Source organism: Salmo salar, chromosome ssa10, assembly GCF_905237065.1.
Source record: "Salmo salar chromosome ssa10, Ssal_v3.1, whole genome shotgun sequence".
NCBI classification, from domain to species: domain Eukaryota; kingdom Metazoa; phylum Chordata; class Actinopteri; order Salmoniformes; family Salmonidae; genus Salmo; species Salmo salar.
In genome coordinates, this window is record NC_059451.1 from 114,293,497 (window position 1) to 114,365,585 (window position 72,089).

The 72,089-nt window shown below is 44.1% G+C and overlaps 1 protein-coding gene across 2 annotated transcripts; it reads right to left on the reverse strand.

The window, feature by feature from the left end:
- Window positions 1-3,541: 3,541 nt before the first annotated feature.
- On the reverse strand, window positions 3,542-40,792 carry LOC106561609 (cryptochrome-2-like). 2 transcript variants are annotated; one of them, XM_014125727.2, is made up of 12 exons: window positions 40,474-40,791; window positions 33,830-33,938; window positions 22,455-22,597; window positions 20,480-20,527; window positions 20,025-20,209; window positions 15,580-15,809; window positions 15,043-15,354; window positions 13,658-13,809; window positions 9,036-9,238; window positions 7,811-7,894; window positions 7,214-7,503; window positions 3,542-5,667 (listed from the first exon to the last, which is right to left on the reverse strand). In XM_014125727.2, the coding sequence occupies exons 1-11, from the start codon at window positions 40,629-40,631 to the stop codon at window positions 7,220-7,222; spliced, it is 1,908 nt and encodes a 635-aa protein (XP_013981202.2). In that variant the 5' UTR covers window positions 40,632-40,791; the 3' UTR covers window positions 3,542-5,667; window positions 7,214-7,219. The 2 variants fall into 2 exon arrangements, with proteins under 2 accessions (XP_013981202.2, XP_013981203.2); XM_014125728.2 differs by lacking the exon at window positions 20,480-20,527 and having other exon boundaries at window positions 40,474-40,792.
- Window positions 40,793-72,089: the final 31,297 nt, after the last annotated feature.

Consider the following 72,089-nt stretch of genomic DNA (forward strand, 5'->3'; position numbering starts at 1 on the left):
TATTCATATTATGAAAAGTAGACCGCAGCAGTGTCAAGTCAAACAGAGTGCATTGTGGTAGAATGGAGGTCAGGGGGGAGTTAGTTGAGGGAAGCAGGAGCAGAGGAGCTTGAGGCTGCGTGTACCAGAACTGGGTTCAAATATTATTTGAAATAATTGCAAACACTTGATCTGTGTTTGATTGAGCTGGCATAATGGACCAATATAACCCAGCCCAATTGACAACTTGAAATAGTATTTGAACCCAGGTCTGGTGTGTGTACATGTAGTTTATCTTGTGAGTTAAGGTTGTGGTAGTTGAGGCTTGCTCCAGCCTCGTCAGTGATCTCTGTGGCCTGGGAGAGATCCTCGTCTTCTAACTCCTCCAGCCTTGACACACACACACATCGTGTGACACATCAATGAGAGGGGACAACACACAACACGTCACTCACATCAATCAAAGGGTAAACACAGGCGTGTCTGTCTGCAGATTAGTCATACTTTCATTTTAGAATGGCAGTCAGAGTAAGGTACTGCCAGATTATACCTCTACATGCCAGGTGGACTACCAGAACTACCAGCTGGACTACCATCTGTGACAATATCAAAATGCTCTAATAAACCCTAGAACACATTAAAATTGTTGTAAAGAGAGAGAGAGACAGACAGAAAGAGAGAGACAGAAAGAGAGAGAGAGACAGAAAGAGAGAGAGAGAGAGAGGATAGTATGACCTTCATGTATATTAGCATAGTGCATTACTGCCAAGCAGTCTGGACTTATGGCAAAGGTGCTGGTTTGCTAATCCGGTAAACACAAGACAGCTGCATGTCCCGCTTAGGCGGTTCTTCAATTACTACACCAGTCAGAGTTTCACTCCACACCTCTGCTTACCAGGGGTAAATGTTTTATGTTTTTATACTTAACTATGAAAGTCAATGACAACGCTGGGCCAATTGTGCGCCGCCCTATGGACTCCTAATCACATCCAGATGTGATGCAGCTTGGATTATAACCAGGTAATACACTGAGATGCAGTGTCTGAGATGCAGCCCCCAAATAAGGCATCCTGGGTTGTGTTGTTACCCTTTTCGAAAATAACCCTCTGATGATACTATGCACAGTATCTTTACCCCCAGGTAAAGGTCTATAACTGCCTGAGACATTAATTAGGCACCAAACGGAAAACACAGACTGAAACTAGGATGGAACCACATGAAGAAGTCCAAAAATAAAACACTTGTTTTTGTTTTCCCATCGCAAAAATGTTGTTACGTTTTGCCCTAATGAATAGAACCCTGGTTTAACTCTAGAAGTCTAGCCCTACTGTACCATTTCTCCCACTGGTCTTCCATGCACTTCTCTCTATCCTCCTCCTCCTACCACTGTTCTCCATCCTCGTTGTACTCCATGGCCAGACAGGCAGAGTAACATTAGCAGGGCAGGGCAGGGCAGGCAGAGGGACAAGGAAGTGATCGATTAAAACAGGCAATTAAAGCACTTCCTCATTTTTACAGAGCATCATTCACAATCCTCCCACTCTTCACTCGCCATCCACTCTGCCCACAGGTCAGCTACAGCATCAGAACACTGAGAGGACACACATTTTATTAGTTGTATTGTTTGTATCATTTTTGTGGTATTGTTTGCATATCATTGTATTTAAAATGTGTGTGACTTTTCTTGTCTGTCAGTGTATCAGTATTTTGTTAGTTGTCATGTTCTCTATTTTGTGTGGACCCCAGGAAGAACAGGCATCCTAATAAACAAACACTGAGGGATCCAGTCATAAAATAGACCAGATTATTTTCCACACAGCATAGATCTCGTCTTCACCACTGGCTCCACCGAGGCACTTGTCTGGTCTCTGTATTTATGTGTTCCCCCTCTGGTCCAGTATAATGACTGGGGGATGATGGGATGGGAGGATGGGAGAGGTGCAGCCCTGCCTGATGGAGAGTAGAGACTGGCGAGGGGGAAGAGACTCACCCTCTTAGCCCCAGCCCATCAACCCTGGCTGGGTAGGGTCTCCTCCTGTAAGGCGCTGCCTCCTGTATGATGGAGGGCTTGGATCAATGCAGCTCTACTCAGGTTGCCTGCCTCCTCCTCCACAGGACAGCCAGCCATACACAGGCCGGGGCAGGCTAAAGGAAGGGAAGTGGTGGCCGGGGCAGGCTAAAGGAAGGGAAGTGGTGACCGGGGCAGGCTAAAGGAAGGGAAGTGGTGACCGGGGCAGGCTAAAGGAAGGGAAGTGGTGACCGGGGCAGGCTAAAGGAAGGGAAGTGGTGACTGCCAGGATCAATGGAGCTGCTGCTGAAAGAGTCTTCTTCTCATCATCTTGATCTGAAGAGGGAGGACATGGAAGGTCCCTGGCCCTTCTTAGAACATCATGGCTTCCACTGTGTTGTGTAGTATGGTTCATGCCCTGTTCACGCTCTGAACAAACTGTGATGTGTGTAATGGTGCAGCAGAGAGAAGTTTCAGCTTACATACATCTAGTCTATCATGTTTCAAATAATGTGATTTGCTGTCCCTATGGACACGTCATGACATGTACACACACTACAACACTGGCTAGCCACTAACATATGTGGGGCTTGTAAAATACAGCTCCTATAAAGTGAATAGACTTACCCACTAGGAAAGTGGGACATTTACTGTTGGGCTATGTAAATTAAACTGGGCCTGTGTTCATCCATCCTAACAATACCCTCTTTAGTTTATCAAGTTACACATCAGGATAATTATACTGTACATGGAAGCCCAAATTTCTGTTTCACTGGGACAAGTCTTTACCAGATATCAAAATGGTGCTTAAAAGACAGCCTTTAGCTTGATTGTCCCTCATTCATTTCTCCTCTACTGTTCACTGTAAGAGGATGTTACACAACCATTTGTTTCTATCAGAGTGGATATCAGGACACACACACACAGAGAGAGACAGAGAGAGACACACACACAGAGAGCGAGAGAGCGAGAGAGAGAGGACTCTGGCCATTAGTGGTGATCTCTGAGGATATCACATCAGTGTTACTGCTGGTCAACAAAGCACTGTTAAACCTCATCCTCCTCCTAGACTACAACTGGCCTGCACAGTAAGACATAATTAACCTCTATAGCTATAACTGATCGGAGCCTAGCCCTTAAATAAACAAACCTTTGGCCTTAAAAGTGTTCATTGATTGTTGATTAATCAATATGTCATTACAAATCAGTAAGTCAACCCTATTTTCACAAGACAATTAAGGTTGGAGTGAATTTTTATTTGTTGCATCAATTAATAGATATGATCAGCCGACAAAATTGTTCTAGCTCAGTCCTAGACCTTAGATTCAATACGATCAAGTCTACCAAATCCCTAACCTCCAGTATATTCCTGTCAACCTACTGCATGTGGCCCTCCAGTGGCTAAATTACATAACCTCAAGAAAAAGGGTAAATACACAATGCAATGATATTTACTACAAACTACATCTTCTACAGTTATTCTCATCATTACAATAGTGAATTCCAGAATGTGATAGTAAAGTCCATAAAACAATTACAACCAAGAATACTGAATGGGTCACAATTCTATCAGCACTTTAATGAAAATATATTCCTTTGTACAATTCAAAACAAATAAATACAACTATTCAACAAAAGCTCATCATGGCAACTTAAATTATAGCGAATGTACACTTTTGCTTGGGATGTACAATATTTGGTGACTGTTTTAATGGAAAATATAAATGGAGTTTGTCTCAGTATTTCCTACTCAACTCGTTCCCCTTCTGTGTAGTTCCACAACACTGGGGAGAGTTCCCCAAAATGTGTGTAGCACCAAGATCATTGTTCCTCAATTGCCTACCAATGTACTTAAGATGATCTTAATGCTACCAGAGACACACACACACACACACACACACACACACACGGCTGATATACACAGAATATAGCGTGAACTAATAAATCCTTTACACATATGGTATTTAATTGAAACAAGTCATTATTGTATTAGTAGACAGCATTATCATTAACTGTAGTGTTGTAGTGTTGAAGCCTGATAGATTTATCCATCAAAAACATATTGAGCCAAAAGGATTTTCTGTAGGTTGATGTGCTACAGAAAGGAGAAATGCCTATCAGCAGTTTTGTCCATACATTTTTTACATAAGCAACTCATATGTGAGAAGTTTAAATAATCAACTCATAAGTGACAAGTTTAAATGAGGTGAATGGACAGTAACGAATGCATATGCATTTTTCATCCGTTTAATTCATCTGTGTAGAAGCAGCCCCACTCCCCACGGTGGGTAGAAGCAGCCCCACTCCCCACGGTGGGTAGAAGCAGCCCCACTCCCCACGGTGGGTAGAAGCAGCCCCACTCCCCACGGTGGGTAGAAGCAGCCCCACTCCCCACGGTGGGTAGAAGCAGCCCCACTCCCCACGGTGGGTAGAAGCAGCCCCACTCCCCACGGTGGGTAGAAGCAGCCCCACTCCCCACGGTGGGTAGAAGCAGCCCCACTCCCCACGGTGGGTAGAAGCAGCCCCACTCCCCACGGTGGGTAGAAGCAGCCCCACTCCCCACGGTGGGTAGAAGCAGCCCCACTCCCCACGGTGGGTAGAAGCAGCCCCACTCCCCACGGTGGGTAGAAGCAGCCCCACTCCCCACGGTGGGTAGAAGCAGCCCCACTCCCCACGGTGGGTAGAAGCAGCCCCACTCCCCACGGTGGGTAGAAGCAGCCCCACTCCCCACGGTGGGTAGAAGCAGCCCCACTCCCCACGGTGGGTAGAAGCAGCCCCACTCCCCACGGTGGGTAGAAGCAGCCCCACTCCCCACGGTGGGTAGAAGCAGCCCCACTCCCCACGGTGGGTAGAAGCAGCCCCACTCCCCATGGTGGGTAGAAGCAGGTGGGTGTTGTTCTTTTTCCAGTAAGGGTTTGATAGATTATGATTCTCCATAGTTTTAATGAAGGGCACCAACAATTGATGCTTATTTCACTGATTGATAATATATATTCTCTGCCACAGGCAAAATATTAGTTTACAGACCAATCACGTCATTGTGATAGAAGTCAAAATAACATACAGCAAAATAGTGAACAGATATATGGACAGTGGAACCTCAGACACAAATAAGTTGAGAATGGAGGTTGTTCGGAACACTGAAATATCCACATCTTTGAAATGCACATACAAATCGTATCAAATCTTTATAGACCATATGACCTGCGTATTTACATGCATGCGTTTTGTTATTATGCATTCAGTTTTTGGGGATTTAAAACATTTTCCCCAGTTTGAGATTGCCCGGCGAGTTCTTAACTCTAAGGTTAGTATCTTTGAGGGTCTATTGCAGTCTTAAAGAGGTTATTCACACACTAATAAAATGTTGTGGTAAATGATTTGAATTTTTTAAATGCTAGATTAGGAAAGCTGAAAGGTGTAAGCACTAACCTTCTATATAATACACTCATTGTAACCTTGCTGTATACATACACATTATTACCCAGTATGATGCTGTTTTTTTAACACTGATCTGGAGTTGCTGTTATTCTTAGATTTTATAAAGTGGTTATGGTTCGTAAAAAGCTCTGTGTGTGTGTGTAAGTGACCAGTCTTGCCAGAAGGATAGGGGTGAGCGCAGGACATCAGAAGTCTTCTGCCATGTCCTTCTGTCATACACCATCCCACATGGCAAGATCCTAAAGACACAGACAACAAACCAAAGCTTCAGTTAAAGTCACACTTCAGTCTCCTTTCACCTCATTAAATCACCAGTAGACAGGATGCAGCTCGTCTCAATAGGTGGTCGGGGTGTGACGTTTTTTGATATAGATGCAGAAAGTAAACAGCATAACGGGTACATTTCCACAACAACTAAGAGTGTTGAAGCACGAAGCGAACCCATGCACATACTGTGTGTGAGCAAAGTGTTGCGTCTCAATATCCTATTCATTGATGATGTTGCAAGCCAAGAAATTGTGGGATACAGCATTCAATTGCGAGATACAGCTTTTAACTGCCAATAGACATGGTGCATGGTTCTGACTGTTTGCCTGATGGCCGACCTACCTATACCGTGCCCCTCCCCTCTCTGTCCCTCACTAGCACGCTATGAAAGATGCGAATGTTTGTGTTCTCAGAAGGCAAATAATAGTCTCCTCCCTTCCAAAAAATATTATATATATTAGGAGTCGATTGCTTGCGGAATCAAATCTTGACACTCAAAAGGGAGTCAACACTGGGAGACTCCACCACTACGTCATCGTCTTTAACAGTAAAAAAATTAATATTAAAAGGGTCAGTTTAAAACTGATATTTTTTCCATTTGTCACATCCCTAATAAGTGGTCCAGGTATCCTCATGACACGGCACAAGTGAGGGGTGGACCTTTCCTCTTTTGTTCACTATTGCTCCTCTAGTGTTATATCCTGCCTGTTTGGCCCTGTCTGGGGGTATCGTCGGATGGGGCCACAGTGTCTCCCGACCCCTCCTGTCTCAGCCTACATTATTTAATGTGTCGGGGGGCTAGGGTCAGTCTGATCTCTCTCGCTCTCTGAGCCCTAAGACCATGGCTCAGGACTACCTGGCCTGATGACTCCTTGCTGTCCCCAGTGCACCTGGCCGTGCTGCTGCTCCAGTTTCAACTGTTCTGCCTGCGGCTATGGAACCCTGACCTGTTCACCGGACGTGCTACCTGTCCCAGACCTGCTGTTTTCAACTCTCTAGAGACAGCAGGAGCGGTAGAGATACTCTGAATGATCGGTTATGAAAAGCCAACTGACATTTACTCCTGAGGTGCTGACTTGTTGCACCCTCGACAACCACTGTGATTATTATTATTTGACCCTGCTGGTCATTTATGAACATTTGAACATCTTGGCCATGTTCTGTTACAATCTCCACCCGGCACAGCCAGGAGAGGACTGGCCACCCCTCATAGCCTGGTTCCTCTCTAGGTTTCTTCCTAGGTTCTGGCCTTTCTAGGGAGTTTTTCCTAGTCACCGTGCTTCTACACCTGCATTGCTTGCTTACCGTATTTATACATTTTGTTTTCCAAAAGGAAAAGTTCCAAAATAGCTGGAGTGTGTCTAACTTTTTACAAACAGCCCAAAAAAAGAGCATTGAATTATTATTTTACTTTTTTTTGATGACTTCTGAAAAGATTCAAGTAAAAATGAATCTCATAATTAAAAAAATAATAATTAAAAGAACAACCCAGTGTCTTCAGATGGTTTAGCTAATTACCGTGTGTCACTGCAGATCCACTGGCTGATGCTCTGACTGTTCCTCCCATTGCTCCTGTTGCTGCTCCTGTTGCTGCTCCTGGTCCTGTTGCTGCTCCTGGTCCTGTTGCTGCTCCTGGTCCTGTTGCTGCTCCTGGTCCTGTTGCTGCTCCTGGTCCTGTTGCTGGTCTCCTTTGGCAGTGCTGGTGTGCTGGTGTTTTGTGTGGGTGCACGTCTGGGTGTTTTGTGGTTCGGAAGGCCTGCCTCTCTTCAGAGTGTTGGACTGGGCAGACGAAGTGTGTGGGGGTGACTCTGTATTCAGTAGAGTTTAGATTAGTAACGTCTAATCCTGTACATTTAATCATTCACTTTCTGTTATAGATATTTCCTTGTCTAGCTGATGCATTGAAACTTTAAGAAAAGAAAAGCCAATGTCACTGTGTTGGAAGCTTCAAGTGATTCAATTCCAAAATCACTTGCTTGTTTTTTATTGAGCCAAATAAGCAGCAACTAAAATGTGAAAAATGCTGCTTTCTTGACCAGGACTTCCCTGGTTAATTAAAGGATGAATAAACATTTTAAAAAGACTACAAAATAAGAACTACACCTCCAAACATACCACAGGTGCTGCTACTGGCCTGAGAGTCGTCTGTCGGGGGAGGCTCCGCCTCTTCCTGAATGGTGGGCACAGATGCCAGGAGACCTGACAGACAGACACACACACAGACCGATGTTACGTCAATGTTACCATGGCAACACTGACTGGAAATAGCCTACATAACGACTGACGCAACATGAAAACACAAGGGCAAGTCATCCAATGTAAACTGGAAAACAACATTTTGTTTTACCACTAGGAGGCTCTCTAGAGCCATAGAATAAACCAGGAGCTGTGCTGCATGAAACAGGATGCTTTTCGGTGCTGTTAGAACTCAGACAGACCCACTCATAAGACAGCAGTCAACAACATCAGTCATCTACTGCAGTACAATACCTTCATGTGGGGTAGACGACCCTGTTCCTGGAGTGACGCAGGGATTGCAGGATTTTGTCCCAGCAAGACACCACACTGACCTACTAAGCTAATTGATCAGTTCAATGATTGCCTCAATTCAACACACCTTGTCTTCCAGGTCAGTTAAAACATGAAGTACCACATACCTACATACCTACATACAGCTATCCATTCCCTGCCACGGGACAAATGGATGTACGGTACTTCCAATGTAACCATAATGCTTCTATTACATGATCAGTGAGATGACAGAATGACAGAAAACAGCAGCTCATGAAAACAGGTCATCATGACAGACATGCATCTCATGACAGGAGGAGTTTGTTGTTGGCAGTAGGGACCATTCAGACTGTCCATCAGAGCCAAACATAACAGCTCTTAGAGAAATGACACAAGGAGTATGGTGGAGCTGGGGGCATTAAACGACGACCCATAAGAGGCAAATTGCTGCAGTTATCTCAGCAGGAACTGTGAGAGAACCAGGATGTGGTTTCAGACGAGAGAGCCCCTTTCAGACTATATGAAAAGAAACCAAACCATGATCGTTACTCGTGTTCAATAGGGCAAACCACAGCGAAACGGTTCGCAACGGAGAACACAAATCTGTGGCGTTATTGGACAAAATCTCTCCCCACTGAACACGACCACTGTAACCAACCATCAGGTGTCTCAGCCACATGGGGTCTTTAATGAGGACGGGTGAGGTGGACTTTTTCCTATCGCTGCTGTCTTCAGATCTTGATCCGAGGTTTTTATTGTAAATAACTATGTTCTTAACTTGTTCACCTGTATAAATCAAGGTTAAATAATCTAAAAGTTAAAGACTCACTGAGGCCTCTGTAGTGGGAGAGTTGCTGGTAGACCTGCTTCATTCTCTCTATGTTGAGCCTGCTGCCCTCTGCGTGGTTGATCATGGGCTTGGGGTAGTCTACTCCCACGATGCAGTTGGCTGCCTTCTGGACCGACTCTGGGGCTCTCCACGGCTCATAGATGTATCGGTTGGGATAGTCCTTCAACTTAGGAATGTAGCGCCTAGAACATAGACAATCACAGATATGTTAGAGACATTAATTGTTATTATTTATGCCATTGAATTACATATAGAACTGATTCATATGATCTCTATGCAGTTTATTCTATTGTATTCCATTGGTTGTTTATTCTATTGATTTATGTATTTTGTACTTGAAAACGAGCACCACAAACTGGTCTTTTGAGCCAGGTAGGTGCAATTGGCCTGGGACATGAACATTAGAGACAGGATGCAGTTCATGCAGCATGCCATGCCCCAGACGAGGCACACACGCTGGCAAGAAGAGGACTGGGAAGTCCAGCAGACTGGGGCCATGGAGAGGTCTTACCTCAGGTTGCTGTTCCCCAACAGGAAGGAGCGGGTCAGACGACAGTTGGTAGCATACCAGAACTACTTCAGGGAGACAATGGCACTACGCAGGTTCTGAAGACCTGCAGCAACAGTCCTGAGTCCGGTTCCTGCCCAGCAGCTGAAACCAACCCAGCCTCCACGGCTCCGGCAGTCGAGCAGTTGCCAGAGCTGCACCCAGTCTTGCTGTCCAACGCGCTCCAGCCAGCCAACCCGACACTAGTGGTGCAGCCAGACCAGCGACTGCCACAGAGGCTCAAGCCGTTTCAGCATCTGACCAAGCTCCATTCCACACACCACCCGGTGACACCACGAGCAGCACCAGAGCCAGACGAGCCGTTGCCAGTGCTGCAGCCTGATCAGCAGCTGCCAGCGCTCCGACATGCTTCACCTCTGCCTGCAACCGGTGCCCGAGCTGGCACCCCAACAGAAACCCCAGCCAGAGTGTCTCCTGGACCAGCCATCACCAGAACCAACTCCGGTTCAGGTCTCTACTGTTAACACAAAATGACCAGTTTAACAACATTTACTTCACCGTATTTCCACAGTACATAGTTGCCATCACACTCAGGCCAGGTCCATTTCCAGTGAGACTACTGTGCAGGCGTACTAATAACAGAGTGATAGCACCGTAATAACAGAAATGTAAGGATACTTAAAAGATGAACTTAATAATCTCCCACTTTTCTTTAAAGACAAATAAAAGATCAACAAAATAATTAAATGTCCCAATTTATTATGTAAGTTCTCCATTACAAAATGGGTTATGTGACAAAGTCGCGCCTCAGTGGCGTAGCGGTCTAAGGCACTACATCTCAGTGCTAGAGGCGTCACCGCAGACCCTGGTTTGATCCCGGGCTGTATCACAACCGGGCATGATCTGGAGTCCCACAGGGCGACGCACAAGTGGCCCAGTGTCGTCCGGGTTAGGCCGTCATTGTAAATAGAAATTTGTTCTTAACTGATTTGCCTAGTTAAATAAAGGTTAAAAATGTTTTGGTAGGTTTGTGTCTGTTAATGTGTCCTTTGTCATTTTCAGTAGGAGGCCGATTCCCATCTTGTTGATAACTTACTTTCCACCGTCTTGAGTGATGGACCCTGACAATGGTGCCTCACAAATGTCACCACACCATCTTGGCCAATGACTACTCCTGGTCCTTTCCACTGTTGACAGTCAACTCGTTTGTAGTACACTTTGTTTACAGTCTCCTACATCTCATTGGTGGGTTGAAGCCGTTTCCGCAGAGTCCTGCGAATTCTCTCTGAACACTGTGCTTCAGTGAACGCTTTTCTCACTGCATGTCGTGCTGAAAGGTGCTGTCCCACCCCCACGCACTCACACTGGTCCCTTCTAGTGCTGGTGACTTGTCAACCAGTACAGAGGGAAGATTAGGGTTCTGCCCGAACACTAGTTGGTATGGGCTGTAGTCATGAACATTGTGTATTGAGTTTTTTGACATCAAAGCCCAATCTAGGGCTGTTTTCTAGTCACATCCATTGTCTTGCTTCACTTTCAGCATGATCTCTGTGAGTGTTTGATTATGTCTCTCCAGAAGTCCATTGCTCCATGGACTGTATGAAGCAGTTGTCTTTACTTCCATGTCGAAGTTCTCTTATTTCATTATTATTTAATTATTTTCTATCGTCACTGTACAATTTCTGGGACGGGCCATTCATACTTAACCAGGAATGAATGAAGTGCTTGACGATGTCACTGGGTTTCTTTGTATTCACAATGCTTCCAGCGCTGAAGCGTGTGAAGTGGTGGATTATGTGAAGGAACCACACACTTAGTTCTAGCTCATACAGATCTACAGCCACTGTTTCATTGTATTTGGAAGCTAGTGGCAAACCAACAGCTGGTCTGGGCTCAGGTTTACTGTATTTCTGGCATGTCTCACAACTGTTAACCATCTGCTGTAGAATGGAAATACTCATCATCATTATTCCCAGAACTGCTGAGTCATTTCTGAAGTCTGTCAACTGTAGCATGTCCAAACTGTTTGTGAACAATACTTAGAGTTTTTCCTCTTGTGTTCATGTTCGCTGTGTTCAGAATCTCCATGTGCTCTGTGCCAGTCAGAATCACATTTTTACATGGACTGTGTGATGTCTTTGTCTAAAATGTTTACACAATAGTGGCCTGAGGTAGTAAGTTCAAGGGTCACTGGTTGTTTAAACATCACTGCCTTGTCATTTTTTATGTCTAGTACAGCCCCTGCCTTCTTGAAGGAAGCTTTGCTTAATAGTAAGGAGATATCTGTAGGGACCACCTCTGTTTCAATGTGACACTTAGTCTGACCAATGTTTGCTGGTATCTTAACTCTCTTGGTAGAATGGACGGTTCTCCCATCTCCAAATTTGAAATCTATGTTGCTTGGTGTGTCAATCATATTTTGTACTTATTTTATATTTAATTCACTGACATAACTATCAAGACATTTTGGACAACACACTGTGCGTGTACATGCAGTATCAATCACAGCAGATCCTAAGGATTCAACTATAAAGATCTCAGTATCAGAAGCAGATTGACTCTCTCTCTGTGTTTACATGTTCCTCTGTTAGTTTAACTTGTTCATTTTTATGAGGACAGTCTTTAACCCAAAGGTAAGTGCTTTGACAAACACCACATTCTGATCTCCTTCCATGCCTGTCCAGCGGATTTGTGCCGGGCAAATGCTTTGATCAAAGTTCCCATTCCGTTTTCCTTGTTCAAATCCTCCACGTATATTTTCAGTGCTGAATCTCTCGATCTTCCCTCGAGCGATAATACCACCGCTAGTGCTTGCTTTTTCTTATATAATATATACTTAAAACATTAACTTAACACCTACTACATCTGCTGCCCTTGCAGATATGCTTGACCAGGGCCCATTGCCAGACCCAGCCCTGAATCCAATGTCCGGCACTGTCCAGGTCCCACCGGCTGACCAGGTTCCAGTCCTGGGTCCACAGGCAGACCCCAAGCACAGCCAGACCCACAACCAGCACTGTTTCTGATGCTCAATCCTGCCGTCAGCCATAAGTGCTCATATCAATGTGTTCTGATATATGCCTGTGTCTATATTGTGCCTGTATGAGCCTCTATGGATCAATAGAGTTTATTTAATAATTCAGCCAAAGCACAAACAACGTGGTAATCACGGACCAATCACTGTCCTCTGTCCAAAGCCCACAGGTTAGTGTGTGTACCTGATGTAGTGTGTGTGAGACGTAGTGTGTGTGTGTGAGACGTAGTGTGTGTGTGTGTGTGTGTGTGTGTGAGACAGTGTGTGTGTGAGACATAGTGTGTGTGAGACACGTAGTGTGTGTGAGACACGTAGTGTGTGTAGTGTGTGTGTGTGTGTGTGTGTGTGAGACGTAGTGTGTGTGTGTGTGTGAGACATAGTGTGTGTGTGTGTGTGAGAGACGTAGTGTGTGAGACACGTAGTGTGTGTGTGTGAGACACGTAGTGTGTGTACCTGACGTAGTGTGTGTACCTGACGTAGTGTGTGTGTGTGAGACGTAGTGTGTGTGTGTGTGTGTGTGTGTGAGACGTAGTGTGTGTGTGTGAGAGACGTAGTGTGTGTGTGTGTGTGTGAGACGTAGTGTGTGAGACACGTAGTGTGTGTGTGTGACACGTAGTGTGTGTGTGTGAGACGTAGTGTGTGAGACACGTAGTGTGTGTGTGTGTGAGACACGTAGTGTGTGTGTGTGTGTGTGTGAGACACGTAGTGTGTGTGTGTGTGTGTGTGTGAGACACGTAGTGTGTGTGTGTGTGTGTGAGACACGTAGTGTGTGTGTGTGAGACAAGTAGTGTGTGAGACACGTAGTGTGTGTGTGTGTGACACGTAGTGTGTGTGTGTGTGTGTGAGACAAGTAGTGTGTGTGTGTGTGTGTGTGTGTGTGAGACAAGTAGTGTGTGAGACACGTCGTGTGTGTGTGTGTGAGACAAGTAGTGTGTGAGACACGTAGTGTGTGTGTGTGTGTGAGAGACGTAGTGTGTGTACCTGATGTAGTGTGTGTGTCTGACGTAGTGTATGTGTGTGTGTGTGTGTGTGTGTGAGACACGTAATGTATGTGTGTACCTGATGTAGTCTCCGCTGGGGTCTGTCCTCCTGCCGAAGCCCACAGGGCAGTAACAGTGGAAGAACTGCTGGAAGAAGGCACTGCAGGAGAGCCACATCCAGCTGCCTGCATTCACACTCCAGTCTGCATCCAGGAGCAGCTCCTCAAACACCTGACAGGCAGAAACAACCAGCACAGAATACAGTTAGATACCAGTGAAGCGGCACCACTGTCTCACGTACGTCTTGATGCTTTGTATATACGCAGTAAATGCCCACGTTTTCCTTCTCAATGTAAACCCCCAATGCCTTTGTGTGTGTATTTCTGTTATTGGCCTGCTTTATGGAAGTTCTAAGGTAAAGTAAACACTGTGTGTTGACATTCTGTATTCAGTAAAAGCTCTAACACCTGGATAAAGGACTAGAGAAAAGACCCAGCATTACATGATAAGACACTGACAGGCTGTGGCTTATCCACAGCCTGGCAGGTAGCCTAGTGGTTAGAGCGTTGGACTAGTAACCGAAAGGTTGCAAGATCGAATCCCCAAGCTGACAAGGTAAAAAAATCTAGTTCTGCCAATTTTTTTACATTTTAGTCATTTAGCAGACGCTCTTATCCAGAGCGACTTACAGTAGTGAATGCATACATTTCATACATTTTTTTTTCTTTCTGTGCTGGCCCCCCGTGGGAATCGAACCCACAACCCTGGCGTTGCAAACACCATACTCTACCAACTGAGCTACAGGGAAGGCCCCTGAACAAGGCAGTTAACCCACTGTTCCTAGGCCGTCATTGAAAATAAGAATTTGTACTAAACTCACTTTTCTAGTTAAATAAAGGTTAAAAAAAATAAAAAAATAAATGATAATAGATCTAGCGATGCTGACCAGATCTACCTACACCAGGGCTCTCCAACCCTGTTCCTGGAGAGCTACCATCCTGTAGGTTTTCACTCCAATCCTATATCTAGCACACCTGATTCTAATAATTAGATGGTTGATTAGTTACAACTGGGGTTGTAGTGAAAACATACAGGAAAGTAGCTCTCCAGGAACAGGGTTGGACACCCCTGCCCAGAGATCCACCGACGCTGCCCACATCTACCTACGCTGATGACAAGCTCTATAGGTTACTTCTACATGTCCTCCTAATATACTAAAGCTTCTCCACAACCCTTGTTGTGGTATGGTGGTGCACGTTGGGTGACACTGGATCTTTCTCAATTACTTTCTTTGATTCCTTGCATGCCCTCTCAAAGCCCATTGCAGGAGAAGGTCAGAGGGGAGACCTTTGATCTTCTCCTCCAATGCATTTGAGAAGGAGGAAAGGGACTGAGGACATGAAGAAAGATTAATCGAGAAAAAGTTAACGTAAACGACTGGAGAGGGAAGGGAATCTAACCTACCCTCATGCCACTCTCCCAGCTGATCCACAGGTCTCCCCGGGTCAGGAAGCAGGCCACAGCGTGTCTGGCCAGGTGGTGGATCCAGCCCTCCTGCCTCAGCTGGGTCATGATAGCATCTATCCAGGGGAAGCCTGTGCTCCCCTCGGCCCACTTGGCCAGGGCCTCAGGGTTATGGTCCCAGGGGATCTGAACACAGATGGGGTTGCCCTCCATCCGGTCGAAGTTAGGGTTGTTGGTTCCCGCTGCATAGAAGAATTCTCTCCACAGGAGCTGGCCGAATAAAGAGAGCGGGGGACTGCAATGCTTCCGCAACTGAGTGGGGGGATGGATAGAGAAATACCAATCAAAAATCACTTTTTACATCAGCAGTTGTGCTTTACAGTAACCCAGCCTATACCACAGAGAGCATGCAGAAACAAAATGTTCTTTTACATCAATATTACATGATCAAACAGCTTCTTTATCCCATTCCAAACACCAACATGTATTCCTGTAAAATAAAAAAATTAAAAAGATCTCTATTGTGTTGATCAGTACCTTCATGTAGAGTTCCCTCAGGTTGTAGTAGAAGACTCGACATGATAAGCATCCAAAGCGTAGATAGGGGCTGAGGCCCGTGGGACTGGCGATCAGCGAACACATGTTGATCCTGGCTCGCTCAAAGCTAGCTACCCAGGCTTTTCTGTCTAAGTGTTTGTTGAGTCTCTCTAGTGCTTCAGACTCCCCTCCCTTCCACACCGCAGGGTCCAGGCCTTGAGTCTTGAATCCTGGAGAACGGAACAGAGAGCACAGAACAGTCAGATACCATGTGCACTGTGACTACATTTAGCCTCACACACAGTGAAAAAATATATACATACTACCGGTCAAAGGTTTTAGAACACCTACTCATTCAAGGGTTTTCCTTTATTTTGACTATTTTCTACATTGTAGAATAATAGCGAAGACATCAACACTATGAAATAACACATAAGGAATCATGTAGTAATCAGAAAAATGCTTAAACAATTAAAATAGATTTTATATTTGAGATTCTTCAAGGTAGCCACCCTTTGCCTTGATGACAACTTTGCACACTCTTGGCATTCTCTCAACCAGCTTCACCTGGAATGCTTTTCCAACAGTCTTGGAGTTCCCACATATGCTGAGCACTTGTTGGCTGCTTTTCTTTCACTCTGCGATCTGACTCATCCCAAACCATCTCAATTTGGTCGAGGTCAGGGGATTGTGGAGGCCAGGTCATCTGATGCAGCACTCCATCGCTCTCCTTCTTGGTCAAATAGCCCTTAAACAGCCTGAAGGTGTGTTTTTGGTCATTGTCCTCTTGAATGGGATGGAGTATCGCTGCAGAATGCTGTGGTAGCTATGCTGGTTAAGTGTGCCTTGAATTCTAAATAAAAATCACAGATAGTGTCACCAGCAAAGCACCCCCACACCATAACACCACCTCCATGCTTTACGGTGGGAAAATATACATGCAGAGATCATTCGTTCACCCACACTCAGTCTCACAAAGATAAGGCGGTTGGAACCAGAAATCTCACATTTGGTCTCCAGACCAAAAGGACACATTTCCACCGGTCTAATGTCCATTGCTCTTGCTTCTTGGCCTATGCAAGTCTCTTCTTCTTATTGGTGTCCTTTAGTAGTTGCTTCCTTGCAGCAATTCGACCATGAAGGCCTGATTCACGCAATGTACTCTGAACAGTTGATGTTGAGATGTGTCTGTTACTTGAACTCTGAAGCATTTATTTGGGCTGCAATTTCTGAAGCTGGTAACTAATGAACATATGCTCTGCAGCAGAGGTAACTCTGGGTCTTCCATTCCTGTGGCAGTACTCTTCAGAGCCAGTTTCATCATGATGCTTGATGCTTTTTGCGACTGCACTTGAAGAAACTTTCAGAGTTCTTGAAATGTTCCGTATTGACTGACCTTCATGTCTTAAAGTAATGGACTGTCGTTTCTCTTTGCTTATTTGAGCTGTTCTTTCCATAATATGGATGTGGTCTTTTACCAAATAGGGCTATCTTCTGAGAACAGTCTATGATGTGGGTGACTGGAGTCTTTGACAATGTTTTATGCTTTCCTCTGACACCTGCTAGGATATAGATCCTGGATGGCAGGAAGCTTGGCCCTAGTGATGTACTGGGCCGTACGCACTACCCTCTGTTGCGCCTTACGTGTAGATGCCAAGCAGTTACCAGACCAGGCGATGATGCAACCGGTCAGGATGCTCTCGATGGTGCAGCTGTAGAACTTTGAGGATCTGGGGACCCATGCAAAAAAAAAAAAAGTCTCCGGAGGGGGAAAAGGTGTTGTCGTGCCCTCTTCATGACTGTCTTGGTGTGTTTGGACCATGAGTGTTCATTGGTGATGCGGACACCAAGGAACTTGAAACTCTCGACCGGCTCCACTACAGCCCCATTGATGTTAATGGGGGGCTGTTCGGCCTGCCTTTTCCGGTAGTCCACGATCAGCTCCTTTATCTTAATCACATTGAGGGAGAGGTTGTTCTCCTGGTACCACACTGCCAGGTCTCTGACCTCCTCCCTATAGGCTGACTCACCGTTGTCGGTGATCAGGCCTACCACTGTTTTGTTGTCAGCAAACTTAATGATGGTGTTGGAGTCGTGTTTGGCCATGCAGTCGTGAGTGAACAGGGAGTACAGGAGGGGACTAAGCACACACCCCTGAGGGGCCCCAGTGTTGAGGATCAGCATAGCAGATGTGTTGCTGCATACCCTCACCACCTGGTGGCAGCCCGTCAGTAAGTCCAGGATCCAGTTGCAAAGGGAGGTGTTTAGTCCCAGGATCCTTAGCTTAGTGGGCACTATGGTGTTGAATGCTGAGCTGTAGTCAATGAACAGCATTCTCACATAGGTGTTCCTTTTGTCCAGGTGGGAAAGGACAGTGTGGAGTACGATTGAGACATCTGTGGATCTGTTGGGCGGTATGCAAATTGGAGTGGGTCTAGGGTATCTGGGAGGATGCTGTAGATGTGAGCCATGACCAGCCTTTCAAAGCACTTCATGGCTACCGACGTGAACGCTAAGGGGTGGTAATCATTTAGGCAGGTTACCTTCGCTTCCTTTGACACAGGGACTATGGTGGTCTGCTTGAAACATGTAGGTATTACAGACTCGGTCAGGGAGAGGTTGAAAATGTCAGTTTAGACACTTGACAGATGGTCCGCGCATGCTTTGAGTACATGTCCTGGTAATCCGTCCCCGCGGCTTTGTGAATGTTGACCTGTTTAAAAGGCCTTGCTCACATTGGCTACCGAGAACGTAATCACACAGTCATCCAGAACAGCTCGTGCTCTCATGCATGCTTCAATGTTGCTTGCCTTGAAGCGAGCATAAAAAAGGTATTCAGCTCATCTGGTAGGCTCGCGTCACTGGGCAGCTCACTGCAGGGTTTCCCTTTGTAGTCCGTAATAGTTTTCAAGCCCTGCCACATCTGACGAGCGCCAGAGCCGGTGTAGTAGGATTCAATCCTAAATTGACGCTTTGCTTGTTTGATGGTTTGTCCTTGAAAACGGCAGCTCTAGCCTTTAGCTCGATGCGGATTCTGCTTGGGATATGTACGTACGGTCACTGGGAAGTCGTTGTCGATGCACGTATTTATGAAGCCGATGACTGAGGTGGTGTATTCCTCAATTTAAATTGAACTACTCAAGTCAGTTAAGAACAAATTCTTATTTACAATGACGGCCTACCAAAAGGCCTCCTGTGGGGACATATTCCAGTCTTTGCTAGCAAAAAAGTCCTGTAGCGTAGCATTCGAGTCATCTGACCACTTCCGTATTAAGCGAGTCACTGGAACCTCCTGCTTTAGTTTTTGCTTGTAAGCAGGAATCAGGAGGATAGAATTATGGTCAGATTTGCCAAATGGAGGGCGGGGGAGAGCTTTGTGCGCATCTCTGTGTGTGACATTTTGCATGCATCTCATCTCATGTTTGGTAAAATGGATTTAAGTTTGCCTGCATTAAAGTCCCTGGCCACTAGCAGCAACGCTTCTGGATAAGCATTTTCTTGTTTGCTTATGGCCTTATACAGCTGGTTGAGTGCAATTTTAGTGCCAGCATCGGTTAGTGGTGGTAAATAGACGGATACGAATAATATAGATGAGAACTCTCTTGGTAGATAGTGTGGTCTACAGCTTATCATACGGTACTCTACCTCAGACGAGCAATACCCCGAAACTTCTTCAATATTAGACATCACGCACCAGCTGCTATTGACAAATAGACACACACCCCTGCCCCTCGTCTTATCAGACGTAGCTTCTCTGTCCTGCCGGTGCACGGAAAATCCCGCCAGCTCTATATTATCCGTGTTGTCGGTCAACGATGACTCAGTGAAACATAAGATATTTTCCAAGGATGGTACTTTGGCCAATAGAACAGATGGCAGTGGGAGTTTACTCATTTGCCTACGAATTCTCAGAAGGCAGCCCGACCTCTGCCCCATTTTTCTCCATCTTTTCCTAACGCAAATGACGGGGATTTGGGCCCGTTCCCAAGAAAGCACTATATCCTTCGCGCCGGACTCGTTAAAGAAAAATTATTCCAGTTCGAGGTGAGTAATCGCTATTCTGATGTCCAGAAGTTATTTTTGGTCATAAGAGACAGTAGCGTCAACATTATGTACAAAATAAGTTAAACAACGCAAAAAAACTAACGAAATAGCACACATGATTCCATTTGTGTTATTTCATAGTTTTGATGTCTTCACTATTATTCTACAATTTAGAAAATAGTAAAAATAAAGAAAAACCCTTGAATTAGTAGGTGTTCTAAAACTTTTGACCGGTAGTATATATGGTACACCCAAGTCAAAATGACAATCCATAATTGAATGTCATTCTCTTACATGGTCTGGATGGAGTCTATGCTGGGTTACTGTAAATGCAGTGATTGCTGATATCAAAGGAGTATTAAAATACATCTAATTGATTGACTGACTGATTAATTGATTACCGAGCTCTTCCAGAGAGGGGACACTGTAGTGTTCGTCGTGGTTGTCAGCGATCTTCGTCCGACAACTGCTCATCTGTTCTTGTGTGATGGTGGGCAGGGGTTTCATAGGCAGCTCTAGCCTGTTCACTAAGGCCTGGAACCTCTTGAAGGTCAGCGGAGGACTGCCGTTGTTCATCTCAACGATCCTGATAACAGTAGAAACATGAAGGATAGTGAGATTAAAACATATTGAGATACGGGACCGTATTCATAAAGCGTCTCAGAGTAGGAATGCTGATCTAGGATTAGGTCCTCACCCTGCCCGTTATCTTATTTATTACGATGTAAAAGGCAAAACTGACCGTAGATCAGCATTTCTAATCAGACGTTTTGTGAATACCAGGCCCGAGGTAACTTTGTTGAAATGTCCATAATAATACTGTTGTGGTGAAGTGATGCTGTTGAGGAAAACGCACGGGTGATTCTTGACCGCGAGCGGAGGGCAGTTGTTCATCTCAATGATCCTGAAGATGATGGTGTAAATGTAGAGGTAGAAATTATGAAAATGTCATTTCAGGATTAAAACAGAGCATTACTTGTTGAAATGCCAATTGATACTGATGTGGTGATCTTTGCACGTCAGCAAACTGGTTGTGTAAATTAACTGGCTGGTACATCATTTCTCATCACAATTCAAAACAGTTGTACTTTTCAGTACTATCTAAAAACCTACAGTATAAATAATTGATAGTCAACATAATAATGGTACTGGATTGGATCATAGTTATCAAGTTATAAAGTTGTTATTCATCTTTTCCATTACCTCATATACCCCTGATATACATAAAGTACTTAAACATATTTAAAAACAATAATCTGGCAACATATTGACTCATAACAGAGCAAAGCATTGTTGGTGAGATTGGCTCAAACACATTAAGGAAAGAAATTCCACAAATACATATTTAACAAGGCACACCTGTTAATTGAAATGCATTCCAGGTGACTACCTCATGAAGCTGGTTGAGAGAATGCAAAGAGTGTGCAAAGCTGTCATCAAGGCAAAGGGTGGCTACTTTCAAGAATCCCAAATATATTTTGTTTTGTTTTACACTTTTTTGGTTACTACATGATTCTATATGTGTTATTTCATAGTTGAGGTCTTCACTATTATTCTACAATGTAGAAAACAGTAAAAATAAAGAAAAACCCTTGAATGAGTAGGTGTGTCCAAACTTTTGACTGGTACTGTAGTTATCCCCTAACCACTGATTAAGTTACAGCGTGAATCTTATAAAATAGGTCCCATCTTACGCAACGCTCATCTATATTGGCGCCATTTGGGCCCTTTTAGGTATTCCTATTGGATCAACTCATATTGTGGGCAGGGCCGAGCAGGCGTCAGGAGCCCCCATGTGTCTCCAGCAGCAATATGGTTGCAATGGCTTAGCACCGCCACCCCACCTGTCCGCCACGCACATGTCTGCCACAGTGACTGCCTCCCTGCTCAGCCATTTCCTCCTCCCACTGCCTGGAGCCTGCACATGTTGTGTGGTGTGACAGTCAGTTACATTAACCCACCACTAGGAAGCATCACTGAGCTATGGGATTCTATGGGACTGTGTGTTTGTGGGAAGTAGAACATCAAAACTCTTTCAGTTCATTCTACTTCAGTGCTTTTCCCCTTTGAGCTCTGTTTGCAGCATGTGTCTGTATAGCATGAAATCACAATTATGTTACCCACTGCATTGTTCTCTAGTTTGATTTCCGGTGGTATAATGACATCTCTTAGCCTACTGGATAGGCAAAATAGACTGTCAAAATCTTATGGACTTCTCTCTGGTCAAATAATCTGTTAATTCAGCATTTTACAGTATTGCTGGGGTAAGTTTATTTCCCACACTGTTCTGGTTGTGACGACACCAGACTGTCAGCTGGCTGTCCCCATGGCATAACACGTAGCATCATCTCAGATGTGCTACAGCACCACAGTAGTAAGGTTTCCCCTGGGACACCGTTTGCTCTGGTTTATCCAATAAGGTGTTGAAAGGGAAAGGGGGATACCTAGTCAGTTGTACAATTGAATGCCTTCAACTGAAATGTGTCTCCGCATTGAACCCAACCCCTCTGAATCAGAGGTGCGGAGGGCTGCCTTAATCGATGTCCACATCTTCGGTGCCCGGGGAAAAGTAGGTTAACTGCCTTGCTCAGGGACAGAACGACATATTTTTAATAGCACTGGGAACAGAGTGAGCTCAACATTCAAATGACTCAACATTCACTAGTCTGAGCCCAGATCTGTTTGTGACGTCTTGCCAACTCCTATGGTCATTGTCCTGCGGCTATACAGGACAAAACGATTTGGGACTAGGTTAGATAAGCGGTATAATGGGGAAATAAACATTTCACTTATTGGACCCTTCCTACTGAGTGTGACAGTCAGTGACTAACCTGTCCAAGTTGTAGAGTGTGTGAGAATTCCTCACTATGGTCTCCACTCCAAACTCCTGGGCCATTTTAATGATGGCGCCATCTCTCTCCTTCCCATAGGGCTCAGAGTCATACTCAAAGGTCAACCGGGTGACGTTCCACTCCTACAGACAGGAGCAGAGAGAGATGGGGAGAGGGAGGATGAAAGATAATACATGTTATCTTAAGTCACAATGAAAAGCTAACTGGGGTTGAGATCATCGCTGATGTTATTGGGACAACACCTTATCTCCCAGACATGGGCCTAAAGATCAGTGAACAGTACACATTATCATCTAGTCTACATGGCAGGTGGCTAGAGTCTAGGCTACACAAAGGGGAAAGGTAAAAACAACAGGATTCTTCATCAGTGCTTGAAGAAACCAGTGGTCAGCGTAGGTCACAGAACCCTCTAAAACATCCTACTTGTTGAAGCAGCGGCTGAATAAATGCAGCAATGCATGCTGCTTCAGTGCACCGTTCCTATAGTGATCTGCAGAACAATTTGATAACTATAACCACATTCACTAGGCCTACAGACAGCAGAGGGCACTGTATCTGCAATGCAGTTATTGGAGTGTATAGACATCTGACCTCTATAGCGTTTCCTCCATCTACAGTAGGCCTTGCTGCTGAACCCATGATAATGAGAGCTTAGAGTGAAACGTACCCCCTCTCCTCAGACCTGATGGACTCTTACATAAACAGCCCTTTCTCCAACCTGCTGGTCAGTGAGTCACCCACTACACGTACTCTAGCACTGTAAACTGGACATCTGAAAAACTAAAGTGTGGCAAAGTGGTAATTCAGAAGGAAATATCTTCCGAATTACCGTATTATGACAAGCAGCCTTGACGACAGAGGCAATGCGGTGATGTGTATGGCTCTCCTCTTTGTCAACCTTCATAGAGGTGAATTGATACCTGCAAAATAAGTCCAATTTCTCAGAAGTGAGAACAGGTGAGTGGATGTACAGAGTGCTTGGTCCTGGCAGCAGATCATTTGTTCTTTACAGTTTGTTCAGTGTTCCTTGATTTACTTACCAACTGTACCATTGGCTCTATTTCCTAAAACGTTCCCTCAAGACTAAATGGTGATTCATCAGCTTGTCTCATGTATGACCAAACTTCATTGTGTCATGACGTTGGCCTCTTTTGGTACAGGGAGGACAGTTGACCCCTCCCTTTTGCACCCAATCCACCCTGTGTGTAAAGGGTCGTAAAAACTCTAAAATTCCAGGAGAGTCTCTGGCCACATGGCCCATAGAGAGACACAGGAAATTCTTCCAACTCATAGAATTGGAGAGCCAAGCGACATTTTGTGTTCTGGAGAAGGTATGGAAGATTGGTGAAGAATCCAGCTACGAACTGATCCGCTTGGTACAATTTTGTGATACTCAGAAGAGACAATATAGCAATATTACCATAAAACTGTTTATATAATAGACACAGTTTAAGACTTGCATCATATGGGTGTATGGAATGTATTAATAAGGATAAAGCTTTTGTAAGACATTGAGATGCTATGTACTGATGTAATGTGATAGATTTGGTTACAGAAATACAATTCTAACTCAGTCATAGGCACGCCCCCGGGACCCATACAGGACCAGGCGTCATTTGACAAGCTGTTCTATGGGCACTATAAAACACCCCCTGATTTACATTTCTTCAGACCAGGCCTACACTCTATGGCCATAGGTTTGACCATCCAAGTACTCTACTGAAAGTGAACTATACCACGTGGTTAACTTTTAGACTATCGAGACCGACAGAATAAGAACAAGTCTTTGATATTAATTATTAGTCTGCAGCTAAGTAAATTATATCATCGAACGCGAAGACCAACGAAACAACCATTCGATGACGACATTAATGAATGTCGCTCTGAAAGATCCATTCTAACCGAGAGAGAGAGAACGCGGACAAAACTCCCAACAGAACAGAACTTTCGAACAAGGATCACGACGACACGAGCGTAAATATATATTGATTGCAATTGTTCCCGAATGAGTGAGCCTTCAATTGTCAATTGTTAATATTAATGAACTCTGTGTAACTGCCACAGCTGACCTTTTATGATCCATTGTTCAACAGGCCGACCTGCCTGTTTAGCCCACAAGGGCACATTCCTCTACCAATCCTCTGTGACGATAGTTGCTGTTTGTATGTTTTTCTGTTAATTACTTAGTGTAGTAAATAAATGATTTTAAGACAATTGATGTATGGATGATTTTAGTAAAGACTGGGTTCGTGCAGATACAACAATTTACGACGTTTGGAATGAGACTGGACTAGAGGTAAAATACACCATTGAAATTAGAAGATAATCGGCCTATACTATAATAGAATATAATATTATAGTACAGGAAAGTTATATTAGGAAAATTATAGCTTTGTAATCTGAATATTCTCCTTGGTGCCCCGATCTCCTAGTTAATTACAATTAAACGATTAATCAGTTTAATCGCGTGATAATAATTACAGGGAGCTAATTGATAAACATATCTTCCGTTTAATGGTACCCCCAAAGACACGACATTTGGAGCCCCTGTGCGAGGAATCTAAGATAGAATTGGACTTTGCTGTGGAATTCTATATATCAATTGTGCAAACAGAATTGTACAAACAGCTGCTATGTAAACAAAGTGATTGTGCATTTTCCATTGAGAGAAGCTATTTAGAGTAGCTCCGGTCTTGTGTCGATAGCAGTGAGGGATAAATTCCAGATTTAGTCCGTTAGGCCAAACGGTACTATTTCTGTCGGTAAATATTAACTTCTAGAGTAAGGTTAGAAATTAGAAGTTAACTGTCTGGTAACCGAGCCGAATAATTTGCCTACCGCACTAAGACAGTGTGGGCAGACCGTATGCGTATTTGTAGTTAAGTACCGTGTCGCTCCGGTCAACATAAACGCCAGCAGAATATGCTGAATGGGGTTAAGGTGAGACGTCACTAGAAAACCCACCCTTTCCATAAGTGAAAGGATCCTATTTTGGTGCTTGGAAGGATACTCCTGAACCAAGTAGCAATAGCTTAGCATTACGGGTAAGCTAACAGAGAGGGAACATTTTACCCTCCCCCGTAACACGTTTAAAATTCATCCGCTAGCGCGACGGAAGTCCGACCTTTGTACTTCCGTTTAATTTCAGCATTCTGCACCCTGGTGGTGAAGAATTGCCAGTACATCTCTAGGGGAAATTCAAACGTGGAGCACGGTAACATATCCAGACAATCACAATTGACTGGATATGACGTCTCATTCAATTTAACTAACAAGTGAAATTGCCAGATTTACCTTTTCAAGTGGATCTTTCAAATAATATCCAAAATTGATTGGGCGTCTACAATGAGACATGATTAACTTTTTCCAAACTTAACTTAGATGAAGCAATGCTCTCAGGTTAATTGAAAGTTAATTCCCAGATAGCCTATACAGGTTTGATATATCATAAATAGATTAATCAGTAAAATCTGCTTTAGCAAAGCACATTCACTAAACCCATTACTGACGGGAGTGAATCCCATGTGGCTCAGCCCAGGGAGGAGCGTACCCTAGTGGTGAAGGGTCCCAACATTTGACCTACGGTTTACACTTATGATATCCAATCAATGGAGATTGTATGGATTATCGTCTCATTCAATTTAATAAGTTAAATTGTCGAACATACCTTTCTAGGTTCTTCCAATTAAATGAGACAACTTAAACTTTGCATATTAACCGGGATGAAGCAACCTCTCAGGTAATTTAAGTTTAATACCCAGATAGCCTACCCAGGTAGGACTAATCATTGGCATTGATTAATTCAACTTGCTTTTGCAAATTCATTCACGTCCAACTTCCACAGTACTGTACAGTACTGATGGTTCATTAACGTCTATAAATAGATTAAAATCGTCTTTGCAGCTCCCCACATTCCAACATTTTGGAAAATTAGGAAAAACATTTTTTCCTTTCAAATGTTCTAATAATGTGCAGGCTATCAGAAGGGGTGGTCCCCACTCGCCCGCTAATTAGTGAACCTCCACCCGTAAATGGATTGATCTCTGACCTCAGCAGCGATAAACCTAATTATGCCATTAGTGGAAAAGCAGACAAAAATGTTTTCCAAAATCAACCATCGGGCGCAGGCCTCGTAAAGGTTCTCTCCAGTCTAGCTCTGATGTCTTGCCATCCGAGATTGCCATCTGTACAATACTGCAGTGCACAGCGGAAGCACGAGCAGGTAACGGTAGACATAAAAGGGACAGGTGGAGAGAACCGGGAAACCAATGATAAATGCAGAAAAGGGAAAAATTCTGCTAGCTATGGAACTGCGTTCGAAAACTGAACAATTAAATGTAATTGCAAAAACGTATGACGATGAACAAGCACAAGCTCTTCAACAAAATCGTTTTCTACAGGAACAACTCGATTTAGCCAAAACTAAATACGATGATGTCCATGCCAAACTAGATAAATCTGAAGAGTTATCTACAAACAGGAGCGCTCAACTTGACAACATGCATGCTGTTTTGTTGAATGTTACTCAAAATAACACGGTGCTCCTCAAAGCGCTGCAGACCAAAGACAAAGTTGGATGATAAATCAGCAGAACTTATTGAAGTCGCTGACCAAATGAATGATGAGAGAACTCAGGTGATGAGGTTGGAAATATTGATTTCTAAGCAAGCAGAGGAAATCTCATCACTGAATCTCTCGCTCCGTACTCGAGACCACTATCTGCAAACCACGACAGATAAGTTTGAGACCGAATGGAGCAGGTGTGACACTCACGTGTCCAAAATTGGTACTCTAAGCGCTCAAGTGGACTCTGCAATGCAGCAGAATTCCACCCTTAGGTACCATCTGGAGGAAATCCAGAATGGTCACGCTCTACAGCGCGACTTCCCATCCAAGCAACCGGAGCCTTGTACTCACAGGAGTGAAGACAATAGGTTTCAGACCTTGCCTCCCTCATGTGTCCCTCAGTCTTCTCCTCTTGGCCATTCGGCACTGAGTAATATGGCGCCTCTTGGCCAACAACAACAAGGCTTGGCTTCTTCTCTTGGCCTTTCGGCCCCAATCTCTCCACAGGATGAAGCCAACCCTCTCCGCCCGCTTGGCGCGGAATACCTTGACAAACTCGTCAAGAATTTCCCCACCTTTGACCCCGTTCCAGGTCAGCCAAACGATACTGAGACGTTCCTAGCTGACATAGAGGACGCGTTGGGTGGCTACCCGAACGCTACGGGTTCTGACAGGGTTTACCTGTTGAAGCGAACGTCGAATAGACACGTGACGAGGTTCATTCGTCTACAACAGCAACACGTGCTAAATGACTATGCTAAACTTGCCACAGCTTTGAAATTAGAATTCAGTGGTTCTGCGACTCGCAAACACGATAGCTCACTGGCTAACACCGTCAAACAAGCTCGGAACGAACACCCACAAGCTTTCTATCATAGGCTTCGTTCAGCTTACTTTGGCCTACTCACAGAAACAGGAATGGAAGAGCTGTTACCATTCAAACAAATGTTTCTGTCGAACATGTATCCCGCCTTCATTACCTACTTGGGCCCTGCAGCCCACGTTGGCTTGCCTATCTTACAACTCAGAGAGCTTGCAAGCACAGCTTTTGAGGCATCAAAAGTTCACAACGCTAAGAGCCCTGACCACTCAGTTTTGAAGTTTAACCAGGAGCACTCACTCCAGTTAGAGGGTGCATTATCAGGTATTGGAGCGTCGAGAGATGACGCACAACAACAGTTTCTACCACGAAACCATGATTCCAATAACCTCCGCGGTCGAAATAACTGTAAAGTAAGTAGCCATCAACATGACTACCGCTACAATCGACCCGTTCGCTACGTTCCTGCACCCAACCCACAAAAAGTGTCAGAGCACAAGGGTAACAAAGGGTTGAAGGACGATCAAAACGTAGACCAATGTTCTCCAGAAGTCCCACTACGGGAAGAACTTAAGCGAGAACAATTTGAGAAAAGGGTAAAAGATAAGTCACAAGGACTAGACGGGGAATTACCGGACACCAGGTCCGCAGGAATTAACACCCATAGCATGGACGTTAAAGTTCAAATTTCTCCCGCTCTCATTCAAGACCCTATCCAGGGCCCGCTTGATCAAGAAACAAGCCCCCGGGCTCTGTCTATAGACTCTGATACAAAAGTTGCGAAGAAAAAGGTCAAACGTCTCAGTTCGCAGGTAATGAAGAGGTTGCCACACGCGGACGCGGTGGTGACTGACATGCCTCGACAGCCACTGAGCGTTTTGAAGCACAAACACCAGGAGATTTGGTCAAAAGGTTACAGCTACTCTCATAAAAACGCGGCCGCTGACAACTCGTACATAGGGTCCGACCTTTTCATTTGCGCATCGAACACCAACACCACCCGCTGGTGGGGGGGTCCCGAGGCACAAAGGGGGGGAATAGTAGCCCAGACCCATGATGACCCTCATCGAGGCCGGTGGGGGGGTCAAGACTACGGACAACACCGTACGAGGCCGCCAGAGCATAAATCAAATCTAGTTGTAAACTCTCCTATGAGAACAGTGAGGAGCAGACAATCCCCGTCTAGGGGCCTATCTTAGAAGACATCTAAGATAGTACTGAGGTGTACCACACTGGTCGTAAAGGAAGTCCAGTGGACTTGTCCACCTCCAAAACAAATGGCAACAATAATCATTCTTTGCCATGTGTAGGTTCAACTACAATACAACAAGTAAAATGCTCCAATCATGTGTTCCGGTAGATAATATTTCAGAATAAATCGGTAGGATAACTGGTCCCCTTGAGTACCAGTACAAATACTAGCAACAGTCAGACCAGCTACAATCAGTAAGAAGGTTAGAGATTTAACCAATCAAATTACCATTGACAACAGCGACATAGGAGTCACTCAGAGTGCAACACGTGGAGGGGAATCTCCAGTGCACTCTTCCAATGGTTAACACACATGTCACTAATAAATAGGACCCTCCATTCAGGAGTAAAATTATTAGAAGTCATGAACCATGATCACACCACGTATGACTGGTCCAATACTTAAAGAGTACTTCCGTCGTGAGGTTAGCTCCTCCGTGGATAACATAGCTATGAAATAAGACTTCATACCTATCGCCACTACAATAGTGGAAGACAGTGACTTGTAGAAAAACTACTACAGACTCTCTTGACACCAATTCTGACTGACCTCCAGGCATTGACCTGAAAATTACCTGACTACGTCAGACTCATTCTGAACAAGTTGTAATCTGCCCGGATACTTGGTTTTCTTCCCTTGACATGCGCGCTTGTGTAAGCATAAGCGCACATGCACAACGGAACATCCAATTAGGATTTATGCTAGGACCACTTAAGGGCCCAAGCAATATACCAGCCTTAGTAAAGTTGAACATTTACTTCTAGGCCTTTGACTCTACAGCACTCACCAGTTTTCTTCCCAGAAGTCCGTAGGTCATACCTGTAGACTGCCCAAAACTGGTGCATTACAGCTGTAGACTTATCATATAGTTATCAACTTAGGATAGCACCTAAGCAACACACCAAGTAGGAAAACCCTAGATATGGCATTAGAGACAATGCCATGATAATCATTTTGCCAGAACATTGGACGTATATAGAATACAGTCCAATTAGATGATTTTTTTGTGTGAGAACTATATTTTGTATATTTTTGTTTTGTTTATGCTTTCATTCCTTTTGTGTTTCTTCCATTTGCGAATAATCGCACCAACTGTTGTCACCTTCTCACCAAGCTGCTTGGCGATGGTCTTGTAGCCCCTTCCAGCCTTGTGTAGGTCTACAATCTTGTCCCTGACATCCTTGGAGAGCTCTTTGGTCTTGGCCATGGTGGAGAGTTTGGAATCTGATTGATTGATTGCTTCTGTGGACAGGTGTCTTTTATACAGGTAACAAGCTGCGGTTAGGAGCACTCCCTTTAAGAGTGTGCTCCTAATCTCAGCTCGTTACCTGTATAAAAGACACCTGGGAGCCAGAAATCTTTCTGATTGAGAGGGGGTCAAATACTTATTTCCCTCATTAAAATGCTAATCAATTTATAAAATTTTTGACATGTGTTTTTCTGGATTTTTTTAATGTTATTCTGTCTCTCACTGTTCAAATAAACCTACCATTAAAATTATAGACTGATAATTTCTTTGTCAGTGGGCAAACGTACAAAATCAGCAGGGGATGAAATATACTGCTCAAAAAAATAAAGGGAACACTTAAACAACACATCCTAGATCTGTATGAAAGAAATAATCTTACTAAATACTTTTTTCTTTACATAGTTGAATGTGCTGACAACAAAATCACACAAAAATAATCAATGGAAATCCAATTTATCAACCCATGGAGGTCTGGATTTGGAGTCACACTCAAAATTAAAGTGGAAAACCACACTACAGGCTGATCCAACTTTGATGTAATGTCCTTAAAACAAGTCAAAATGAGGCTCAGTAGTGTGTGTGGCCTCCACGTGCCTGTATGACCTCCCTACAACACCCGGGCATGCTCCTGGTGAGGTGGCGGATGGTCGCCTGAGGGATCTCCTCCCAGACCTGGACTAAGGCATCCGCCAAATCCTGGACAGTCTGTGGTGCAACGTGGCGTTGGTTGATGGAGCGAGACAAGATGTCCCAGATGTGCTCAATTGGATTCAGGTCTGGGGAACGGGCGGGCCAGTCCATAGCATCAATGCCTTCCTCTTGCAGGAACTGCTGACACACTCCAGCCACATGAGGTCTAGCATTGTCTTGCATTAGGAGGAACCCAGGGCCAACCGCACCAGCATATGGTCTCACAAGGGGTCTGAGGATCTCATCTCGGTACCTAATGGCAGTCAGGCTACCTCTGGTGAGCACATGGAGGGCTGTGCGGCCCCCCAAAGAAATGCCACCCCACACCATGACTGACCCACCGCCAAACCGGTCATGCTGGAGGATGTTGCAGGCAGCAGAACGTTCTCCACGGCGTCTCCAGACTCTGTCACGTCTGTCACGTGCTCAGTGTGAACCTGCTTTCATCTGTGAAGAGCACAGGGCGCCAGTGGCGAATTTGCCAATCTTGGTGTTCTCTGGCAAATGCCAAACGTCCTGCACGGTGTTTGGCTGTAAGCACAACCCCCACCTGTGGACGTCGGGCCCTCATACCACCCTCATGGAGTCTGTTTCTGACCGCTTGAGCAGACACATGCACATTTGTGGCCTGCTGGAGGTCATTTTGCAGGGCTCTGGCAGTGCTCCTCCTGCTCCTCCTTGCACAAAGGCAGAGGTAGCGGTCCTGCTGCTGGGTTGTTGCCTTCCTACGACCTCCTCCACATCTCCTGATGTACTGGCCTGTCTCCTGGTAGCGCCTCCATGCTCTGGACACTACGCTGATAGACACAGCAAACCTTCTTGCCACAGCTTGCATTGATGTGCCATCCTGGATGAGCTGCACTACCTGAGCCACTTGTGTGGGTTGTAGACTCTGTCTCATGCTACCACTAGAGTGAAAGCACCGCCAGCATTCAAAAGTGACCAAAACATCAGCCAGGAAGCATAGGAACTGAGAAGTGGTCTGTGGTCCCCACCTGCAGAACCACTCCTTTATTGGGGGTGTCTTGCTAATTGCCTATAATTTCCACCTGTTGTCTATTCCATTTGCACAACAGCATGTGAAATTTATTGTCAATCAGTGTTGCTTCCTAAGTGGACAGTTTGATTTCACAGAAGTGTGATTGACTTGGAGTTACATTGTGTTGTTTAAGTGTTGCCTTTATTTTTTTGAGCAGTGTACTTCCCCCTCACTGTAGTATTTTACTGGGTGACTTTCACTGGAGTCATTTTCTATTAAGGTAACTTCCACTGCCTAATCCTTAAGCCTAAAATTGCATTTTAACAAATTCAGGACATAAAAAATGTACTATTGTTTTACTACCTTGTCAGGATAAACACACATGACATAAATCAGCTCAGACAGATCCAGCCCATGAGCTCCATCAGCAGCAGATTTTGAATTTAGAATGGAAAATGTTTAGTGCATCGAATCTAATCAAACCAAATAGTTTCAAACTAAAATGTATCGCTACTGTATCGTACCACAGTATCCCATGTATCTAGATACATATCGAATTGTCTTTTTTTTGTGTACCTTTATTTATTTAACTAGGCAAGTCAGTTAAGAACAAATTCTTATTTTCATTGACGGCCTAGGAACAGTGGGTTAACTGCCTTGTTAAGGGGCAGAACGACAGATTTGTACCTTGTCAGCTCGGGATTTGAACTTGCAACCTTTCGGTTACTCGTCCAACGCTCTAACCACTAGGCTACCTGCCGCCCCTGCTGTCTTGGAAGGGAAAGATGCACATCCATAGTAAGTAAGCAGGTTTATGTTCTCTGTAAGAATGCATATTCTCAGAACCCATTTTTATTTCTTTGGGAAGAAAATTGAGGTGGGTGGGTGGTAGGCTGTGTAGTATTATGGCTATAATAGTCTTCTGAGAAACTAAAGCTATTAATGGACCCAAATAGGCCTATAAATGCCCAAATTCATGCGCCATCACTATTAAAAACAAAACAGGGATTGAGTTTTACAATTTGGGTTATGCAACGTCTAGTAGGGCCAGGACGATACCAAGTATCCTGATACTTGCTAGCATTAAAAAATACATCTGCAGCATAACTATACAATAATGAGGGTAATATTATGTTATTCATGGTCATATCCATTGTGAGTGGAGCTCAAAGTTGACCCTTCCAAAACAACTCAGACCTTTTGTCAGAGAAACATTAGCTCCGGTCGCACTAGTCAGAGACACATTAGCTAGGGTCGCACTAGTCAGAGACACATTAGCTAGGGTCGCACTAGTCAGAGACACATTAGCTAGGGTCGCAGTAGTACAGCTGTCGTCAGAGACACATTAGCTAGGGTCGCATTAGTAAAGGAGACAATTCTCACATTGCAGTATTACTCAAATGCATGGTTCTGTAGAATACTATTATGATAATCCGAATGAAGCCACACCACGGAAGATGTTCACGGTGTTGACCCATGATTCAAGGTGTAGTATACCATCACAATTCAATACACCTACTGATTCCAGTCATTACGGAGTAGTAGCCTACATCACATCCAGGTAGGAAAATACTTGCGTATTGACAAAGCTGGCAATGTGAGAATGAGATAGCTCAATTGTCTTGTGCTAAAGTACAGTAACTGCATACGTTTTGGCCAATATGTTTTTTGATGTAACTGCTCGCAACTGTAGGCTTATGAGCTTTTGCTGTACCCAATTCAATGAAAATGCTCATTACATAAAGTAGTATAACCCAAAATCAAAACTGTAGGGCTAACCGTGACTTGACTACAGTACCTTAAAGAGACTGGGAAACACGTTAGCAGGTTGGCCTCGCACCACAAACAGCCTGGAATCCAGCTTCCTCAAACTGCTGTCCAGGTCCTCCAAAGACTCCAGCAGAAACCTGTGAAAAAAATCTCAATCAATCAACAAATGTGAACATTTATTTAACAAGGAAATTTGTCATTGTCACAGAGCTCTTAAGAAAACCAAAATCGAAACATAGATAGGGCCGGGACTATACCAGTATTGCGATACTCGTTAGTATCGTGGCAAGGAAACAAAACACAAATTGGATTTCACTTCTTAAGGAAAACAACCCTAATGTTGGAAAGAAATATCATTATGTTGTCATCCAGAGTCACATGTATTTATTTCCCACAAACACAATATTTTAAAAGGAACAAGGAGTTGGTTCTGCTTCGTGTTTTCATTTTTTCCATGATTTTTTGTTGTTGTTGCGATACTGGTATCGTCCTGGCCCTAAACTTACACGCTTTTTTAGACTAACACAATATGTGTTGCCAGCACGATCTTTCCTTAACATCAGATTTGACCTTGGATGTGGTGACTTTGTGGACAGCGGTTGACAGCGGCAACCATATAGAAGGAAGAAACCTTACGAGGAACTCGCTGAGCCCATATAGAAGGATCCATCATCATCATCTGGTAGTCAGCCACAGCAGGATACATAGATGGGAGAATAGGAGAGCCAAAACAGCTTGGCCCAACAACATACAGTTCAACTTCAGTGTTTCCGCAGTGCCTTCGGAAAGTATTCAGACCCCTTTACTTATTCCACATTTTGTTACATTATAGCCATATTCTAAATTGATTAAATAAAAACATTTCCTCTGCAATCTACACACAATACTCGATACTGACAAAGCAAAAATAGGATTTTAGAAATTTTAGCAAATGTATTCAAGACAGAAATTCAAGACACCTTATTTAGATAAGTATTCAGACCCTTTGCTATGACACTCGTAATCTAAGCTCTGGTGCATCGTGTTTCCACTGATCATCCTTGAGATGTTTCTACAACTTGATCCCTGGAGTCCACCTGTGGTAAATTCTATTGATTGGACATGATTTGGAAAGGCACACACACCGTTCTATACGAGGTCCCCCATGTCTGAGCAAAAACCAAGCCATAAGGATGCAGGAGTTGTCCGTACAACTCTGAGACAGGATTGTGTCGAGGCACAGATGTGGGGAAGAGTACCAAACAATTTCCCCAAGAACACTGTGGCCTCCATCATTCTTAAATGGAAGAAGTTTGGAACCACGAATACTTTTTCTAGAGCTGGCCGCTCAGCCAAACAAGGGAGAATCTTAGACACCTCCCTTGGTCAGGGAGGTATCCAAGAACCCAAATGGCCATTCTGGAGGAGCTCCAGAGTTCCTCTGTGGAGATGGGAGAACCTTCCAGACGGTCCACCATCTCTGCAGCACTCCACATATCAGGACTTTATGGTAGTGGCCAGACAGAAGCCACTCCTCAGTAAAAAAGGAACATGACAGCCCGCATGGAGTTTGCCTAAAGGCACCTAAAAGACTCCCAGACCATGAGAAACAAGATTCTCTGGTCTGATGAAACCAAGATTGAACTCTTTGACCTGAATGCCAAGCGCCACGTCAGGAGGAAACCTGGCACCATCCCGCTGGTGAAGCAAGTATCATGCTGTGGGGATGTTTTTCAGCGGCAGGGACTGGGAGAATAGTCAGGATCGAGGGAAAGATGAACGGAGCAAAGTAGAAAGATCCTTGATGAAAACCTGCTCCAGAGTGATCAGGACCTCAGACTGGGGTGAAGGTTCACCTTGCAACAGCACAACGACCCTAAGCACACAGCCATGACAACGCATGAGTGGTTTCGGGACAAGTCTCAATGTCCAGCCAGAGCCTGGACTTGAACATGATCGAACATCTCTGGAGAGACCTGAAAATAGCTGTGCAGCAATGCTCCCCATCCAACCTGACAGAGCTTGAGAGGATCTGCAGAGAAGAATGAGAGAAACTACCCAAATACAGGTGTGCCAAGCTTGTAGTGTCATACCCAAGAAGACTCGATGCTGTAATTGTTGCCAAACAAAGTACTGATTAAAAGGGTCTAAATAGTTATGTAAATGTAATATTGAAGTTGTTTATTTTTAAGAAATTAGCAACAATTTCAAATAAACGTTTTTTTTTTGCTTTGTCATTATGGGATATTGTGTGAAGATTGTTTTTATTCCTCATCAATCAGTTCTAGAATAAGGCTGTAACGTAACAAAATGTGGAAAAAGTAAAGGGGTCTGAATACTTTCCAAAGGCACTGTATATACAGTAGGTTGACACACCTACTAATTCCCCCAAAATTTTTTTTACTGTTTTCTACATTGTAGAATAGTGAGGACATCAAAAGTATGAAATAACACATATGGAATCATGTAGTAACCAAAAAAAGTATTTTATATTTGAGATTCTTCAAAAGTAGCCACCCTTTGCCTTGACAGCATTGTACAGTCGTGGCCAAAGGTTTTGAGAATGACACAAATATTAATTTTCACAAAGTTTGCTGCTTCAGTGTCTTTAGATATTTTTGTCAGATGTTACTATGGAACACTGAAGTATAATTACAAGCATTTCATAAGTGTCAAAGGCTTTTATTGACAATTACATGAAGTTGATGCAAAGAGTCAATATTTGCAGTGTTGACCATTCTTTTTCAAGACCTCTGCAATCCACCCTCGCATGCTGTCAATTAACTTCTGGGCCACATCCTGACTGATGGCAGCCCATTCTTGCATAATCAATGCTTGGAGTTTGTCAGAATTTGTGGGGTTTTGTTTGTCCACACGCCTCTTGAGGATTGACCACAAGTTCTCAATGGGATTAAGGTCTGGGGAGTTTCCTGGCCATGGACCCAAAATATCGATGTTTTGTTCTCCGAGCCACTTAGTTATCAATTTTGCCTTATGGCAAGGTGCTCCATCATGCTGGAAAAAGCATTGTTCGTTACCAAACTGTTCCTGGATGGTTGGGAGAAGTTGCTCTCGGAGGATGTGTTGGTACCATTCTTTATTCATGGCTGTGTTCTTAGGCAAAATTGTGAGTGAGCCCACTCCCTTGGCTGAGAAGCAACCCCACACATGAATGGTCTCAGGATGCTTTACTGTTGGCATTACACAGGACTGATGGTAGCGCTCACCTTGTCTTCTCTGGACAAGCTATTTTCCGGATGCCCCAAACAATCGGAAAGGGGATTCATCAGAGAAAATTACTTTACCCCAGTCCTCAGCAGTCCAATCCCTGTACCTTTCACAGAATATCAGTCTGTCCCTGATGTTTTTCCTGGAGAGAAGTGGCTTCTTTGCTGCCCTTCTTGACACCAGGCCATCCTCCAAAAGTCTTCACTTCACTGTGCGTGCAGATGCACTCACGCCTGCCTGCTGCCATTCCTGAGCAAGCTCTGTACTGGTGGTGCCCCGATCCCGCAGCTGAATCACCTTCAGGAGACGGTCCTGGCGCTTGCTGGACTTTCTTGGGCGCACTGAAGCCTTCTTCATAACAATTGAACTGCTCTCCTTGAAGTTCTTGATTATCTGATAAATGGTTGATTTGGTGCAATCTTACTGGCAGCAATATCCTTGCCTGTGAAGCCCTTTTTGTGCAAAGCAATGATGACGGCATGTGTTTCCTTGCAGGTAACCATGGTTGACAGAGGAAGAACAATGAGCACCGAGTAGGCAAAGTGTTACCGTTTTGAACCATGTCTGAAAAGACAAAGTCAGTCTGCCTGGCAGACCGGTTGATCTGTGGCTAAATCGAGTTTTCCTACTGCACTGGCCAATCGGACAGCTCAAATCACGGTTCCTACAGCTTCCACAACCAAGGCCACAGCAAAGTTTGATACTTGCCTTCGTGAGATTTTATAACTTTTAAAACCATGACCAGAGAGACTGACAAAGTAAACAGCAAAGAGCTGCTGTTTTTATGATTGAGTTCTTGTCTACATTTTTATTCAGCAATGTCACTATTATGAAACATAAAATGTGCTTCTTCCTACTTGCGCTGCAGCTGCAAAAAATGAGTAGCCAAGTGTATCAACAGCCTTGCATTTTTATTGTTAATAGCAGCTCGTCACGTCTATTTTAATATTGAGGGACAGTTCTATCTCTGGTCATAGGAGCAACATGAATTTGTGCAGATGTGGTGCGACTCGAATTTCGCCATCAGTTGGAAGACTGTCCCCTCTCTGGTCAGTCTCAACAGAGGAAAGGAAGGAGAGAGCAGGGTCCGTGAGAGGCGGACCCTCTGCTGCTTTCTCCATTCCTCCGCTGAGACGAATGCAGTGATCAAAACAACCGGGAACTCTGAAACCGACTTCAGAGCGTTCAAGAGATCCGACTGGGAATTCCAAGTAAAAAACTCTGGCATCTTTCTAGAGCTCCGAGTTTCCGACCTGAAGTTCACTGATGTCACGATCTGACCTCTTTTTCCCCCTGAGTTCCCAGTTGTCGTGAAAGCACCATGCCCATCAGATGCAGGTACCATCAGTCCAGTAAAATAAAAAAGCTAATTATTTGCAAATTATTTCAATTTATGCTCAGCTGTGCCTCGCAAGTGCTATACCAAATGAGCTATTTTGTTATCAAAGCTCAAGTTTTTAAAATATAATATGGTCTGTGAAGAACAATATTGGCAGGCCAGGCATATAGTCAATATGCTGTGATAATGTAGGCCATAACAGTGTAGATTCCGTCCCTCTCTTCGCCCCAACCTGGGCTCGAACCAGGGACCCTTGCACACATCAACAACAGTCACCCACAAAGCATTGTTACCCATCACGCCACAAAAGCCGCGGCCCTTGCAACACAAGGCGAAACCCTACTTCAAGTCTCAGAGCGAGTGACGTCACTGATTGAAACGCTATTAGCGCGCACCACCGCTAACTAACTAGACATTTCACATCGGTTACACACAAACCTCATTTCTACAGAACTGTTCTTATTACGCTAATGTTACATTTAAGTAAATATATATATATATATATATATATATATATATATATATATATATATATATATATATATATATATTTAATACATCGGAGCGGTAGTTTTACTCAGAAAAGGTTGGTGACCCCTGCTATAGATTATCTGTCCGGCAGAGAGAGCAAACTGTCAAACAGCTGGTTGTTGCTTGAAGCAGAAAGTAGATCAAAGTGTCGGTTAAATATTTGCTACGCGCAATTCATTCATACCTTGAAAATCGGACATTTTCTCTAGGCTATTTTGTCCTTGAAAAGTAATTGAAGTTATTGGAAGCCGATTTATAAGTTCTACTGCTCCAATATAATAATTCTGTAATTTCATTTGTGATCAGTTTTTATGAGAGATGTAGGCTCTTTCGTTTGTTTAACGCCATTGCAACTGAAGGATGTTGCGGTTATCATGAATGTTGTCTTCAACTTGGTTTTCCATACAAAGCTTTCCATTACAATGGGAACCCGGTTAATGGTTGCCTTCTCATTTTAAAAACAGGATACAATAACCCCTCAATAACTCTTCAACGTCTCAAATGGCGAGACTGACTACTAGCTACCACATGGACTTCATGTGTTTGTGTTGGTAGCTGTGTCTTTATCCAAAAGTGCGCAAAGGCTCCCACCAAGTCGTACATATTAATTGTATGATTGTTTTCCCTTTGTTTATCAATGTATTACCAACTGAAATAATGCGTTTCTCCTGTCTTGAATGAAGGTCATATTTTGCCATCTCCCAAAATAAATGCGATTTCTGACTAGAGACTAGGCTCTAAAACTTTCGTGCTGTGAAACCCTCCCTATGTTCTCCATCCAGTCAAAGACAGTACGAAGACAGGCTAAAACCGCTTCTCCAGCAGAAATCCCCGATCACACTTGTAGACGATGTTGGCTAAATAAACTCACGCGTAGGAACACGTCGTCGGGTCTAACGATCATCAAAAGCACAAGCATTTCACAACCATGTGTATGTGACCAATAACATTTGATTTGAAATCAAAAAGGACACCTTCAATATAAAGTTGTTTTTGAAGAAAAAACATGAAAATGTGTCAGTTTGTCACTTCCACGAGGTTGGAGGAATAACATGTTAAACTACTTAAGTCATTGGCTGGACTCTAGTTCGGGCCTTTAGATTGTTCTTATGCGCGCTGCAACTCATCTGCTGGACTAGGTTGCGGTGCGTGGCAGTGTTGGATTTTTTTCTTCTTCAATTTGTGCGTTTTGCAGTACAAGTAGTAAACTACTGAAGAAGTTGCTAATTTGTATCGTGATTATTTTTGTGATGCGGAGCAAGACTATGCCCGATGTCTTGCCAGCATTTTCAGTACTTGATGCAGATGTACTTCGCTTTTCCACTAGCTAAAAACTAGCTAGTTAGAGTCAGTGTGTTTACTTCCACACATTCTTATTTACAATGACCGCCTACCCCGGCTAAATCTGGACAACTGTGCACCGCCCAATGGGACTCCCAATCACGGCCGGATGTGAGACAGTCTGGAATCGAACCAGGGACTGTAGTGACGCCTCTTGCACTGAGATGCAGTGCCTTAGACCGCTGTACTTTATACAGCTATTATTTCATAAAGTTATACTTAGTCGTTTTAGTAATATGTGCATTGACACTAACCTCCATCTGTTGATGCCGACGTTGGCGGAACCAGCAAACCACGGATCCAATATATAAACACATCGCACAGTGTCCGCGCCATTTAGAGCTTCCTGTAAAGCCGGATTATCGTGTAACCGCAATCCCTTACGAAACCAATGCACTGAATTCACAACCATGATTCCAAGCTAGTCCATAATAATACCAAAAATAACAAATTGAATTAAGATAAATCCTAAAATGTCTTCATTTTACGATGTAACAGACACGCATTGAGTCTTCCAAGTTGGAGTCCTGTCAACAACAGGAAGAAATGTGGAGCGGACGGATCCAAAGCACTACTACGTAACCACTTTCGTCTTCTCTCTTCCCCCATTGGTCAGAGAGTGACCGTTTAGCTCAGCGTCAATTGGTTGCTTCGCACGTGTTATATCAGAACGCCACGTTTTCTGAAAGTGGAACCGTTCTTATTAAAGCTCAATGCGCGGAACACAGATAGAAGGATCGTTAGTTAAAAATGTTCAATAATAATTGTTTTTTGTTGATGTTTTTTGTTGTTGTTGGTGTCATTACTTTAGTTTATTTCACTTGCTTTGGCAATGTTAACACATGTTTCCCATGGCAATAAAGCCCATTTGAATTGAATATAAGATAGAGGAAGAGGTGAAGCGACCGAGTATACTGGGCCCAAAATCTGTCTGCTCCAGCAGGTGGCGGTTTTTTTTCCGCTCACAAAGCGATGAGTTTTTGTATAGAGGTCAATGAGCGTGTCGAATTTGGTTAACAAAAACAATGATGGCTTATTAGTTCAATAGAATGCCTTGTTACGTTTGTACTGATATAAGTAGGACACGTGACATCCCGGCAACTTTGAAAAAGCTACTTTATATTGGACTTGTGCCTGTTGTTCACACTCGAAAAGGCCTCTAATTGGCTAGAATGGTCCCACCAGATCTTGCCTCCGACTGCCTTACATTTTTTAAGACATTTATTTCCATCGTTAGAGCGGTCACTTGAGTATCTATCTGATCAATATAATAGATAATCTGTGGTTATAACAAGAAGGGTTAGTTATACAAAATATTTGAGTGGAAGCTATGCTGTAATGTAGTTAGTAGATTGATTGACTGTTTTCCCTAAAACTAATTTAGGATCAACGCCCCCTGTCTCATGTCTCATATGTAAGCCAACATCTAGCTGCTCTTGGACCAGTTATTATGAAAACTATTTACAGTACTCGTATTTCGTCAATTGATCACAATCCTGTGGTAACGTTGCAGATGAACAATAAGCAATGGAAGCAAATGAAGGTATCCACCGATGTACTCTTAAAGGTTACGATTCATGCGTCTGCTTAGTGATCTATGCATAGACCAAAAATGAACTGAACCAGAGAAGGGCGGCCTGAACCTAGTGGATAGTCTGAACCTGTCCTGCATGAACGCAGCACAAAAGTTTTCAATATGAAGTCAATACTACCTTCTAGTGGTGAGTTTTATTAATTACAGAACGTTTCAATACAGTAAGATTTAATCTCCGATATACTAGTGCATTCCTTTCTTATTTTTGACCTCACAAACTAATGGGAGTTTTCTTTTCAGCCTTGGGGAAAATATTATTTTTTCATATCAGTCTGTCCTCTTATATGGCACAAAGTATGCAATCTTGTGGAGAATGGAACCCCACAAAATAACCACCCTCATCTATGACCAAATTGAGAAAATACAATTTTGAGTTATTATTCAGATCACATCAAGAGAGAGTATGATGGAGACATTTACAAATACAGTATTTTGATTTCAGGTGTGAGATGCTTTAACCACCAGGTGGTGTGTGTATCCAAGTTATGGAAGAGAACAGCTTGTTGATATGTTCTCTCAATTCAATTCAAGGGCTTTATTGGCATGGGAAACGTATGTTAACATTGCCAAAGCAAACTAAGTAGATAATAAACAAAAGTGAAATTAACAATACAAATGAACAGTAGACATTACACTGACAGAAGATCCAAAAGAATAAAGACATTTCAAATGTCATATTATGGGAAAATATTCTCTCTCTCTCTCTCTCTCTCTCTCTCTCTCTCTCTCTCTCTCTCTCTCTCTCTCTCTCGCTCTCTCTCTCTTCTCTCGCTCTCTCTCTCTCTCTCTCTCTCTCTGTCTCTCTCTCTCTCTCTCTCTCTCTCTCTCTCTCTCGCTCTCTCTCTCTGCTCTCTTCCTCTCTCTCTCTCTCTCTCTCTCTCTCTCTCTCTCTCTCTCTCTCTCTCTCTCTCTCTCTCTCTCTCCCTCTCCCTCTCTCTCTCTGGCAGAGCTTCACACAGAAAGATCTAACAGATGTAGCAGCATTGAGGTGCTGGTCTAACTTCAAATCCTGTTTCTCTGCAGCATGCCAATGCAAGAGAAAGATATGGATTGAAAAATACTGGCTTATTTTAGCCCCATAAGAAACGTGTGCATTCATGATCTACTAATGTACGAACACACACATCTACCACAAATAGGAATCTGTAGAAAAGTTGTTTTTTACTGGTCTGGAGCTGAAATCGACCATTCATTTTCCCCCACTGTAAATTACATTTATATTCAGTAAAGTACTGTAGTCCTAACACATCCTTTAGGTGGTGCTATAACCATTTATTATGATGGGCCCCATAGGCCCCCTTATCGGTGCCTCTGTTGAGTATAGTCCCTGAGGAATACATTGTATTATGAACAATGAAACCAGAGCATGCTGGTTATCATCACTGTTTAAAAACAGCAGCTTGATGTGAAAAGGATGCCTCAAACTATCAATCAAATGTATTAGGTATTGAGTTGAGTTTAGGTTTGAATTTGAGTTTATCTTTGAAGTACACTGCATTTGTGTGTATTTTTATGAATTGCAGGATGAACTCAGGTCTCTGTGCATGCAAGAAGATTTCAGATGACCTTGTCTTGTATTTTAAACTTTACCAGTTTATTTTTTTCTTCTAACTATTTCAACTCTCTGAGATGATGACATCTCTTCAATAATTGTGTTAATCCTTCAATTTCGGTAATCCTTTTTTAATGCATTGGGGCCATATCAAGAGTGAACAGAAAGTACAGTATCTTTCAATGCATGTTAACACTATTAGTCCTCTAATCTCTCTCAAATTGGCCAAGTGGAGAATGAATTGTATACAGTAACAAACGTCTCTGCTATGTAAATCTCTTTTTAATACCAAAAAATAATTTCTAAAAATCACATCTTGAACCGTAGGATGTTATAGAATTTTGACTGTGCCATTTTTCTACACTTCTAACTGGGAGACATTTAAGGGATATTGATCATAGTTCGTTGTTATATTCCTCCCACCTCTTCCTCCTACTTGAACTAATAATATATTCCACAGTGGAATACGATAAATAGCTTGTCTTATAAAGATAGGAGATCAGGCAGTCTTCTGATTTCTGTAACAGTTATTTTAATCAGAGCAGCTATACCCTCTGTGATTTAAACTTGATTTCACAGAAACTGGGGCTGATGACATTTGGAATTTTATCTGAGATGTGATAACATTATCTAATGGTAAATTTAACACCTCTGAACGACTCAATGAAAGGCACAGTTTATGGTACCCTTGGGGTTACCTTTGGGCTGCCTGGTATGACAAGATAATCATATTTGTTAGATAAAATGTGTCTAAGAATTCAGTAATATTCAGCAAATGGTGCATTTGGGTAGTCTTTTTTTAATGTAGAAAATCTGTATGGGTGGAATATTGCAAGCCAATGCATGCATTAAGCATGTTTTGATTGTTGCTTTTGTGAGACAATCTACTGTAGATTAAAGAGTAGGATCTCTGCAGGAAAATCACTGATGAAAATCACATATTATATATTATAAAGTGGCTGGTTGGAGCCCATAATACTGATTGGCTGTATACCACGGGTATGACAAAATATTTATCTTTACTCTTTTAATTTAGTTGGTAACCAGTTTATAATAGCAATAAGGCACTTCGGGGGTTTGTGGTATATGGCCAATATACCACGGCTAAGGGCTGTATCCAGGCACTCCGCATTGCATCGTGCATAAGAACAGACCTTAGCCGTGGTATATTGGCCATATACCACCCCCCAGTCCTTATTGCTTAATTAAATTATGCATAACATGATTTAATAACAAGATACAGTTTTGTGATTCATTAAAGAACACTATGATAGAAGATTGACCTTGAATTTCACACCTTAAAGAATCCTATGAATACTTCCAGAACTACTTGAAGGACACTTTAAGTTTTCAGAATCTTATGAATACTTCCGGAACTACCTAAAGGTTACTTTAAGTTGCCTCCAATTCACCTCCTCCCAGGACCACCTCCTTGTGGGAGAACAGATGTTAGTGTGTACATTAAGCTAGAATTAGGGTTATGGTTGAGGGTTAGGGTTGAACTGGAATATGGACATGAAGCTAGGGTTAGAGTTGAACTGGGATGTGGATATGAAGCTAGGGTTAGGGTTGTGGTTGAGACTAGGGTTGAACTGGGATATGGATATGAAGCTACGGTTAAGGGTTGTGGTTGAGGCTAAGGTTAGAGTTGAATCGGAATGTGGATATGAAGCTAAGGTTAGGGTTGTGGTTGAGGCTAAGATTAGGGTTGTCGTTGAGAATAAGGGTTAAATTGGGATGTGGATATGAAGCTAGGGTTAAGGGTTGTGGTTGAGACTAGGGTTGAACAGGGATGTGGATATGAAGCTAGGGTTAAGGGTTGTGGTTGAGGCTAGGGTTAGGGTTGAACCAGGATGTGGATATGAAGACTGATAGTAAAGATCAAGTCTTATTACCATGTTTTTTCCCCAGTAGAGTAAAGAGGGACAGTTTAAGGTGATAAGGTCCTCTGTTAGTACCAACCAGTATACTTTTAAGCAGATATTAGTGGGCTAGAGTGAGGTGAGTAACCAAGACAACAGAGAACGTCATTATGTTAGGTGCCTTGGCAATATGATTACTTTTACCTTTCTGGCAGTAACAAATGACGACGTATTGGTCACAGAAAACACTCTACTGCTCCTTTTAACACTGTGGAAAAAGGTCCAAAGTAAACCTTCCAAAGCAAGTCTTTGAATTGGTAACAGAATAGCACATTGAACCAAATCAAATCAAATTTTATTGGTCACATACACATATTTAGCAGATGCTATTGCGGGTGTAGCGAAATGCTTATGTTCCTAGATCCGACAGTGCAGTAATATCTCACAATTCACAACAATAAACACAAATCTAAAAGTCCAAAAATGGAATTAAGAAATATATAAATATTGGGACGAAACATTGCATTGGAAACAGACAAAGGGTTTGATGTAAGAGCATACATAATGTCCTGTTAGAAAAATGCCTGGATAGTCTGCTGTTGTACAAAGACCAGTCAGACCTAACCACTGCCATTTATTGTCTTTTTCTGCCAGTTGTTTCAATGCAGATAACAAAAATGAGTATGGTGATAGCTAGACATAATGTTGATAGTGTTGCCATTCTTCTATGCATCCATTTTTACAGCAGCATGTATTGAACGGAATAATACATGAATTAAACAGAATTATACAAGTAGGAAGATGTGTCAATGTTTACATGTGGGACAATGTGCAACAAACTATTCTAAAGCCTTGTGAGGAGCTGTCACGACTTCCGCCGAAGTCGGTCCCTCTCCTTGTTCGGGCGGCGTTCGGCAGTCGACGTCACCGGCTTTCTAGCCACCACCGATCCACTTTTCATTTTCCATTTGTTCTGTCTTTGTCTTATCACACCTGGCTTCACTCAACCAATTACTTGTTTATTATTTAACCCTCTGTTCCCCATGTTGTATTTGTGAGTGATTGTTTATTGTTACGTGGATATTTGTCAGGCGCTTCACTTTTGTTTTAGACTGTGTTTTTGGCACTAGTATGTGTTAGTTGCTGTCATTTGTTAACCGGTATTAAAGTGCACCTGTTTATTATACTCCGCTGTCCTGCACTTGACTTCGCCTCCCATATACACGCCTTACAGGAGCATTTCATTGACACTGGATAATGGACCATTGCCTTTCAATGATGCTGTTTTTCCTCAATGTGTTAGACTCTTTTGTGTTATGGCTGATATGTAGAGGCAGAAAGATACCGTCTGTGTCCAATCATTCTTCTTGTTCCCAGATCCTCCAGGATGGAGAGAGGGATGGAGGGAGGGAGGGATGGAGAGAGGGCAGAGTGAGAGCAAGGTAGAGGGGGAAAGAGGGAGGGAGGGAGGGAGGGAGGGAGAAAGGTAGAGGGGGAAAGAGGGAGGGAGGAAGAGAGAGAGAGAGAGAGAGAGGGCAGAGTGAGAGCAAGGTAGAGGGGGAAAGAGGGAGGGAGGGAGGGAGAGAGAGAGAGAAAGAGAGAGAGAGAGGGCAGAGAGAGAGCAAGGTAGAGGGGGAAAGAGGGAGAGAGAGAGAGAGAGAGAGAGAAAGAGAGAGGGCAGAGTGAGAGCAAGGTAGATGGGGAAAGAGGGAGGGAGGGAGGGAGCAAGGTAGAGGGGGAAAGAGGGAGGGAGAGAGAGAGAGAGAGAGAGAGAGAGAGAGAGAGGGCAGAGTGAGAGCAAGGTAGAGGGGGAAAGAGGGAGGGAGGGAAGGAGAGAGAGAGAGAGAGAGAGAGAGAGAGAGAGAGAGAGAGCAGGCATCAGGTGTGAATCTGGAGCTCTGGAGCAGATGATACAAAGCCAGACTCTGGAGATTTGTCTGGCTGCTGTCTGTCTGTGTGTGTGTGTGCACATGCATGGGGTTTTGTGTGCTTGTGCATTGGTGTGTGTGTGTATACGCATGTGGACAGGCTATATCTGAATATGACACAGATAATGTTCTAGTGATTAATGTAGTATTACCCTGGTCCGATGGCTGAATGTAATTTTACTCTGGTCCCAGCGCTGAATGTAGTTTTACCCTGGTCCCAGGGCTGAATGTAGTTTTACTCTGGTCCCAGGGCTGAATGTAGTTTTACCCTGGTCCCAGGGCTGAATGTAGTTTTACCCTGGTCCCAGGACTTGCTAAACTACCATCTGGTATTGGTCTCCTTCCTCTGGCTTTCTCTGTACCATCTTTATCTCTGTCGACTTGCTCTAAAAACTCAAGGCCTCTGGGTTTCCCCCTCTTCTCCTTGTTCCCTCACTGGCTGCAGGCTGCTAGCCATCCTTGTAGTCTCTTCCCATAGCTGCCGTGTCTCCATGAGTCTGGCAAGCAAGAGGACCCACCTTGTGAATAGAGGACAAGGATGCTGTGCATAGACATCTCTCACATACAGTTGCTGAGGTTGAGGGTTTGCATTTTGAAGAGGACAATTATTTTATGTCCAGAATAATGAAAACAAAGCTTAACACCCTGAGGCACAGGACAGTCAGATATTCATCCCCAACATCATGCAACCCGCCTCACCCAATGTGGTACGGATCTGCTATTTTTTAGACCTTCTAACTGGAACCTCCATCAGAAGCTAGCAGCTAATTAGCTACTTGCTATTTAGTCATTGTTAGCCACTGCTAGCGGTCTTTACCTTTAGCTCGGACTCCAGCCGCTTTATCCCGGATAGCCCGGATAACACCTGCCAGTCTGCACAGCGTGATATCAGCCCTGAGCATATCAGACTGCTTTTCCCCCACTACATCACCGGATTCCTGCCGCAAGCTCTGGACCATTACACCAGATCTTCGCAGCTAGCTAGTTGCTACCCAGTGGCTATTGTGGCTAACACCCTTGTCCAGAAGCATGCACCAGTTAGCCTCGAGCTAGGCCCATCTCCCGGCTAGCAAACGAAGTACACCAACTACAATACCTCTCTTGCCAATTGGCCTGGACCCTTTGTCGACACGGAGCCCCTCTGATTCATCACGACTGGTCTGCTGGTCTGCTGACGTAATGTGCTCTCAACCAGACTCTGCGTCGTGAATGTTGGTGATGATCCATCTGCTAGCCCCGGCCTGCTAGCATCCTGATCGCCGTGTCTCCCGCTCGCCTAGCGTAATAAACAGTTCTTCATTTTGTTTATCTGTCGGCCCCAGCCTCGAACTCAGGCCCTGTGTGTAGCTAACTGACCCTCTCTGCCCAGTCATCGCCATTTACCCATTGCTGTTGTCCTAGCTGTTTAACTGTTGTTGTCTCACCAGTTGTTGTCTTAGCTCTCCCAATCAACACCTGTGATTGCTTTATGCCTTTCTCTAATGTCAATATGTATTGTATACTGTTGTTTAGGGCAGCTCTCATTGTTTTATTTTACTGCGGAGCCCCTACTCCTACTCAACATGCCTCAGATAGCCCCCTTGTCTCACCCCCCACACATGCAGAGACTGCACATAGCTTAACTGGCGCCTCCAGAGATGCAACCTCTCTCATTGTCACTCAATGCCTAGGTTTACCCCCACTGTACTCACACCCTACCATACCCTACCATACACTATGCCCTGAATCTATCCTACCACGCCCAGAAATCTGCTCCTTTTATTCTCTGTTCCCAACGCACTAGATGACCAGTTCTTATAACCTTTAGCCGTACCCTCATCCTACTCCTCCTCTGTTCCTCTGGTGATGTAAAGGTTAACCCAGGCCATGTGTGTCCCCAGGCGCTCTCATTTGTTGACTTCTGCAACCGTAAAAACCTTGGCTTCATGCATGTTAACATCAGAAGCCTCCTCCCTAAGTTTGATTTATTCACTGCTTTAGCACACTCCGCCAACCCTGATGTCCTAGCCGTATCTGAATCCTGGCTTAGGAACGCCACCAAAAATTCTGAAATGTCCATCCCAATTACAACATTTTCCGTCAAGACAGAACTGCTAAAGGGGGCGGAATTGCAATCTACTGTAGAGATAGCCTGCAGAGTTCTGTCATACTATCCAGGTCTATGCCCAAACAGTCCGAGCTCCTACTTTTAAAGATCCATCTCTCCAGAAATAAGTCCCTCACTGTTGCCGCGTGTTATAGACCCCACTCAGCTCCCAGCTGTGCCCTGAACACCATATGTGAATTGATTGCTGCTAGGTGACCTAAATTGGGATATGCTTAACACCCTACAATCTAAGCTAGATGCCCTAAATCTCACACAAATTATCAAGGAACCTACCAGGTACAACCCCAAATCCGTAAACATGGGCACCCTCATAGATATCATCCTGACCAACTTGCTCTCTAAATCACCTCTGCTGTTTTCAACCAGGATCTCAGCGATCACTGCCTCATTGCCTGCGTCCGTACTGGGTCCGCGGTCAAACGACCACCCCTCATCACTGTCAAACGCTCCCTAAAACACTTCTGCAAGCAGGCCTTTCTAATCGACCTGGCCCGGGTATCCTGGAAGGATATTGACCTCATCCCGTCAGTAGAGGATGCCTGGTTGTTCTTTAAAAGTGCTTTCCTCACCATCTTAAATAAGCATGCCACTTTCAAAAAATGTAGAGCTAAGAGCAGATATAGCCCTTGGTTCACTCCAGACTTTACTGCCCTTGACCAGTACAAAAACACCCTGTGGCGTACTGCACTAGCTTCAAATAGTCCCCGTGATATGCAACTTTTCAGGGAAGTCAGGAACAAATACACACAGTCAGTTAGGAAAGCAAAGGCTAGCTTTTTCAAACAGAAATTTGCACCCTGCAGCACTAATTCCCAAAAAGTTTTGGGACACTGTAAAGTCCATTTTGAATAAGAGTACTTCCTCCCAGCTGCCCACTGCACTGAGACAAGGAAACACTCACTGATAAATCCACGATAGTCATGCGTTCCACCTGGCTACCCCAACCCCAACCCCGGCCAACAGCTCTATACCCCCCGCAGCAACTGGTCCACCCCCCCCCGCTTCTCCTTCCCCCTAATCCAGACAGCTGATGTTCTGAAAGAGCTGCAAAATCTGGATCCCTACAAATCAGCTGGGCTAGACAATCTGGACCCTCTCTTCCTAAAATTATCCGCCGCCATTGTTGCAACCCCTATTACTAGTCTGTTCAACCTCTTTCGTATCGTCTGAGATTCCTAAAGATTTCTAAAGTCTTTGAAAGCCAAGTGAACAAACAGATCACCGACCATTTCGAATCCCACCGTACCTTCTCCGCTATGCAATCTGGTTTCCGTGCTGGTCACGGTTGCACCTCAGCCATGCTTAAGGTCCTAAACGATATTATAACCACCATCGACAAAAGACAATACTGTGCAGCCGTCTTCATTGACCTGTCCAAGGCTTTCAACTCTGTCAATCACCGTATTCTTATTGGCAGACTCAACAGCCTTGGTTTCTCTAATGACTGCCTCTCCACTAACTACTTCTCAGATAGAGTTCAGTGTGTCAAATCGGAGGGCCTGTTGTCCGGACCTCTGGCAGTCTCTATGGGGTGCCACAGGGTTAAATTCTCGGGCCGACTCTTTTCTCTGTATGTATCAATGATGTCGCTCTAGCTGCGGGTGATTCTTTGATCCACCTCTACGCAGACGACACCATTCTGTTTACATCTGACCCTTCTTTGCACACTGTTTTAACAAACATCTAAACGAGCTTCAACGCCATACAACACTCCTTCCGTGGCCTCCAACTGCTCTTAAATGCTAGTCAAACGAAATGCATGCTTTTCAACTGAACGCTGCCCGAACTGACTTTGGTGATGTCATTTATAAAATAGCCTCCAACACTCTACTCAGCAAATTGGATGCAGTCTATCACAGTGCCATCCGTTTTGTCACCAAAGCCCCATACACCACCCACCACTGCGACCTGTATGCTCTCGTTGGCTGGTCCTCGCTACATATTCGTCACCAAACCCACTGGCTCCAGGTCATCTATAAGTCTTTGCTAGGTAAAGCTCCACCTTATCTCAGCTCACTGGTCACCATAGCAACACCAACATGTAGCACGCGCTCCAGCAGGTATATTTCACTGATCATCCCCAAAGCCAACACCTTCTTTGGCTACCTTTCCTTCCAGTTCTCTGCTGTGAATGACTGGAACGAATTGCAAAAATCACTGAAGTTGGAGACTTATGTCTCCCTCACGTCAGCTGTCAGAGCAGCTTACTGATTGCTGCAGCTGTACACAGCCCATCTGTAAATAGCCCATCCAACCAACTACCTACCTCATCCCCATATTTGTTTTTGTTTTTCTGCTCTTTTGCATATCAGTATTTCTACTTGCACATCATCATCTGCACATATAGCACTCCAGTGTAAATTGCTAAATTGTAATTACTTTGCCACTATTGGCCTATTTATTGACTTACCTCCTTACTTCATTTGCACAGACTGTATACAGATTTTCTATTGTGTTATTGACTGTACGTTTGTTTATCCCATGTGTTTCTGTGTTGTTTTTGTCGCAATGGTTTGCTTTATCTTGGCCAGGTCGCAGTTGTAAATGAGAACTTGTTCTCAACTGGCCCACCTGGTTAAATAAAGGTGAAATAAAAAAAATTAAATAAAATACCGTCCGAGGTTTAAAACCAGCCAAATAACAATAGACTTTGAACGTGTTACAATACTTCCCACTTATACTGTATGTTTTAAGGGAAAGTAGCGTTTGGGTAAGCATTATATTATGTGGTCATACTGAGGTATTAAAGCCTCTGCATAGCAGATCAACGATTAAGGCATCAGAACAAAAGACTGGCTGGGATTCTAGAATGCGCTATTGGAATTCACAATTTGCAGAATTAGAATGAGTAAATCTTGCTCGGAGCAGGCAGTGTGCTATGAAGTAGTCAGGGAGTATGCATGTTGAATATGAACTTTGGCTAATATCCAAGCCGTGCAAATCATTCTGCCTTATACTTACACGCTGCTTCTTGTTTTTTTCCCCCCATGTGTAATTTCATTATGCAATATTTTTTATTATGTTCACAACCCTAAGTGGAAGTTGCTTTGCAGCGTGCACAATTCCCATAGTTGCCCATTCAATAGCTAGAGTGTTTGACTTCTTTCCTTTGAAGTTGAACTGTGTGAAGAGGAGGAAACCTTGAATTACAGATGAGTCTGTCCAGACACATGTATATTGTAGAATAAGTCTAATGTCATGGAACTACACAGTTACCACTTATAGGTGATTTGCCAGTCAGCCTACCTGTCTGATTGCCTGGTGGTCTATCGATCTGCCTATACATTACCCACCTGTCTATACAGTCTGCTCAGCTGTCAGTTAGTCCGTCAGCCTGCCTTACATGTTGACCAAACCGGCTCCGTGTGTGTGTCCGCAAGTTGTTGTTGATTTTGTCTAGCCGCAAGAAGGTTAAAATACCAAAACCAACTGTGAACCAACTATATCCTGCCTGTTTGGCCCTGTCCGGGGGTATCATCGGATGGGGCCACAGTGTCTTCTGAGCCCTCCTGTCTCAGCCTCCAGTATTTATGCTGCAGTAGTTTATGTGTCGGGGGGCTAGGGTCAGTCTGTTACATCTGGAGTATTTCTCTTGTCTTATCCGGTGTCCTGTGTGAATTTAAATATGCTCTCTCTAATTCTCTCTTTCTCTCTTTCTCTCTTTCTGTCTTTCTCTCGGAGGACCATGCCTCAGGACTACCTGGTATGATGACTCCTTGCTGTCCCCAGTCCACCTGGCCGTGCTGCTCCAGTTTCAACTGTTCTGCCTGCGGCTATGGAACCCTGACCTGTTCACCGGACGTGCTTGTTGCACCCTCGACAACTACTATGATTATTATTATTTGACCATGCTGGTCATTTATGAACATTTTAACATTTTAACATCTTGACCATGTTCTGTTATAATATCCACCCTGCACAGCCATAAGAGGACTGGCCACCCCTCATAGCCTGGTTCCTCTCTAGGTTTCTTCCTAGGTTTTTGGCCTTTCTAGGGAGTTTTTCCTAGGGAGTTTTTCCTAGCCACCGTGCTTCTTTCACATGCTTTGCTTGCTGTTTGGGGTTTTAGGCTGGGTTTCTGTACAGCACTTTGAGATATAAGCTGATGTACGAAAGGCTATATAAATACATTTGATTTGATTTGATATATTAATTTGGGGACAGGTCGAAACACACATGAAACATATATGGACATTTAGCTAGCTTGCTGTTGCTAGCTAATTTGTCCTGGAAGATAAACATTGGGTTGTTATTTTACCTGAAATGCAAATGGTCCTTTCTTTTGCTGGATCTTTTATGACTTACACAAAAACGTGTGTTCTCTACTACAACAATTAATCCACAGATAAAAGGGGAAACTAGTGATTTTTTATTTAGATTTTAGGCTTCTACTTCCAGCTTATAGATACTACACTGCTCAAAAAAATAAAGGGAACACTAAAATAACACATCCTAGATCTGAATGAATGAAATAATCTTATTAAATACTTTTATCTTTACATAGTTGAATGTGCTGACAACAAAATCACACAAAAATAATCAATGGAAGTCCAATTTATCAACCCATGGAGGTCTGGATTTGGAGTCACAGTCAAAATTAAAGTGGAAAACCACACTACAGGCTGATCCAACTTTGATGTAATGTGCTTAAAACAAGTCAAAATGAGGCTCAGTAGTGTGTGTGGCCTCCACGTGCCTGTATGACCTCCCTACAACGCCTGGGCATGCTCCTGATGAGGTGGCGGATGGTCTCCTGAGGGATCTCCTCCCAGACCTGGACTAAAGCATCCGCCAACTCCTGGACAGTCTGTGGTGCAACGTGGCGTTGGTGGATGGAGCGAGACATGATGTCCCAGATGTGCTCAATTGGATTCAGGTCTGGGGAACGGGCGGGCCAGTCCATAGCATCAATGCCTTCCTCTTGCAGGAACTGCTGACACACTCCAGACACATGAGGTCTAGCAATGTCTTGCATTAGGAGGAACCCAGGGCCATCTGCACCAGCATATGGTCTCACAAGGGGTCTGAGGATCTCATCTCGGTACCTAATGGCAGTCAGGCTACCTCTGGCGAGCACATGGAGGGCTGTGCGGCCCCCCAAAGAAATGCCACCCCACACCATGACTGACCCACCGCCAAACCGGTCATGCTGGAGGATGTTGCAGGCAGCAGAACGTTCTCCACGGCGTCTCCAGACTGTCACGTCTGTCACATGTGCTCAGTGTGAACCTGCTTTCATCTGTGAAGAGCACAGGGCGCCAGTGGCGAATTTGCCAATCTTGGTGTTCTCTGGCAAATGCCAAACGTCCTGCACGGTGTTGGGCTGTAAGCACAACCCCCACCTGTGGACGTCGGGCCCTCATACCACCCTCATGGAGTCTGTTTCTGACCGTTTGAGCAGACACATGCACATTTGTGGCCTGCCGGAGGTCATTTTGCAGGGCTGTGGCAGTGCTCCTCCTTGCACAAAGGCAGAGGTAGCGGTCCTGCTGCTGGGTTGTTGCCCTCCTACGGCCTCCTCCACTTCTCCTGATGTACTGGCCTGTCTCCTGGTAGCGCCTCCATGCTCTGGACACTACGCTGACAGACACAGCAAACCTTCTTGCCACAGCTCGCATTGATGTGCCATCCTGGATGAGCTGCACTACTTGAGCCACTTGTGTGGGTTGTAGACTCCGTCTCATGCTACCACTAGAGTGAAAGCACCGCCAGCATTCAAAAGTGACCAAAACATCAGCCAGGAAGCATAGGAACTGAGAAGTGGTCTGTGGTTACCACCTGCAGAACCACTCCTTTATTGGGGGTGTCTTGCTAATTGCCTATAATTTCCACCTGTTGTCTATTCCATTTGCACAACAGCATGTGAAATTTATTGTCAATCAGTGTCGCTTCCTAAGTGGACAGTTTGATTTCACAGAAGTGTGATTGACTTGGAGTTATATTGTGTTGTTTAAGTGTTCCCTTTATTTTTTTGAGCAGTATATATACATCTTACGGACACAGTGTATTTTACAATAGTTATATTTTGTTTGTTTTTAATCCCATCCTTCAACTACCTTCAACCCCTCCCATCTATCTCTGAAAACCATTCAGTTTTGATTCCTATTTGCCATATATTTTTAATTGTGCTGTTTCACAAAAGTTCTGAACCTATATACATTTTACGGACACAGTATATTTTACATTGGTTAACTTGTTGTTTTTAGTCCCACCCTTCAGCTACCCTCAACCCCTCCCATCTATCTCTGAACACCATCCAGTTTTGATTCCTATTTGCCATATATTTTTAATTGTGCTGTTTCACAAAAGTTCTGAACCTATATACATTTTACGGACAGTGTATACTTTGTTGTTTATCACAATTTTCTTTAACCAATTTTGGTCTTTAATGCAGGGCTGACAGACAAGTTCCTTACTTTTCCCCCTTTCACTTGCCTCTTAGTTGGTTGTAATTTTGGGTAGAGCAGACATTTCCATATATTTTTGTTAGCTGCATGTCTGACATAACTCCACCAGTCCTATTTATGATATAATTTACAAAGATTATACCTTTTAGAAACTTTTTTTTAGAAGCATTTTGGCATAATCGTAATAAAGGGAAAAAGGCCATTCTTGAACATGGGTTGAGACATTTTTACTAATCTGCTAGATCAGTAGTTCCCAAACTTGTTATAGACCCGTACACCTTCAAACATTCAACCTCCAGCTACGTACCCCCTCTAGCACCAGGGTCAGCGCACTCTGAAATGTTGTTTTTTGTCATCGATGTCAGGCTGCCACACACACATTATACGATACATTTATTAAACATACGAATGAGTGTGAGTTTTTGTCACAACCCGGATCGTGGTAAGTGACAAAGAGCTCTTATAGAACCAGGGCACAAATAATAATATAATAATAATCAATAATTTTGCTCTTTATTTAGCCATCTTACATATAAAACCTTAGTTGTTCATAAAACATTGTGAATAATTCACCACAGGTTAATGAGAAGGGTGTGCTTGAAGGGATGCACATAACTCTGCAATGTTGGGTTGTATTGGAGAGAGTCTCAGTCTTTAATCATTTTCCACACACAGTCTGTGCCTGTGTTTAGTTTTCATACTAGTGAAGACCGAGAATCCATTCTCACATAGGTACATGGTTGCAAAGGGCATCAGTGTCTTAACAACGTGATTGCCAAGGCAAGAAACTCTGAGTGCAGCCCTATCTAGAAATCTGGCAGTGGCTTCTGATTAAATACAATTTTCACAGAACCGCTTGTTGCAATTTCAATGAGGCTCTCTTGTTCAGATATCGGTAAGTGGACTGGAGGCAGGGCATGAAAGGGATAACGAATCCAGTTGTTTGTGTCGTCCGTTTCAGGAAAGTACCTGCGTAATTGCGCACCCAGCTCACTCAGGTGCTACGCTATATCACATTTGACATTGTCTGTAAGCTTGAGTTCCTTTGCACACAAAAAAACATACAAAGATGGAAAGACCTGTGTGTTCTTGTTAATGCAGACAGAAAAGAGCTCCAACTTCTTAATCATAGCCTCAATTTTGTCCCGCACATTGAATATAGTTTCAGAGAGTCCCTGTAATCCTAGATTCAGATCATTCAGGCGAGAAAAAACATCACCCAGATTGGCCAGTCGTGTGAGAAACTCGTCATCATGCAAGCGGTCAGACAAGTGAAAATTATGGTAAGTAAAGAAACTTTAAGCTCGTCTCTCAATTAAAAAAATATGTCAATACTTTGCCCCTTGATAACCAGCGTATTTCTGTATGTTGTAAAAGTGTTACATGGTCGCTGCCCATATCATTGCATAATGCAGAAAATACACGAGAGTTCAGGGGCCTTGCTTGAAAAAAGTTAACCATTTTCACTGTAGTGTCCAAAACGTCCTTCAAGGTGTCAGGCATTCCCTTGGCAGCAAGAGCCTCTTGGTGGATGCTGCAGTGTACCCAAATGGCGTCGGGAGCAACTGCTTGCATGCGTGTTACCACTCCACTATGTCTCCCTGTCATGGCTTTTGCGCCATCAGTACAGATACCAACACATCTTGACCACCAAAGTCCATTTGATGTTACAAAGCTGTCCAGTACTTTCAAAATATCCTCTCATGTTGTCCTGGTTTCCATTGGTTTGCAGAAGAGGATGTCTTCCTTAATTGACCCCCCATAAACGTAACGGACATATAGCAGGAGTTGTGCCAGGCCTGCCACGTCTGTTGACTCATCCATGCAACTTTTCAGGGAAGTTAGGAACCAGGCAGTTAGGAAAGCTAAGGCTAGCTTTTTCAAGCAGATATTTTCATCCTGCAGCACAAACTCAAAAAAGTTCTGGGACACTGTAAAGTCCACGGAGAATAAGAGCACCTCCTCCCAGCTGCCCACAGCACTGAGGTTAGGAAACACTGTCACCACCGATAAATCCACTATTATTGAGAATTTCAATAAGCATTTTTCTACGGCTGGCCATGCTTTCCACCTGGCTACCCCTACCCTGGTCAACTGCCCTGCACTCCCCACAGCAACTCGCCCAAGCCTCCCTGATTTCTCCTTCACCCAAATCCAGATAGCTGATGTTCTGAAAGAGCTGCAAAATCTGGACCCCTACAAATCAGCCGGGCTAGACAATCTTGACCCTCTCTTTCTAAAATTATCTGCCGAAATTGTTGCAACCCCTGCAGACTCAACAGCCTTGGTTTCTCAAATGATTGCCTCGCCTGGTTCACCAACAACTTCTCTGATAGAGTTGGCAGGTGCCACAGGGTTCAATTCTCGGGCTGGCTCTCTTCTCTGTATACATCAATGATGTCGCTTTTGCTGCTGGTGATTCTCTGATCCACCTCCACGCAGACAACACCATTCTGTATACTTCTGGCCCTTCATTGAGCACTGTGTTAACTAACCTCCAGACGAGCTTCAATGCCATACAACTCTCCTTCTGTGGCCTCCAACTGCTCTTAAATGCAAGTAAAACTAAATGCATGCTCTTCAACCGATCACTGCCCGCACCTCCCCGCCTGTCCAGCCCCACTACTCAGGACGGCTCTGACTTAGAATATGTGGACAACTACAAATACCTAGGTGTCTGGTTAGACTGTAAACTCTCCTTCCAGACTCACATTAAGCATCTCCAATCCAAAATTAAATCTAGAGTCGGCTTCCTATTTCGCAACAAAGCATCTTTCACTCATGCTGTCAAACATACCCTCGTAAAACTGATCATCCTAACGATCCTCGACTTCGACGATGTCATTTACAAAATAGCCTCCAACACTTTACTCAACAAATTGGATGCAGTCTATCACAGTGCCATCCGTTTTGTCACGAAAGCCCCATATACTACCCACCACTGTGATGTGTTCGCTCTCATTGGCTGGCCCTCGCTTCACTCTCGTCATCAAACCTACTGGCTCCAGGTCATCTACAAGTCTCTGCTAGGTAAAGCCCCACCTTATCTCAGTTCACTGGTCACCATAGCAGCACCCACTCGTAGCACACGCTCCAGCAGGTATATCTCACTGGTCACCCCCAAAGCCAATTCATCCTTTGGCCGCCTTTCCTTCCAGTTCTCTGCTGCCAATGATTGGAACGAACTGCAAAAATCACTGAAGCTGGAGACTCATATCTCCCTCACTAGCTTTAAGCACCAACTGTCAGAGCAGCTCACAGATCACTGCACCTGTACATAGTCAATCTGTAAACAGCCCATCCAACTACCTCATCCCCATACTGTATTTATTTATTTATCTTGCTCCTTTGCACTCCAGTATCTCTACTTGCTGTCACATGTATCTTCGTCTTCTGACGATAATGCGAAATCGTCATCGGAAAAGGTAGACCAATACGCAGCAGGTGTGCAGTTGTTCATTTTGAACATTTAATGAAATCAACACGAATACAAAAACAACAAAACGAACGATAAACTGACAGTCTGCAAAGCATAGGCTCAACACAGAACAATCACCCACAAATCACACACACAAACACACCCTAATATATGGGACTCTCAATCAAAGGCAGATAGACAACACCTGCCTTCAACTGAGAGTCCCAACCCCAATTAACCAAACATAGAAACACACACACCAGACTAACCATAGAAGACAAACACATAGACCATCAACCAAAAACCCGGAAATACTAAATCAAACACCCTTTACACAAACACACCACCCCAAACCACATAAAACAAATATCCTCTGCCACGTCCTGACCAAACTACAAAACAATTAACCTTATACTGGCTAGGACGTGACAGTACCCCCCCCTTAAAGGTGCTACCCCAGAAGCACCTTAACAAAAAATAACCCCAAGCAACACCAAAAAAAAATCCCCTTTTCTAAAGGGAGGGAAGGGAGGGTGGCTGCCGTCAACGACGGCACTGTGCTAAACCCCCCCTCCCCAACCCACCTATTTCTGGATGTGGCTCCGGCTCAGGCCGTTCCAGGCTGTCGGGGCAGTCTGGCAGCTCGGGACAGTCTGGGCAGTCTGGCAGCTCGGGACAGTCTGGCAACTCGGGGCAGTCTGGCAACTCGGGGCAGTCTGGGCAGTCTGGCAACTCGGGACAGTCTGGGCAGTCTGGCAACTCGGGACAGTCTGGCAACTCGGGACAGTCTGGGCAGTCTGGCAACTCGGGACAGTCTGGGCAGTCTGGCCACTCCGGCAGTTCAGGGCAGTCTGGCCACTCCGGCAGTTCAGGGCAGTCTGGCCACTCCGGCAGTTCAGGGCAGTCTGGCCACTCCGGCAGTTCAGGGCAGTCTGGCCACTCCGGCAGTTCAGGGCAGTCTGGCCACTCCGGCAGTTCAGCGCAGTCTGGCCACTCCGGCAGTTCAGCGCAGTCTGGCTACTCCGGCAGTTCAGCGCAGTCTGACCTCTCTGGCGACTGTTGACTGGCGGGCAGCTCTGACGACTGTTGACTGGCGGGCAGCTCTGACGACTGTTGACTGGCGGGCAGCTCTGACGACTGTTGACTGGCGGGCAGCTCTGACGACTGTTGACTGGCGGGCAGCTCTGACGACTGTTGACTGGCGGGCAGGTCTGACGACTGTTGACTGGCGGGCAGCTCTGGTGATGACTGTTGACTGGCGGGCAGCTCTGGTGACGACTGTTGACTGGCGGGCAGCTCTGGTGACGACTGTTGACTGGCGGGCAGCTCTGGTGACGACTGTTGACTGGCGGGCAGCTCTGGTGACGACTGTTGACTGGCGGGCAGCTCTGGTGACGACTGTTGACTGGCGGGCAGCTCTGGTGACGACTGTTGACTGGCGGGCAGCTCTGGTGACTGTTGACTGGCGTGGCTGGGTTGACGCACTTGTAGCCTGGTGCGTGGTGCTGGTACTGGGCTTACCAGATTATGTACACGCACCTCCAGGCTAGTGCGGGAGCGGGAACAGGACGAGTCGGACTGGGTTGACGCACTTCCGGGTCCGCACGAGAGACAGGAGCTGGAAACCCAGGGCTATGGAGGCGCACAGTCGGTCTCGATCTTACCTCCTGCACAACCCGTCTTGGCTGGATGGAACTAGTAGCCCTGTACGAGCGGGGTGCTCGTACAGGGCAGACTGGGCTGTGCAGGGGCCTGATGGTAGCCGTGCGTAGAGCGGGAGTTGGGTAGCCTGGTCCTCGGAGGCGTACCGGCGACCAGATGCGCTGCGCAGGCATCCTCCTACCAGGCTGGATGCCCGCTCTAGCACGGCACCTGCGAGGGGCTGGAATAACGCGCACCGGACTGTGCGTGCGTATGGGTGAAATAGTGCGCTCCTCAGCAAAACATAGCGCTCTCCACCCCATACGCTCCTCCATATAACCACGGGTAGCTGGCTTCCGGCTCTTCTTACGCCTAGCCAAACTACCCGTGTGCCCCCCCCAAAACATTTCTTGGGGGTGCCTCTCGTGCTTCTCCCTCAGCGCGTACTTGGCCTCGTACCTCCGCCTCTCTGCCTTGGCTGCCTCAATTTCCCACTGCGGGCGGCGATAATCCTCAGCCTGGTGCCAAGGTCCGGCCCCGTCCAGAACTTCCTCCCAGGTCCACTTCTCCCGCCAGTCCAACTCGAATTCCCTCTGCTCCTTCTTCTGCTGCTTGGTCCTTGAGTGGTGGGTGATTCTGTCACATGTATCTTCGTCTTCTGACGATAATGCGAAATCGTCATCGGAAAAGGTAGACCAATACGCAGCAGGTGTGCAGTTGTTCATTTTGAACATTTAATTAAATCAACACGAATACAAAAACAACAAACAAGAAAACGAACGATAAACTGACAGTCTGCAAAGCATAGGCTCAACACAGAACAATCACCCACAAATCACACACACAAACACACCCTAATATATGGGACTCTCAATCAAAGGCAGATAGACAACACCTGCCTTCAACTGAGAGTCCCAACCCCAATTAACCAAACATAGAAACACACACACCAGACTAACCATAGAAGACAAACACATAGACCATCAACCAAAAACCCGGAAATACTAAATCAAACACCCTTTACACAAACACACCACCCCAAACCACATAAAACAAATACCCTCTGCCACGTCCTGACCAAACTACAAAACAATTAACCTTATACTGGCCAGGACGTGACACTTGCACATTTATCTTCTGCACATCTACCATTCCAGTTTTTAATTGCTTTATTGTAATTACTTCGCCACTATGGCCTATTTATTGCCTTAACTCCCTTATCTTACCTCATTTGCACTCACTGTATATAGATTTTTTGTTTTCTTTTTCCCTGCTGTATTATTGACTGTATGTTTTGTTTATTCCATGTGTAACTCTGTGTTGTTGTATATGTCGAAATGCTATGCTTTATCTTGGCCAGGTTGCAGTTGCAAATGAGAACTTGTTCTCAACTAGACTACCTGGCTAAATAAAGGTGAAATACAAGAAAAAATAAACAAATCCAGCTGTAACGCATAGAATTCACTGAGTTGTATGCGAAGCAGTAATTGTTTCAAAACAGTGTTGTTTGATGGAGACATTGTCTGTATATTTTTTGGGGCCATTTCCCCCAGCATTGTCCCAGCCATATCCGCGGCAGCAGGAAGAATTAAATCCTCCACAATAGTATGGGCTTGCCTGTCCTAGCCCCTCGGTAGCTCACCATATAAGACACTTCTAGCCCCTTCTTATTAATGGTATCTGTTGCTTTTATACATGTATTACTACTCGAAAATCGTCGTTATTCTCGCTCAAAAAACTCCCTTGGCTTATTTTTCAAATTGTCATGTTTCGTTTCTAAATGTCTGCGCAAGAGTGAAGGTTTCCCGTGAGAGAGTAACGGTTAATGTGATTGGATGCTAATTATTTGACTAGGCTACCTGTATTTGACATTGTGTTGTTATTTCGCTGAACACTAGATGGTTGAATTTTATTTTTGGCAGTGAAATGACTATTGGAATATTCTTTGCTCATATAATTTAAAAAACAAGTCGCTAGGTGTAGGCAAGGCCATAAGAAAATATGTAAACTGAGATATGACTAAAGATGATTTGTCCACAAGTATCTGACCTATTTTTGCTAACTTTCCATTAAAATGTGTTGTAGTGAGATAATTTATTTCTTTCAGGATATAAATACTGAGTATGTCCACATCACCGTCAGACCATTTTATTGGTTAACTACACGGTAATGTAAAAAAATAATATTTTAGAGATTCGATGCATAATATGGTGCACTCTTCATAATTTGGTTGTAATCCAGAGGGTAGAAAAATTATCTACATCCTCTATTAGTCTGTGGAGAGATCCAAATTGTGGATTTAAAAGAAAACATGAATCATCAGTTTACAATGACACCTTAGTTTTTAAGTCCTGTATTTCTAATCCCATGATATTATTGTTGGATCTGATTTGAATAGCTAACATTTCGATGGCAATAATAAATAGATATGCCGATGGTGGACAACCTTATTTTACTCCTCTTGACAGTTTAATATTTTCTGAGAAGCAGCCATTATTAACTATTTTACACCTAGGGTTACTATATATAACTTTAACCCATTTTATAAAAGATTCTCCAAAAATGAAATATTTCAGGCATTTAAATATAAATTCCAGTTGTACTTTATCAAAAACCTTTTCAAAGTCAGCTATAAATACCAGTCCTGGTTTCCCAAATGTTTCATAGTGTTCCATTATTTCCAGTAATTGTCTTATATTATCTCTAATGTATTGTCCATGTATAAAACCTGTCTGATTTGGATGAACAATATTCGACAATATCTTTTCAATCTTTTACAGTTATGAAAACTTAGGACACTAAAGAGGCCCTTCTACTGACTCTGAAAAACACCAAAAGAAGGATGCCCGGGTCCCTGCTCATCTGTGTGAACGTGCCTTAGGCATGCTGCAAGAAAGCATGAGGACTGCAGATGTGGCCAGGGCAATGAAATTGCAATGTCCGTACTGTAAGACGCCCAAGACAGTGCTACAGGGAGACAGGATGGATAGCTGATCGTCCTCGCAGTAGCAGACCATGTGTAACAACACCTGCACAGGATTGGTACATCCGAATATCACACCTGCAGGACAGGTACAGGATGGCAACAACAACTGCCTGAGTTACACCAGGAACGCACAATCCCTCCATCAGTGCTCAGACTGTCTGTAATAGGCTGAGAGAGGCTGGACTTAGGGCTTTATAGGCCTGTTGTAAGGCAGGTCCTCACCAGACATCACCTGCAACAACGTCGCCTATGGGAACAAACCCACCGTCACTGGACCAGACAGGACTGGCAAAAAGTGCTCTTCACTGACGAGTTTTGTCTCACCAGGGGTGATGGTCGGATTCACGTTTATCGTCGAAGGAATGAGCGACACACCAAGGCCTGTACTCTTGAGTGGGATCAATTTGGAGGTGGAGGGTCCGTCATGGTCTGGGGCGGTGTGTCACAGCATCATCGGACCGAGCTTGTTGTCATTGCAAGCAATCGCAACGCTATGCATTACAGGGAAGACATCCTCCTCCCTCATATGGTACCCTTCCTGCAGGCTCATCCTGACATGACCCTGCAGCATGACAATGCCACCAGCCATACTGCTCATTCTGTGCGTGATTTCCTGCAAGACAGGAATGTCAGTGTTCTGCCATGGCCATCGAAGAGCCCGGATCTCAATCCCATTGAGTACGTCTGGGACCTGAAGGATCGGAGGGTGAGGGCTAGGGCCATTCCCCCCAGAAATGTCCGGGAACTTGCAGGTGACTTGGTGGAAGAGTGGGGTAACATATCACAGCAAGAACTGGCAAATCTGGTGCAGTCCAGTAGTTAATGCAGCTGGTGGACACACCAGATACTGACTGTTACTTTTGATTTTGACCTCCCCCCCTTTGTTGAGAGACACATTATTCAATTTCTGTTAGTCACATGTCTGTGGAACTTGTTCAGTTTATGTCTCAGTTGTTGAATCTTATGTTCATACACATATTTACACATGTTAAGTTTGCTGAAAATAAATGCAGTTGACAGTGAGAGGACTTTTTTTTCTGAGTTTATATTGTGGATAAAGAGTTACCTGTCTAACAGAACACAGAGGGTGTTCTTTAATGGATGCCTCTCCAACATAATCCAGGTAGATTCAGGAATCCCCCAGGGCAGCTGTCTAGACCCCTTACCTTTTTCAATCTTTACTAACGCCATCTTTACTGGCTTTGAGTAAAGCCAGTGTGTCTATGTATGCAGACGACTCAAGACTATACACGTCAGCTACTACTATTACTGAAGTGACTGCAACACTTAACGAAAAGCTGCAGTTAGTTTCAGAATGGGTGGCAAGGAATAAGTTAGTCCTAAATATTTCAAAAGGCATTGTATTTGGGACAAATCATTCACTAAACCCTAAATCTCAACTAAATCTTGTAATAAAGAATGTGTAAATTGAGCAAGTTGAGGTGACTAAACTGCTTGGAGTAACCCATGGATTGTAGACTGTCATGGTCAAAACATGTTGATACAACAGTTGCTAAAATGGGGAGAAGTCTGTCTAAAATAATTATAAGTTGTGTGGTCAGGTGCCACAAAGAGGGATTCAGGAAAATTGCAATTGGCACAGAATAGGGCAGCACGGCTGGCCCTTGGATGTACATGTAGAGCTAGCATTAATGATATGCATGTCAATCTCTCCTGGCTCAAAGTGGAGGAGAGATTGACATCATCACTACTTGTATTTATGAGAGCTATTGACATGTTGAAAGCATCGAGCTGTCCGTTTAAAATGCTAGCACACAGCTCAGACACCCATACATACCCAACAAGGCATACCACCAGAGGTCTCTTCACAGTCCCCAAGTCCAGAACAGACTATGGGAGGCGCACAGTACTACATAGAGCCATGACTACATGGAACTCGATTCCACATCAGGTAACTGATGCAAGCAGTATAATCAGATTTTAAAAACAGATAAAAATACACTTTATGGAACAGCAGGGACGGTGAAGCAACACAAACATAGGCACAGGCACATGCATACACACACACACACACACACACACACACACACACACACACACACACACACACACACACACACACACACACACACACACACACACACACACACACACACACACACACACACACACACATACACACACTATACACACACTATACACACACGTACACATGGATTTTGTGTTGTAGACATGTGGTAGTGGAGTAGGAGCCTGAGCGCACACACTTAGTGTGTTGTGAAATCTATTATGCATGTATTGTAATGTTTTTAAAATGTTATAACTTCCTTAATTTTGCCGGACCCAGGAAGAGTAGCTGATGCCTTGGCAGCAGCTAATGGGGATCCATAATAAATACAAATGGGAGTGGTTATAACATGCTAAGAACGGTCCTCTTGAGTACATCAATAAAGGTTTGGTATACCTCAACTGGTATGCCATCCAGCCCTGGAGTTTCCCCAGACTTAAAGGATTTAATTGCATGAAGAAGTCCCTCCTCTGTAATTTGGCCTTCACATGAGTCTTTCTGTACAGCTGCTAATTTTACATTATTAATTAAAATGAAATCCTCACAATTAACTTTGGTTAGTGGAGATGGAGGAGACTGAAATGAAAACATATGCTTAAAGTACTTTACTTCCTCTTTCAAAATATTGCTCGGTGAATCATGGGTGACCTGGTAGTATTTCTATGTTGAAGATAAAAAAATAATTTGGTAAATGTTTTCCCCTTATACCATCCAGTTTGCTATATTTTTTATAATATATTACACTTCTTTCTTGAATAAGTTCCTAAAAAAAATGTCCCCCCTCTGACTTATTCTGTGCCTCTATGGTACAGTTTTTATTGCTATCTATCTGTACTGTTAGTCCTTCTATATCCTTTGTTAATATGAACTATTTTGACCTAAATTGCTTTTGTTTTAAAGATCAATATTGCATTGCATGGCCTCTAAAGACATATTTAAAAGTGTTCCATACAATAAGGGGATCTGCTGTACCTATATCATGTCTGAAAAAGTCAGTTATAAATTCTTCTGTCCTTGTTAAAAACAAGTTATCATCCAATAGGCTTTGATAAAATTTCCAATATCCTCGCCCACATGGAAATTCTGTAAGAGTAATGTATATGCCATTTCGTTTTTAGTTAGTTTTCTTTGATTAATCTATCCCTGTTCATTCTTCTTCTTCTTTGCCGCCTTCACAATGATGTCTAGCTTCTTCGATTTTTTTATTAGTTTGAGTAGAGAAATGTATCACTTGCACTATAAATGCAACAAAGTCCCCCTTCTTCACTGTTAGTGTCGGAATCCTTCTCGTGAACGGCATTCACTGCAGACTGTGGGACATCCACCACCATCTCATCTCTACTTACTCCTTCAGCTATTTTCACTTCCTCCACATAGAACACCTGTTGGATGGCCCTGATCCTAGCTACTGCAACCTCCTTCATCCTTACAGGGCACTCTGGGAATTTATGAATGTGATTCCCATCGCAATTACAATAACATTCTTCATCTGACTCTTCAACTGCTACATATTTATTCCTTTGACAAACGTTTTCCACGTGTTCAAACTTTTTAAAATTGTAACACTGCAGCGGTTTCTGTACATATGGTCTCACTTCATATTTCACATACCCAAGTTTCACATATCCAAGAGTCGGGATAACCACTTCACCAAACGACAGTAAAACCTATCGGTTTTGCTCCTTCTTTCCATCTATCATTCGGGTCAAGCGGCGTGCATCTACCACTCCTGGCATGTTATCTCTAAACCACACAGTTTCTATATTCAACAAGACACCGGAGATGACAACTTTAACAAGTGCCCTACTTTCCATATCATACTTCGATATCTTGTAGAGCCACAGAGCTTTCTCCTTTTGCGCTTTTTACACACAAAATCTAAATCATACCGCTCCTTTTTCACCATCTTCGAGATCGCAAACGGGTCACCCAAAAAAACATCATTGCTCATGAATCGCATTTCAACCATAAACTGCTGTTCTTTTCCATCTTTAGCCTTTTTTTACTCCACTCTTCTTCACCATCATCCACTCATTCTCACCAAGTGTACTTGCGCCAACAGAATCACACAACGCTTCGTCTTCCTCCATTGCTCCAGTCAGGTGCCCCATCGTCTTCTTCTTCTGAGGATATTATATGGCGGTTGGCAACCAACTGTAAGGTGCATTACCACCACCAACTGGACTGGAGTGTGGACCTCGTTCATCTTTTTATTTTGTATGTGTATTTATTATGAATCCCCAATAGTTCCTGCCAAGGCAGCAGCTACCCTTCCTGGGATTTATTATGGATCCCCATTAGCTCCTGCCAAGGCAGCAGCTACTCTTCCAGGGGTTTATTATGGATCCCCATTAGTTCCTGCCAAGGCAGAAGCTACTCTTTCTGGGGTTTATTATGGATCACCATTAGTTCCTGCCAAGGCAGCAGCTACTCTTCCTGGGGTTTATTATGGATCCCCATTAGTTCCTGCCAAGGCAGAAGCTACTCTTCCTGGGGTTTATTATGGATCACCATTAGTTCCTGCCAAGGCAGAAGCTACTCTTCCTGGGGTTTATTATGGATCACCATTAGTTCCTGCCAAGGCAGAAGCTACTCTTCCTGGGATCCAGCAGAAATTAAGGCAGTAATATACATTATAATACATTTTTAAACATGAACAGACATTTTACAACAGATTTCACAATACATTAAGTGTGTGACCTCCGATCAATACTCTGCTACAACACACAATCCAGATGTAGGTGTGTGTATAGTGTGCATGTTATGTGTATTTATTTGTATGTGTGTGTTTGTACGTGTGTGTAACTTCACAGCCCTCGCTGTTTCATAAGGTGTATTTTTATCTGTTTTTTAAATCTGATTCTACAGTTACCTGATGTTAAATAGAGTTCCATGTAGCCATGGCTCTATGTAGTACTGTGCGCCTCTCATAGTCTGTTCAGGACTTGGGGACTGTGAAGAGACCTCTGGTGGCATGTCTTGTGGGGTATGCATGGGTGTCCGAGCTGTGTGCTAGTAGTTTAAACTGACAGCAAGGTGCATTCAACATGTCAATACTTACAAAAACAAGTAGTGATGAAGTCAATCTCTCCTCCACTTTGAGCCATGAGAGACTGACATGCATATTATTAATGTTAGCTCTACATGTACATTTAAGGGCCAGCCGAGGTGCCTTGTTCTGGGACAGCCCATCTTTCAATCACCCACGTGGGATAGTATGCTCCTAAAAAACAATGAGTAGATGGGAGAAGCGGGATTTCAAAACAAGTTCTATTTCAGTGCCTGGCTACGCAGATGCTCGTTGACATGCGCGAGCAGTTTGGATGACAAACTGGAACGCAGGTGGTTTGGTCAGCATGTTATAGCAGGTGGACTTGGACAGGTCCACCACCAGAAGATGCTGTTGACTATGGACAGAGGAGGTGGCAGATGCCCAGTGCCAATAAACAGACTTGATGAGGATCTGTTCTGCTTAAATGAGAGTAATATCAATGGGAATTTATTACCACCGATGTTACAATGAGCTGAGGCAGTTACAGATGAATGTATATAGACAAGGGGTATCCAACAGGTAGATCGCAAAGTATTAGTAGCTTGCAGTCCACATAAGATGCTCGCGCGAGCATACTAGCCCACATAGGAGCATACTAACCCATGTGGGTGATTGAAAGATGTCCTAGCTGTGTCTGAATCCTGGCTTAGGAAGGCGACCAAAAACACTGAAATTTTCATGGCTAACTATAACATTTTCCGACAAGATAGAACTGCCAAAGGGGGCGGAGTTGCAATCTACTGCAGAGATAGCCTGCAGAGTTCTCTCTTGCTATCCAGATCTGTGCCCAAACAATATTTAAAAAATCCACCTTTCCAGAAACAAGTTTCTCACCGTTGTGGATTGCTATAGACCATCTTCTGCCCCCAGCTGTACCCTGGACAGCATATGTGAATTGATTGTCCTCATCTATCTTTAGAGCTCGTGCTGTTAGGTGACCTAAACTGGGACATGCTTAACACCCCAGCTATCCTACAATCTAAGCTTGATGCCCTCAGTCTCATACAAATTATCAATGAACCTACCAGATACAACCCCAAATCCGTAAACATGGGCACCCTCATAGATATCATCTTAACTAACCTGCCCTCCAAATACACCTCTGCTGTCTTCAACCAGGATTTCAGCGATCACTGCCTCATTGCTTGCATCCATAATGGGTCTGTGGTCAAACAACCACCCCTCATCACTGTCAAACGCTCCCTAAAACAATCAGGCCTTTCTAATCGACCTGGTCCGGGTATCCTGGAAGGATATTGACCTCATCCCATCAGCAGAAGATGCCTGGTTATTCTTTAAAAGTGCTTTCCTCACCATCATAAATAAGCATGCCCCATCAAAAAAAACTGAACCAAGAACAGATATAGCCCTTGGTTCACTCCAGACATGACTGCCCTTGACCAGCACAAAAACATCCTGTGGCATACGGCATTAGCATCAAATAGCCCCCCGCGATATGCAACTTTTCAGGGAAGTTAGGAACAAATATACACAGGCAGTTAGGAAAGCAAAGGCTAGCTTTTTCAAACAGAAATTTGCATCCTGCAGCACAAACTCCAAAAAGTTCTGAGACACTGTAAAGTCCATTGAGAATAAGAGCACCTCCTCCCAGCTGCCCACTGCACTGAGACTAGGAAACACTGTCACCATCGATAAATCCACAATAATTGAGAATTTCAATAAGAATTTTTCTACGGCTGGCCATGCTTTCCACCTGGCCATCCCTACCCTGGTCAACAGCCCTGCACCCCGCACAGTAACTTGCCCAAGCCTCCCCCGTTTCTCCTTCACCCATATCCAGATAGCTGATGTTCTGAAAGAGCTGCAAAACCTGGACCCCTACAAATCAGTCGGGCTAGACAATCTGGACCCTCTCTTTCTAAAATTATCAGCCAAAATTGTTGCAACCCCTATTACTAGCCTCTCTTTTGTATCGTCTGAGATCCCCAAAGATTGGAAAGCTGCTGCGGTCACCCTAGACCCAAACTGCTACAGACCTATATCTATCCAACCCGGCCTTTCTAAAGTCTTCAAAAGCTAAGTTAACAAACAGATCACCGACCATTTTGAATCTTACCGTACCTTCTCCGCTATGCAATCTGGTTTCCGAGCTGGTCATGGGTGCACCTCAGCCACGCTCAAGGTCCTAAACGATATCATAACCGTCATCGATAAGAGACAATCCTGTGCAGCTGTATTCATAGACCTGGCCAAGTCTTTCGACACCACATCCTTATCGGCAGACTCAACAGCCTTGGATTCTCAAATGACTGCCTCGCCTAGTTCACCAACTACTTCTCAGACAGAGTTCAGTGTGTCAAATCGGAGGGCCTGTTGTCCGGACCTCTGGCAGTCTCTATGGCGGTGCCACATGTTTCAATTCTTGGGCCAACTCTTTTCTCTGTATACATCAGTGATGTCGCTCTTCCTGCTGGTGATTCTCTGATCCAACTCTACGCAGACGACACCATTCTGTACACCTCTGGCCCTTCTTTGGACACTGTGTTAACTAACCTCCAGACGAGCTTCAATGCCTCCAACTGCTATAAAATGCAAGTAAAACTAAATGCATGCTCTTCAACCGATCGCTGCCCGCACCTGCCCGTCCATCCAGCATCACTACTCTGGACAGTTCTGACTTAGAATATGTGGACAACTACAAATATCTAGGTGTCTGGTTAGACTGTAAACTCTCCTTCCAGACTCACATTAAGCATCTCCAATCCAAAATTAAATCTAGAATCGGCTTACTATTTCACAACAAAGCCTCCTTCACTCATGCTGCCAAACATACCCTCGTAAAACTGACTATCCTGCCGATCCTTGACTTCGGCGATGACATTTACAAAATATCCTCCAACACCCTACTCAGCAAATTGGATGCAGTCTATCACAGGGCCATCCGTTTTGTCACCAAAGCCCCATATACTACCCACCACTGCGACCTGTATGCTCTCGTTGGCTGGCCCTCGCTACATATTCGTCGTCAAACCCACTGGCTCCAGGTCATCTATAAGTATTTGCTAGGTAAAGCCCCGCCTTATCTCAGCTCACTGGTCACCATAGCAGCGCCCACCCGTAGCACGCGCTCCAGCAGGTATATTTCACTGGTCACCCCCAAAGCCAACACCTGCTTTGGCCGCCTTTCCTTCCAGTTCTCTGCTGCCAATGACTGGAACGAATTGCAAAAATCACTGAAGCTGGAGACCCATATCTCCCTCACTAACTTTAAGCACTAGCTGTCAGAGCAGCTCACAGATCACTGCACCTGTACATAGCCCATCTGTAAATAGC

Excerpts from the sequence above, each read along its gene's own strand:
- LOC106561609 (XM_014125727.2), bottom strand. The coding sequence starts at position 40,631 with ATGGTTGTGAATTCAGTGCATTGGTTTCGTAAGGGATTGCGGTTACAC. Across the intron at positions 22,598-33,829 it reads TGTTTCCCAGTCTCTTTAAG|GAGTGGAACGTCACCCGGTT; the intron begins GTACTGTAGTCA and ends TCCTGTCTGTAG. Across the intron at positions 7,504-7,810 it reads GGCCAGTAGCAGCACCTGTG|AGTCACCCCCACACACTTCG; the intron begins GTATGTTTGGAG and ends TACTGAATACAG.